Below are 70,601 nucleotides of genomic sequence, written 5' to 3' on the forward strand. Positions count from 1 at the left end.
GATGGGTTCACAGCCGCTCTGGGGCACCCTTAGAGCGAGGGGTAGAATGGGATGGACCCACTAACGGCCAGTATCTGAGCGCACGAGCGTTGTGGGCATCCCGACCCATGTTCGAGTCTTGGTCAGTTCCCAGTCCATGGTTTTTCCTCGCAGAAAGGCAACGGGCCCTCGGGGTTGGTCGAACGGACCTGAGAACTATATGGATTGGCCACTGAGAATATGGAGTCAGTCACCAGCTAACCCTTGCCGGACCCCCGTGAACAGGAAGCCGATGCCCCACTCGGACTAGCCCGTTAACAGCTCACCGAGCACCACGTTTCATCCATCGAGGAAAAACGTGGCATGGCTCGGACCCTCTGTCTTATCGAAAAACGCTTGAGGGATGGTGATCATAAAGATGAGCCAATCCTCGACTGGACCCCTGCTACGTGTAGGGGCTCGAGGGAAGTTGAACTCGTAAGGAGACTAAACGCGCGGTTGCAGTACGACGGCTGACCGATCGGATCCTAGGGGACCAGAACCAAGAAAAATCTTTCCGACCTCCCGAATCCTACAGTTAGATACCCCCAAGAAGAAGGCCAAGTCCTACCAGGAAACAGCGCGGGCTACAAAAAGAAGGCCAAGTCCCTCAGAGTCCTCCCGTCCGAAAAAGCCTCCAAAGGACTATTCTACTCCTCCGTAGGCTCGAGGGCTACTGTCGGGTATCGTTATTAGGGATACCCAAAGCAAGGAAGTTAGCGCCCACGTTGACTCCCCCGGATGGCTCGAGACGTATTAAAAGGTCTCGCTTGGCCCCAAGGTCATGGGCTCCATCTCGCCTGTCGCCTCGTCCAGCCCCTTGGGTGCGGGCTCTGTCTCGCCCGACCCTAAGGTCGTGGGCTCTGTCTCGCCCGACCTTAAGGCCGCAAGTCTGCCTCGTCCGACCCCTTGGGTGCGGGCTCCGTCTCGCCCGACCCTAAGGTCACGGGCTCCGTCTTGCCCGACCTTAAGGCCACGAGCTCCGCCTCGCCCGACCCCTTGGGTGCGGGCTCCGTCTCGTCTGACCCCCAAGGACGCGGGTTTCGTCTCGCCCGACCCTAAGGACATGGGTTCCGCCTCGCCTAAGGTCGTGGGCTCCGTCTCGCCCGACCTCGAGGACGCGGGTTCTGTTTCGTCCGACGGGGACCCATACCGTCGCCAACCACTCTAGTTCTAAGCGTTTGGGCCTAGGTCAAAACTCTAACGCTAGGGAAGAGGCTGGCACGCCTCGATGTAACTCATGGCCGTGATGCGCCATACCTGGCGATTCACATCAAGAACAGTGTCGGGTGTGCCGGTACTATTCTGCCTAATCCTCGTACGGACGCTGGCAGGCGCGTCAGTTCACCACGACGTCCGCTTGAATGAAGTGGAACGCCATGACCGGCAGGTGACGCCTGCGCATGGCGCCAGTGACGAACATGGCCGCGACATGGAGCTGTCCCTGTTGACGTCTATAGGATCGGCGGGACCCGCAGGAAGGAAAAGAAGGATTCGGCAACTCTAGAAGCCTTCTTCTCTCACGTTTTTCTCCTCTGTAACCCGCACTTTCTCTTCGCCTATAAAAGGGGAAGCAGGACGCCCCAACAAGGGGATGGACAATCGACACGAGACAACTAAACACAAGAGCACGACACGAGCACACGGCTGAGCTACAAGCGAGCTCTCAGCACTCGATTCACTCCTTCCACCAGAGACTTAGAATCCTCTTCCTCTCTCACCTGTTTGTAACCCCTACTACAAACCAAGTATCAGTAACACGAGCATCAGCGAACTGGACGTAGGGACGTTCCGTCCGAACCAGTATAAACCCTTGTGTCCTCCGAGCACACCATCCAAGCCAGACGCGTAAATACAAATTTACTCGTCGTTGGTCCGAAAACACCGACACATATGTTTCAAGTGTTTTCAGGTGTTTCATACGTATGTTTGCAAGTGTTTTATCTGGATGTTGTATATATTTGCAATGGTTTTCAAATGTTTTCAAGCATTTTTGCAAGTGTTTCAGACGCTTGTTTCAAGTATTTCATCTGTCTTATTTTATATGCTGCAATTATTGCAACTGAATGTTTTAAAAATAGATCAGGTATTGTATATTGGATACGCGTGGAAAGTAGCTGGCGACGCAGACGACGTCCGGAGCGGCGCAGGCCTACTGCTTGTGCGTTCTCTCGCGAGCCCGACGTGCTAGGCGCTCGTTCGCTCCCTATACGAGCACGCCCGGACGCTAGCGTCGGGTCAGACTTCCAGGCGCTACCAAGTCCATAAAATAAATAGAGGCAATCCTATTATTCTTCCTACAGAACGTTTATCCTCGCTCATGGCTTGCTGCGTGTAACTGGCACCATGTTATCGATCCACAGGGGGTTAGCCTATGCCACATGCGGTTGCGCAGGGCCCTCCTCACGCCGGCGACAACCTGCACCCCTTGCCGGCGAGGCACGAGATCCTGGACGCCGCCGTCCTTGGGAGCTGCGTGGGCATCCCGTCGGCTGCCTCCGGCGGCGGTTGGGAGGATTTGCTTGTCGCCGGTGTCAATCGGTATGCATAGCGAGCAGGTCGAGAACCTGATCACAGTAGAATTTTGTTAAGGTCGGGAAAGTTATTTTTGCCCTAAAAGACATATGCCTCCATGTGCATGCACGGATAGATGCACATGAGGATACGTGCGAAGCAGGAGAGAGATTTCTCTCACTACTATTTCTAGCGTTAAGTCGCAAGCCACTCAACATGCAAAAAAACTGGATTTAGCACAACACCAGCAACTCAACAAGCCTGGACCTCTATTCCACACACACACAAAATAAAGGCCCGGACTCCGCTGCTTGGCTCAACTCTCACCAATAGTAGAATCCATGCCTCAAGGACCTTAATTGGCAGTTCATGACTCACCAGCATCATCATCAGCATCTAAATCATTGCACCTGAAAGCCAGCTCTCTCGGCAGTGATCCATGCAGAAAGTAAAACTCAGGTCAGTTGTACTCAGAGGCTAGGAAAATAAGATAACAAAATTAGGCCTCATTTAGCACGGCTCATCCAAAACGGCTTCACCGATGAAGCCAAAGCCAGTGAAGCCAGAAAAACTGGCTTTTCCCGGCTTATAGTTCATTTTAACCCCGGCTTACAAAACGGCTTCACGCTACAGTGCCTCGATTTGCGCAAAATAGATGAAGCCGAAGCCGAAGCCAGCATAAGCCATGCCAAAGAGGCCCTAAGATAACTTAAACTGGAGATATCTAAGTTTAGTTTTACTTGGAACAATCTGTGTACACAAATATCAAAAGAACAACAGACAAGATTACTATTCCCACCCTGTTCGCTTGATCGTTTATGTGGCTTATAAGCCAGCTGATGCTGTTTTGTTGTGAGAGAAAAACACTGTATCATGGCTAATAAGATCAAGCGAACAGGGTGGTCCATTCTTCAAATAGCTTGCAAGGAAACATATTTTATTCTTCCAGCTGAGCTTCTAAATTCAGTTTTTCAGGGAGCTCTCCCAACCAGCAGGGAGTGTATGGGAAAGACGCTTGTACCCTTTTTATGGTGGAAATGGAGATCCCAGTCTATTTAGAATTTTGGGAAAACCTTGCCCAAATCTTGAACCTTTGAGCTAGTCCAATTATAGGCCTGCACTCGGTCGAATTTATCACTCAATAAGACAACCTCTTTGTAAGGATGAAATCCAAGAAAATTGATAAAAGAATCCTTGCTCCTATTTCCTAGTTCGAGAACATTATCATTGCCAGAGTCCCACACAAATTTCTCTCCCAGTATTGCTTCGTTGTTGTACTCCACAGCATAAGCTTCATCATGAGAATGTTCATGCTCTCGCCAATAGTAAAATTCTTGTAAGATCCAAGGTCCATCGCACTGTTTGTCAGAGTTCAGATTTCGCAGGATGGGGAAGATGTCTCTGTCATGCTTCAACACCCACTCTGTCTGACCATGAACAAATTGGTTGTTAAGGAACCAAACCCGAAGTTGTGACCCCTGAAATAACGATGCACAATATATCCCATTGATTGATTTTCCCAGATAAAATTCTTCATCTTCTGTGGGAAACCTAATTGCTTGATATGTATTGTTTGCGAGTGATATTCTGCAATAATAATATATTATAAATAATCCTATCATAATGCTTAAAACCAGAACCGGAATGATAACGTTTAAGGAGCTAACATATATCTATATATCTACGAGTACCTCATAACAAAACAGTCGGAGCAGCATATATAGAGTGCTCCTCGCCAGTAGCCACACTGACGCTCGAAGAAACGTCCTAGTCTTGACCGAACCATGTCAGGCAACATCCCTGCAGCCTCCCCTGCCCGACCAAATGTCCTCACCTCCCAGAAACCAGTCTTTGATAAAAAGACATGTAGTATCAAGCTGGACGGCGGCCATTCAGATTCCTCACATTCTTCGTTCAGGTCAGAAGGAATATCGGGCATTATCAACAATAGTGGAGCGACAGGGTGGGGTCAAACAGGAGGTACTGCTCTGTAAGAAGCGGAGGCAAGGGCGCCCACTGCAGTGTGGCGGGGTTTACCACGCAGTGGCCGAGCAAGAGGAGGCCATTGCAGTGATCCCTGACGTAGATGGGGGGCATGCAGTCGGGCTCACCGGGCACCGTGTAGTCGAGCCGGCCGGAGACAGCGGCGCCCGTCGTAGAGGAACTGCATGAAACGTAGCTCATTCAAGTTGAGGAAGATGCCGCCCAGCGAGCGCGGGAAGAGGTCTGTGCACAGCAGGCGGCGGTCGTCAACGACGCGTCGCCACGCCTTGCAGACGCAGTGGGATTCGGCGAGGCCACGTGGCGTCGGAGGACGCCCGCGAGGACATCGTCAGGCAGCGGCGGTGTCAGCTCCATTGCCTCCTTGCAATAACAGACCTAGGATTTGAAATTCAGGTAGTCCTAGTCAAAATTTTCATATGCAATACGGTAAATCCAAAAAATAAGTTCGGTGCACATGACTATAAATTAACCAAATTGTGAAAAAATTCATATGCAATATTTGATTTCTTCATGCCTCAATTTCCAGGAAAATAACAACAGATCTCATTCAATTCTAGGCTCACAAATCCACAATCCCTATTCCCTAAGCCCAATTTACAGCCCAATCTCCATTCTCCATTTTCGAATATCGAATGTCCAAACCCTAAAGGCTAAAGTTCAGACAAGAGACAAGAACTCACCAGGGAGGCAGGCCACCGGCAGGGAGCAGGCCAGCAGGTAGCAGGGGGCAGAGGCCAGGGCAGAATGGGCGGCCGCCGGCTGGCCTGGCCGGCTGCTTGGCGGCTTGGCGCGCTCGCCGCCGGCGGAGTGGCGGAGTCCGGCCACGCAGGGCCGCGGGGTGGGTGGGGTGGCGCTCGGCGCTCGGCAAGGCGGCGGGACCGCGGGGATGGGGCGGGAAGCCGGCGGCTGGCGGGGGATCTCCGTCGCTCGGCCTCAGGGCTCGGGTGGGGCAGCGGTCGGCGGTCGCCACTCGCGCAGAGGAGGCGAAGGAAGCGTCGGAGTCGCGGCCTCGTCTCGCGCAGAATCGTCGCGGCCTCCTCTCGCGTATGCTCTGCCTGGTGTGGGCCAAATTATTATGGCTGCATAGTACTAATTTGTTTTTGGGCCAAATTCCAGAGTAGTTCTGGGCTACCTGGACTATTAACGGGCATGGTTTAAAATATCTCAAATAGCGGCAACTGTTTACTAGCAGCTATAAATAGCAGAGCTATGACATATAACGGGTTTTTAAAAAATCATAAAAAATGCAATTAGTTGGTGCACAAAAACATGACAAACATGAAATTTGATGAATACAATTATGTTTCCTAGATTTCAAGAATCTTGAAACATTACTTAATATGATATTATATCATGGTTCATGAAACTCAAGTGCTCAATTGTCCAAAAGACCAAATTAGCATCAAAAGATAAGTAGATCATAGCTAGATTGTCGTTGTTGTAGTTGAATTTGAAATAGCAGCGCTATTTTAAAGCTAAAGCTAAACAACTTAGTGGCGCTACGCGATTTAGCTGTCGTAGCTCACATAGCGGCAAAAAGAACAATAGCTTAACGTGGGCTCTCTCTAGCCGCTACAACGGCGCTATATCCTGCTATTTAAATCCATGTCCACTGGGCCCGCCACTGCCTTCTTGGGCAACCGCTGATGAGACAACCACAGATCTGCTAGGGCTCAACACGAAGTTGGGGACACAACATGAGAGGCGCGCCATATCAGGAAACTGATTTTGGAGTGGAATGGGGGCATGCATCTCCGTCAAGGCCGTAGAGAGGTAAGCGGCGGGCGTGAACCGTCTCGCTAGGCCCACCTGCAAATACAGTTACAGGGCCTCTGCAAACACCTGCCTCTATGAAGGGAAAAAAAACAGAGCAAAGCTTCTAATATTTTGACATATGGAGGTAGAAAAAATAAACTACAATAGTAGAGCCTCTACTCAGACGCTTCAGAGTAGGAGACTCCTAATTTACCCCCTTATTCCCGGGGCTTCGAAGGGAGCCCCTATTTTTCGGTTGCCCATTATTGATCTCTTCGTTTCGGATCAAGTGGCACCAGACCCTCACTCTTCATCCGCACGACTATCTCAGCGTGGCCTTCTTCTCCTCAGCACAACTCCCGCGATGCGGCTCGGTGCAGCGGCGACGAAGCAAGGGATTTGAAGATAGGGTAAAAGTAAAAAAGAAAACACTCCTTCCATTCTAAATTACAAGACGTTTTTACTTTTCTAGATACATTGTTTCTACTGTGTATCTAGACATAGTGAATATCTTATTGTATAGCAAAAGCTACGCATCTAGAAAAATCAAAACATCTTATAATTTGGAATGAATGGAGTATATACGTGATTGACATAGATCATAAAAGTTACGAGTCCTCAATTGAGGACTACTGAAGTTGGGTTGGGTCTTCAAAAGGAGACGAAGCTCTAAAATCATAAGTAGGACCCTATTTTGGAGATCATTGTTGGTGTTACTCTACACTATTGTAGTCTGATTTTTCTGCTAGAACCTTAAAACCAGACATCATCATTTACTACGCATAATTAAACATGTTCTTGCATCAAACTAACGTTAAAAGATAGTATAAGTCAACTACGAATAACGACCTCACTAAAACCATACGTATGAAATGCATATTGGCTCACCCACTAAGGGGCCGTTTGGTGTAGCTCCCTCACCTACTCCACCAGCTCTGACAGAGCCGCATCAAACTTCAAACGCAACAACACCGAGAAGCACTTCTTGTTGCGAATGGGAGGAGCCGGCTCATTTGGATGGTGCCCTCGCAGGTAGATGCCTTCCAGGCAAACGATCCTGGCCCCGGGCATCCAAAATCGGACGCTTGGGAACCTTGCCTAGGTTTTGCCTGGGAGGCACAATCCAAACACGCCCTTTTTTCGCATACTATGCCTAAAAAGTGGCTTCATCCTAGGGGCTCCAACTCTAGCACTCATCCTACGAGTGGAGCCCTCCCAAACGGTGAAACCAACTCTTGGAGAGCTCCTGGTAACTTTTAGAAGTAACTAGTATCAGATTCCCTAAAGAACAGTGTTTTTTAGCCGGAACAGTGTTTTTCTCTCACAACAATTTAGTCAGAACAGTGTTTTTCAGCCAGTTTCAGTCAAATTTCAGCAAGCCGAACGGGACAGGTCTAACGTGCAAGTCAGGCCTACTGGCGTCCTTAAGATGTCGTGATTAAGGCTGAGTGACACTTCTATCATTCAGCTCATAGTCACTCGTTTGACCAAACCGAATGAAGAAACAACATACTGAATCCATACCGAGCTAAAAGAACAGTAGCATTTGTGTCGCGGATCAGAATGTTTTTAGAAGAGCGCCATGAAAGACATACCAACAAATAAAAAAAAATCTAACGTCCACTACATAGAATGTAGCACATAATATCATACGACCAGAGTTAAAATATGATGTTCTTTGACGACTCAACATCGCATACACATTTCCTCGCTTAAATCACCTCTCATTGCAAAGGGACCAAGGGCAATTTCAGATTTCCCGGAACTAAACCCTCAGACAAAATCAATGCATAGATCGAGCTAAAAGGGGGAACAGCACGTCTTCCATCGTATGCCACCACCTACTTACACACCTCCGTTCATTCACTTCAAAACGACCTCAGATCCTACTCATGATGCTCGTAGGAAGCATCGTCGTTCATGGACTCAAGGAATGATGCCGCCTCCTTGTCCAGAAACCACACCAGCTTCCCGTCCGTTGGCTGGACCATTCTAGCAGGCAGTGATGTAGGAGCATCAGGACCTTCGGTCGTGTCAGAAACTGCTAAGTGAACAGCATTTGCTTTGTCATCACCGGTGGACACTATTGCTATGTTGGATGCTGAGTTGATTACTGGGAGAGTGAAGGTGATCCTCTCAGGAGGAGGCTGCGGGGAGTCAGTGATGTAGGTGACCCAATCGTCTTTCAGCTCCATGGCAGGGTGGTTCGGGAAAAGTGAGGCCACATGCCCATCAGCGCCCATGGCGAGGAGGATGAGATCAAACTTGGGACAGTCGTTTCTCTCTGAGACTCCTATTGTGCGGACCTTAACCAGCTGCCTGATCATGAATTCATAGCCTGTTGCTGCATCCTCCACTGTGGCATTGTCATTTATGGAGTAGACATGGCCATGCGGAATAGGTACCTGTAAATGCCATTCAAGTATCAGATAGTTAACTTGGCAAAAGCATTACAAAGATACTAACACATCTTGTTCAGATTTTTTGCTTCTTGAGCTAAACATGGGAATCATTGCAACTGGTATGGCAAGAAAGGGAACAGAATGAAGCAGACATATAGTCGAAGACTCCACACAGAAGAACATGAATGACACACTTGAGAAAATCTCATGCAACAGTAACACTAGCAGAACAGGGAATGCTGCGGTTATATTAAGGCTTTTAGATAACCAAAACAGTTTGCACTCTCTAGAGATTTAAATGGGTCCACGACGAAAAAAAAAATAGGGATATGCCCAATAGAGAGAGATTAAAAAACAAAAAGTTAACTGATTTTTTGTTAAGCTCCTTGAATTAAGAAATAATATAGCCTAGAAAAATAGAACCTAAAAATCTAAACATTAATCAGACTGGTGCATGGAGGAGAGACCAGTTCAGAGCCAGCCATTCTGTTGAAAAAAAACATTTTGATAAGTTTTTTGTCTGACATTGGGCAATGATGGATAGCTATGAAAATGTGTGGTTGGTGAAGGGTGCTTCCAGAGTAGCTGGAAGATGGAACTATTAAAGCTGTAGTTAGGCAGCCTTAATCAGTCCCCACCCCCAAGTTGACACAGGATATAGCATTATCTGAAGTTTGAAAATATCATACTACAAGAACATGACACATCATAATGAAAATTAGCCCAGCCACCCATCCAGACCAGTCAGTGTCTAAGGTGTAAAAATCTGCCTTGACATGTGCTCTGCTTTGCAATTGGCAGTAATATTTTTACTGTAACAGTAAAGGAAAATGGATAGCGATAAATGAGAACAAAAATAAGAGACTGAATGTTAGCATCATAGATTTTGAGCTAATATATTATATGCCTACCCAGTGCACGGGAGCTCTCTGCACTGGGTACGCCCTACTCTTGACCTGATTTATCTTTGAAAGAATCGAAGAAACAAAGCACATGGAATTCTTGATTATCTATGACTCCCTCTGATTGGTACTCTAGTAATTTTAAGCCTTGTCCTGAAACAGAAATACCAAAACTCCTAACTTTTGGTTGAAACAAGGAAAACTTTTTTTTTCTAAAAATAGAACATCAGAAAGCCACACGTAAGTCAGACCCACCTGATAGTTAATTTAACACTATCATAATTTTTTTTGGAAAACACATTAGTCATAAAACAATTATGGTAGTATTTCATAACATGCATTCAACACCGTCAACATAGAATAAAAATATTAAGATCTTAAACAGGGCTAGATATGAAGGGCGGGCCTAGTGCAAGCGGTAGAGTCTTACCGTCTGTGACCGGAAGGTCCCGGGTTCGAGTCGCGGTCTCCTCGCATTGCACAGGCGAGGGTAAGGCTTGCCACTGACACCCTTCCCCAGACCCTGCACAGAGTGGGAGCTCTCTGCACTGGGTACGCCCTTAAACAGGGCTAGATAAACTAAAATTCCACTCTTATTTGTTATCAGAACAACATTGAGGTATGACACAAGTTCGTTCTTGCTCTGTAGACTTTACAGTGTTCATAATATTCTGTTCATGGTTGTAGTCTCAACAAGGTGAACATAACATAAAGCAAAAAAATTATTGTAACTTAAGGTTGATCTAACACAAGTGGTGGCAAATAATCACATCAATTACTTCCACACAAAAGCATCAAAAAATGGTAAGCAAAGAGTAAACACAGTAGCATCAATACTTCAATCAAACATCAGTCACGAAAAAAAATCCCACAATAGCAAAAGAAACCACCAGATCATATAGTTCAGTGGGCACCAAACATTGCACTTGACAACCAAAACACAGCATTTTAGGTTAAGGAACAAGACACTCACTTCAGCTATTAAATTTGTATATAAGAGTTTGTCAACATCTTATTTCAGTGAATAATTTTTTCATTGTTTAGGTATGCAGAGGGGAAAACAATATTAGTGGAAGCAACTGGTGTACCATCAGTATAGAGGATCTCCTGCAAGATACAGCCACTGTCTGGTTGGTACAGAACAATAAACAAAAAGAGAAGCCAAATTAACTCACTTTTCAACGAAACATAGAGTAGGTGACACCATGACAGACAGCACCGTTTCAATACAAAATAAGCTGATCTTAATGACAAAAATTCTTGACATAAGCTTATTTTAGGCTGCAGCACAGACAAAAAATGAAAAAGAAAAAGAAGGCATCTTCAGTTCACATACCTTGGCAATAAATCCTTCTTTTGTTAACTTATAGTTACTCTCTGCATGGTTTTTTGCCACAGCACGTTCATCAGACCAGAAGATGTACCATTTGGACCAATCCAGGGTCTTGTTGTATGGTGCTTCACAAAGTTTCCTTATAGTAATTGAAAGAGAGAAAGTTCAGATATTGGAATGCAAACTATGTAAACAATTCTAGTACATAATAGAGTAGAATATGTAATAAATATGAGGAAACAATATTACCCCAAAAAACTGACTAGGGGACCTCCAGATAAGGCGATGGCAAAGTATCCCCTTTCTTTGACAGAAATTTCTGAAATTTGTGAGATATACTCAGCAAGATCTGTTGAAATTTCATCTGAACTCTCAAAAACCCTTATTTCACAGTTCCTTTTTGGCTCATATGGGGTAGACGATTCCCTTTCCATTGCTTCTTTGGTCTAGAACTCTATATCAAGTTATTGTTTCACCAATATTCTCCTGCAAAAAGAAACAGCAGCAAATAAGCAATGAAAGTAATTTCATAAGAAGTGATCTAATTAGCATTAGAATATATGAAAGTTTGAAAAATGTACTCTAGTTCTCTAACTTGTACAACTATAACACCTATAATAAAAGTAATATTTTGGTCAACAAGAGACTCTAGTGCTCTACCTTCTACATCTCTAACATCCTGAATATAATGTTTCTAGCCAAAAAGGGACCAGAATATCATAATACGTATGATATTCTATCCTGCACAGTAGCATTACCTAAGCTTACCCAGCCCGATATCAGAAGAACGATTGCTCCTTTAATTAATAGAGGTAACACTATCGAAGCAAAGGGGCGATAGCAAGGGTCTTTCGCTAAACTTATTATTTATTACTAAATATTTCCAAAACAATGATAAATTTACTCCAAACTTTGAATCTGTTCTGTAATAAAATATTGCAATATCTAAAATGCAGGAGAGCAACAATCGAGAGGACTGGGAGTCTAATATGTATCTAGAAACTAGTACGCTAATTCCTTTTGCTGTATTCTTTAATATGTTTTTACAACTTATGTTTTGCTTCTAAATATTTTCAGCAGAACCAACAATAAAAACACCAACTTTCAAGTTATAAATGATTAAAAAGGTACCACGTTTTGTAGAAATTGACCAAAGGTCCCAAAGGAATAATTTTTCTAGGAAGCACCTAAAAAACTGAACATGTATGATTGCATCACGTCAATTTGGGGATCATAAATTTGCTGTGTAATATGACTGTGACAGAAATCTAGCTGGATTGAATAAAAAAGCCACAAGAAAGAAGATTGGAACTTGGGTATCTATTATTGCTTTAACTAATAATCATGGCTTTGACATTTCAGTACAAATTTATAGCAAGGGAAGTCTTGTTGTTGTATACAGAAATCTTACTGGCTGCCTATAGCACATTAATATCCTAACCATGATTGGACGTCCAACAGACTATCGCACAAATCATATCATGAGCATCTCAGCAAAACGACCCATTCAACATTCAGCTGCAAATGACCTCATATGAAAAGGCTGCACAAGGGAAGCATGACGATGATCTTCACTAAGTTTAAAGCGCCATTAAAACTGAAGCTCTAAACTGGTATAGAAGAAACAAACTCTTAGCATCACACACGGGAATTGCACAAGCAGCAACATCAACTCAATCAAAGATCATAAAATTGAAAATAAAAGAAGAGAAGCTGCCTTTTTTTTGTGCTCAAGGGATAGAGAAAGCTGAAGAAATCTGGACCAGAACTGAGGAAAGATGAATAAAAAACAGAGCAATTGCAACTGAAAGCGCTAGCAGCCATCATTTGAGTTGAGAACAGTTCAAAGATTCCGATCTTTATGTTTTACAATCCCAACAAAAGCACTCAAATGCTACTTTACTGCCCAAAAAAAGTGAAAAAGAAGCAGAAGCACTGCGGGCGAACAATCCATAGTAGTAGACGCTGAAGACTGGTAAAAAAGCTGCTCCCTTTGGCCCCATTACTCGCGTACTTTCTCCCGACGAAAAGAACCCAAAAGAAATCGGATAAGGCCATGGCGGCCGCATCATTGCTTGGCAGGCGAAAGCAGCCGGATCAAGAATGCGCAACTCCGGGTCCGCCCCAAGAATTCCAGTCTCTGATGAACTAAAACGCGCGCACCTTAGCCGCATTCCCTAAAACCCTCTTCCCAGCAACAAAACCACACTCCAAAAAAACAGCAACAATTCGGCCGCATTTTGGTACCAATGTTGTATCAGGCAGTGCCAAGAAAACTCAACAGCATGAGTGGGAGAAAGAATCGCAGTTCGAGGCGCCCAAACGAAGAACCAACCCTAAGATCATGGGCGCGGAAACGAATCAACAAGAGCCGGGTCGGATTCCAAGAACTCACCGGGACTGTACATTCGTCCGCCCGCCCGCCCGCCCTTCCCTCGTCCTCGCCTCCTTCCCGAAGCCGCAGCCCGCAAGCGAACAAAGGAGAGGGGAATAAAAGAAGGCAGGGGAAGCAAGGAAGCGCAGGCGCACGCACACACATACATACGCATATACTGCGTAGGATCTTTCCCACTCAACATATTGCGTACAGAATTGCTGGCGATTAATATTAAAAACCCGAAAAAGGAAATCGAGGAGAGGGTGGACGTCGACATCAGGAGGGGGGATAGGGAGAAGGCAACACCTTGGGTTTGATCTGAATTCTCCTCTGCACTTCTCTGCTGCGGCCTGCGGATTGTGCTCATGTGTTGTGTGCGCGTTTCTCCTACTCTCCTCTATTTTTTATTCCAATTCCAATGCCATCTCCTTCGCCCTTTTCCTCTGGGCCTGTGAAGCCTTCCACTCCACCACTGCAGATGTGGCTTTTATCTTTGTGTTCCCGGACGATTAAATTTTGGTTGTGTCCATCTGTCCAGCTGCCGCGCACGTGCGGCTTGCCCTCTCGTACTTATCGCTAACCCAGCTTCCCCACCTGCCTGCTCCTGGTAGATTATTATAAGATTAATTAAAGATTGTCCATTAAGCTTCCTGCAATAAACAGATTGATTCCAATTCACCTGCAGCAGGATTTAGTGGCTTTCAGTAACGGAATCTACCGTGGGGTAGATTAGAATGTTGTGAATCATTTTATCAGTGATCAACCGCTCTCTTAGTGATGGATGATGCTATTGATCAAGGAGAAGTGTTGTGAATCACTTTATTAGTGATCAACCGCTCTCTTAGAAGACACCCCTTCGGAAGTATCCTTTCACATGTATATATATGTACAATCATGAATCAATGAATGAACAACAATTTTCCACTCTCATTTGTCTCTTGTGTATCTTACTTTACATCACAGCACTCTGCACTAAACATATAAGAAGGGGCTTTTGTCAGTTGGCATCGAGCCGATAGAGAACCCACGCAAGTTGCAGCGGGCGACTGCGGTCCTCCTCATCTTTCTGGAGAAAAAGATTGAACTGCTGTCTTCATCTGCAACTGCAACTGACGCAGAGGATGGGGAAGAGGCATTGCATTGCAGATAGCACTATAGCAGGCTAGCAGCATGCATGGACCATGGACATGGAGAGAGGATTAGAGGAAGGTCCATCCATCCATCATACATGCCTTTGATGCTTCCCTACTCCGATAGAGAACCCACGCAAGTTGCAGCGGGCGACTGCGGTCCTCCTCATCTTTCTGGAGAAAAATATTGAACTGCTGTCTTCATCTGCAACTGCAACTGACGCAGAGGATGGGGAAGAGGCATTGCATTGCAGATAGCACTATAGCAGGCTAGCAGCATGCATGGACCATGGACATGGAGAGAGGATTAGAGGAAGGTCCATCCATCCATCATACATGCCTTTGATGCTTCCCTACTCCCTACCCCAGATCTTTACGCGCACCGTGCCACCCTGCAATTGCTTGCAGTGCAGCAAGTACAATGTGGCCGCTAGCGCTTGCTTCATGATCCCAAAAGTGTAAATTATTATGAGCAGCTGTGCTGTGTTCATGCGTTGATTAGCATTAACAAAAGGAAATACTCCCTCTGCTCTTAATTATTAGTCGTTTTGTTTTTTTGGTACGTTACTGTTGTCATGTATCTAGACATGATAAGGTACTTGCTTGTTTTTCCAGATGAGTTGATCACAAGGCATGAAGGAAAAGATGCCAGTATGCCACACCACCATGCCTCACGTGTCACGGTCTCTCTTTCTTTACCATCAGATTGGGTCCTTTCTCCTTTGACTTGCCGTTCGTCCTTCGAAATAAGATGAGGCATCTCAACATCTTGAGACACATGATAGACTAATATACAGTTTGGGATCACGAAAAATGAACCGTTCCAGGTGTCAAACCGGCATTCTCCTTGCCTACATGGCTCCGCCAATCAGAAGTTGCAGATGAACAGAGGTGGAGATATTGTTCGTTTTCGCTTGATCGTATCAGCCATGATATAGTGTTTTTCTCTCACAATAAAACAACATCAACTCACAATAAAACAGCATCAACTGGCTTATAAGCCACAGAAACGATTTAAGCGAACAGGGTGATTGAGCGACGTGTCATTCTCAAGCTTCCGTGTGGCATGAGAGCTGTCATCTTCCCTTCATCCATCCATCCATCTGAATATCTGATCGGGCACCGCAGCATTTGTAGTAAGCGCACAGCTTTGCGTTTGCAAATTGCAGTGCGAGGCCTGGCAGTGGCATCACGCAAACGCGGCTCCAGTTTCTACTGGTTCTGGAAACGGAGGCTCAACAACCAGTCACCACCCAAACCCAACAGAGGAACAGCAGCAAGATAGCGGCGAATCATGGCGTGTTTTTAGGTCAGGGCACGCCGATCGCCGAGCCTGTTTCTGATAAGAGAGAGAGAGAGGGAGAGAGATCGCGCCGGAAAGGACGTGATGCGCCACCCCCAATAAGGCTCCGTTTAGTTCTAACCCAAAAGCCAAAAATTTTCAAGATTCCTCGTCACATCAAATCTTACGGTACATGCATGGAGTACTAAATGTAGACGAAAAAAAAAACTAACTATACAGTTGGCCGAGAAATCGTGAGACGAATCTTTTAAGCCTAAATAGTCCATAATTAGACAATTTTTGCCAAATAAAAACGAAAGTGCTACAGTAGCCAAAAGCCAAAATTTTTCGAAACTAAACGCGCCCTAATTCTCGGTCGTACCCATCGCTGTCAGTGTCACCTCCACTGCTGTCCGTACATTCACGGTTCACGCGCAGGGAGGGAGGAAACGGAAACGGAAATGGCTGCCTGGTTCTGGTTCTGATTCTGGGATGGACGATCAGCCGATCAGATAATGGGCAGGGTCCAAGGTTGGTGGCCTGTCGAATTCTCCGCTGCAGCGGCTAAAAAAATGGACAGATTTGGGCAAACAGGGGCTTGTTATTCAGCCCGCTCGTTTCGTCGTAAACGATCGTGGATTATTTACTGCTAATTGATTTGGTGTGAAAGAAAAATATTGTTTTAGCTTATAATCCACAATCGTATACGAGCAACGGATTGTTCCTCGCCTAGATTTGCACTTGCACAACCAGCAGCATATGAAACTCCATATAGCGCCTAGGTTCCGCGCGCTGAGGACGCTCCGGTTACTGTTTATATACTGTTTGCGAATCCTGTACATCCACGTGTCGTAGTGCGTGTCTTCATTCAGCTACGGTTCGAGGCGCCGCCCCGTGGTTCGTCGGAACGAGATCGTCTGCAGTTGACAAATACGACTTGTCCCTGCAGTTGCTCATCCAAACCGTTGATACTAGATCCAAGGGTGAGCTTTAGGAAACTAATTTAATAGGCCTCCAACCGGCCCATGTGAGTCCATCCCGCACGATTCTTATCCGCTCGCGACACCAACCTTCGCCTCCGTCGTCGCTCGTTCCCCAGGCCGTGTGGCTCCTCCGTCGTCACCGGGCACATCACCGAAGCGCCCCGGTGCTCCCGTACTCTTCTGGCGCCACACCGGATTGGGCGCTGCCGTCCTGGTCAGGCGCGCGGCGCGCGTCGTTGGTGCCGGCCGTCGTTCCTCTAACACCATTGCACGGAGCAGCGGCTCCATCCTCGTCCTCGCCAGGTGCGTCACTGGAGCGGCGCAGCACTCCCGACCTCTCGTCACCAGATCGACGCATCACTGGACCGGCGGTGCCGTCCTCGCCAGGGGCGCGTGAGGTGTCGGCGCTTGTCACTCCGCCACCCGCCACCATGCACGAGCCTCATCGCCGACGAAGCTACTGCACCGTGTCTGATCTCGTCGACTACACGCTGCTCTGTTGTACGTGAAGGGCTGTGCTGGCATTGGGCCGAAGCCCAGCTAGCTGAGGGGGGCAGCGCATATGCTCCGGTCACCGTTAGATACGAATAAACGGCCAGATGTTCAGCAACCGTAGAGAGAAGTCACGTAGCCAACTGCAGAGGATCTCATTCCGGTTCGTCCGTGTCCCAGCCTGGGTTCCGCGCGCTGAGAACGCTTCGGTTACTGTTTACATACTGTTCCCACGTGGCGTAGTGCGTGTCTTCGTTCAGCTACGGTTCGAGGCGCCGCCCCGTGCTTCGTCCGTGTCCCAGCCTGCGTCTATGAATCTCAAGAAAAAAAAAACACAACGCCTCGCCGCCTCCGCCTAGCTCCCATTCCACCTTCTTCGTCTCCTCCGGCCGCCGCGAGCCCGGATGCCGGCTCCCGTCCGCCGCGCGCGCTGATGCCGCCTGCCACCCGCCGCCACCGCTTCGTCTCCACCTCCTCTCCCTCTCACCCCGGCCGCAGCGCTCGCGGATGCCGCGCCCGGCCGCTACACATCGATGCCCCAGAAAAAAATGCCTAGGAGCCTCGCTGCCTCCGCCTCCTCTTCGTCCTCCTCTGCAGTCGCGGCGCGCGTGGATGCGGCGCCTGGCCGCCTCGCCGCGGTCGCAATGACTTCATCCTCTTCCTCTCCCCTGGTGCCAGCAAGCGCGCGGCAGCTACGCGGGCGGGCCGCTTCGTCGCATCTTCCTCTCGCCCAGCGGCGACGCGCACGGTGCCTCCTCCTTCCAATCAGTCGTCACTGCCAGCAAGACAAGGACAGTGGTGGCGATGGCCGCGCGAGATGTGGCACCAGCGGCGCGAGATGCGGTCACGGCGGCGCACAAAAAGTAGATGCGATTAAGGTACCCTCGCCTCCTCCAGTTCAGCCCACGGTATCCCTCCCTAACTCTTTGCCTTACTCCTCCGACAGAGTCGATGGAGTTAGCGGCGAGCTCGCTGCCCTCCTTTTTCCTCGGTGGCTCCGTCGATCCTAGCCTCTCCATACAGATGGACTTGGTGCCTGCTTGCCCACCTCGCAGTAATGCATCGTTGCCTTCCTCCCTCTCCTCCAGGGACTATTTGGATCGTAGAGCGTGGCCAAGGCTGCATCAGACTTGGTAAGATAATCCTCTTGACCTCTCTCTCAGGCTCATCCATCCCCTCCTAATTTATTTCGTGATTGGTTTTTTCATTCAGTTTCTTACATGCTTTTTTTATTCACCAAAACTTCCAAACACATGGCAATATTTGATTCATCGTACCTGTTGCTGCTCCACAGAAGGGAGTTCCAATTTCATGGTAGTTGTGTAGTGCTTCAACGATGCCATGTGCTCTCCTTCCATTCTTTCTTTTTTCCCCCTCAAATTAATTAGCTTCTTGGTGCTTTCCATCTGGTATGGTCCAAGGCTGGAGTGATGTTTCTTTTTCTTTGTTTCAGCACAAATTAGGATGGCAACAACTGTTCTTCCTGGATATGCCACATTGGCTATTAAAATCCCATGGTATGGTAGTCCTTATGATTGGCAATTTTCGCAATATTCTTCCATACCTCAATTACAACTGATGATAGGCAAAACTGATGCAGCTACATATACATTCATTGCCAAAATTAAGAAAAAAAAAAGATTCAAGCACATTCTTTATTGTTTTATTCAGCTAGTGACATTAGTAATAGAACCTGGAGCACAACAGCAGGGCTGTGCTTTTTTTCTAATTACACCAATACAATCTGCAGGTATCAAACTTTGTTCTTGCCGCTAATCTGATGCCAACACTGCCAGTGGAGCCTCAAGTTGTCAAACTGGCTCTCTTTGGTCTAAAAGGAAGAGAAATTTACCTGCTCCAGTCAAACTCTCATCTGTGTCGATGGTGCTCTCTGGATCATCGGAAAGGGTCCACATTACACATCATGTCGAAGGTACTGCAGTTGTCCCATAAATCTGCTACACTGCAGTTGTCCCATGAATCTGCTAAACAAGATTAATCATCTTTTGCTACATATCACAATTCTTGTGCCTGTTGTTACATATGTAGTTTTATTCCTACCTGCCTAGCCCCACGGATATTGATTATGTAATTTTATGTTTACCAGCCCAGCCCGCCAGATGCAACATCCACCTTTACTGATAGCTGAACAAGGAGATCTTCAACGCAACACACAGGAGATGGTCATGTTTAGCCTGCAGCTGCACCAATCATCCTTAAACCTGTAATGTTAATACTTCACATCTATTCTATTGATCTATTGGCATCTCAGAGGTCAATTGCATATATTTACTAAACGCCTATAGCTGAACAAGGAGATTTTCAACACAACACACAGGAGATGGTCATGTTTAGCCTGCAGCTGCACCAATCATCCTTGAACCTATAATGTTAATACTTCACATCTATTCTATTGATCTATTGGCATCTCAGAGGTCAATTGCATATGTTTACTAAACGCCTATTACTTGATAGCACAAATCGATCTTCTATCACACTACCATCTACCAACATAGATGCTTCGTGTATGTCAGTTGAGCTAGCTTACTAGGTTGAGACTGAAACTGCTTTGTCTCCATTGGTATCTGCAACAAGTTCTTTCAAAATATAATGCTGCATCATCTTGATTATAAGATATGGGGTTTACATACTATTTAGATACTGTTTCTTTTGATTGTGTTTTTGGCTAACATGCTAGCACTTTATATGGCAGTATCTAAATTCTACCATTCGATGGTATATGATTATTATAGGTTCAGCCTATACTTTTTTCAAGCAAAAGCATACTATCGATTGGCAGTAGCCGAACCTTGATATCAGCTGCTTAAAGAAGTACCTAGACTACTGCCATTTACGACATAAAAAATATGTTCATATTATTAGTCAGACATGCTTTAGGCCTTTGGGCAACCAAATAACCTGACACTAGGACAATGGCTAGGGTCCAAACAATCCTCATCTTCACTGAGCTGTTGTGCAGCGCGTATTTTCTCAAAGAACTCCCCACCAGCAGCCTATCCCTTGACAGCAGTGAAATGTGTGGTGTTAAAAACAAACGTGTTAATGATTGATTCACATAACAAAGTATAAGCTTTGCGCTGCAATCTGGTCTCGGCAAGCTAGAGTCATACTTTGGGATAAACTATGGATGCCTCTAAAGCTACTCTGGTGACTAGGAGTCTACAACACCAGTTCAGAGATACCTTTGCACAGATACTCCCTGATACCTATCAGCTGGGACCACGAGGGACATGGGTTCATCAACTATGGTTAGGTATGTTTTTTTTTTTGAGATCGAGCAATGGAACCATTCCAATATCTATTGGCTATTATTTTCTTATTATAGTGTTCATATCTTTGTCATGTTAATTGGTACCATTTTGCCTTCTATGGTACATACTGGCATATTTGTAGTTCCTATTTTATGTATGTACCTTTATTGATTGGTTTTCTCATAGATCTTATACTGCTTTGATAATTGTTGGTCGGCCTGTGTTGATGCCATGTTTGTTTTTGCTTTCCTCTTGGTTGACTCATTTTCCTGTTCTGAATTACATTTTTTCCTTCCATGGCCGAAGACCTTCAATGAGATAGTCTCAAAACTCTGGAATCCACCTGAGTCCTTGCTTAGTCTCATGAATTCCTTTTGTTTATACTCAAATGTAGTTTGATATCATTTCCTAAAGTTTGAAGTCTACATGTGGTGCATGCTTCAGATCAGAACAAAATGTTTTGTTACCATGGCGGCAATCATTCATCCTTTGCGCTAAACAATTTTTGTGATATGAATCTTTCATTCATACTACTCTTGCTAATTTGAATCATCTTTTCATCTGTGTAGGAAAAAATAATCGTTGCTCCTATGGTGTTTGCAGGGTGCATGGAGGTGGTCGGCATGCACATGGACTCCAAAGCATAGTTGCATACTCTAAAGTAGAAGTAGAATATGGTTTCTATTTTTTTTGTGTATCTATCAGACATCTTTGTTTTTGAAAAAAAATACATACATGAGCACACGCTGTATTTTCTTTCCTATGATCAATTGCTATACACAATACTGCCCGACCTAAGTTCAATACTTTCAGTTCAGTCCAAATATATTGTGATCACAACTGCAGTCCTACGGGCGCGGCGAAGCGCGCCTCCCGTCCTAGTAAATCATGTTCGCCTGCAGCGTCTTGCACAAACCGTCAAATATTTTTTTTTTCAGATTGCGCAACGGTGAAAAAGAAATCACACAGCAGAATCTTTTTCGGTCGCCACTCATTGAAGCACTTGTAGGTCCCTTGTTGGGTGCACCGGAGATGAGACTGTGCCAAAGGCGATAAGGTGCAAAGGGGCCCCTGAAGCACATAGTTTATGTTATCGAGAGAGAGACCCTCTATAATGGTGTGGATGATAGCAGCTTGATCCGAGATTTGGTTTATGAAATGAGAGCTCACAAAAAGAGGAACCGCCAGTGCACGCAAACCAGGTACGCTGTATAAATAATAAAGTCGCATACAAAAGAGGAGGGTCATACCAAACCTACCTGATCGAAATCTGGGAAAGGAACGGGTCTCTCTGCATCAATGCACCGTGATGTAACACGCAGGAATCAAGCAGGTGTGGAGAAACATACTCCCATCGATTGTCACTTTGTCAGTGAGTGAAAATTGATGTTCATGTACTCGAGAACATTGAAACAAACATTATCGCTCAAAAAAGTGGGGGAAACCAGGAAACAGCAAACTTCTTCAGCAAGAGGTGGTCCAGTTAGTTTTGGACGAGTTGTTCCAATGCTTTCTATGAGAAACTAGGGTGTACAGAACATCACCAGAAGTGTAAATTAAATTAAGTGAAATGGTACATTATTTGTGCTGTAATAGAATGCAAGTAGGTGTTGCAGCAAACATCACCGGAGTCACCAAGCCATAGCCCTAAAATGAAACCATATGGCGGAGCCCTCGCATTCGAAAAATGATGTTGCGTAGCCGCGCACAAGGACAGCCACAATTCAGGGACAACCATTTTCTGATCTTGATTTGTAACTGGATCTGGTTGTGTGTCCGTTCCCCTGATCGTCCGCTCCAACCAAACTGATACATGATTACAAATCATTAGTACCACAATTGCAGAAAGATGTGAAGGCAGTTTACAAAAGAAAACATTTTGAGCAAAAAGCACAAACTTTTAAATCCTTAATTTCTCGGTGAGAGGCATCATGTTCTGGGCACAAAATTAGGTCAAACTGGAATCTAACAGATGAGATGATTGGGAAAATCACTGATAATGATAGTGGCATCTAGTACATTATCCAGTTATCTTGTAACTTCAGCCAAAACAGTCACACATATGTGTTGAATACTTGCAACTTGACAAACATGATAATTATGTTCAACACTAAAAGGATGCTCAAACTTAAGAGCAAGGAAGATGTTGCATGGCCAGAGCATATTCCATATGTTCAACACTGGATGGTAAGAAGCCAAATTTATAAGCCAAGCTCATGATATGATACAATACAGAAAGTTGGAGGAGCCTACACGTAGACTTGTAGTGGTGGGGCTGAGTACATTCTAATCTTCTATGCTGAATATGCTCTGGTGCCATAGGGGAGCTTAAAAATGGATACAGGCCACAACTCCTATATTATGGAGTATGCTCTGGTCATGCGTATATGTAACAAAACGCCAGCATGATTTAAGTAAGAGACTTTGTGTCAGTGCAACCTTAGCAACGCATAACAAAAAGTTATTTGGAAGTCGTATTTCACAGACCGGTGCGAGAACCTGAGCAAACCAGCTTTTTACTTTCATAGTGAAAGGTCCAGAAAGTAAAAAAAAAATGATTTTCTAAAATAAATGTAGCTGCAGTGTTCCAATGAAGTTATTCTGCAACAGACTGGACGGCACTAAATGAAGAGGAATAAGGAATTCCAATTTCTAGTAGCTTTATGGAGGCAGAGAGTCAGGTAAACATTGGACAAGGAACATGAAAGCAAGTTAAGCTTTTGATACTCAAGTATAGGCTTGTGATAGGACTAGGTGCCCTACCGGAGTTGCTGCGAAGGTTGTAGGGATGGAAGAACGGAGGGCGAGGCTTAGGGAAACGGCGGCGGGTTGGCGCCGTGGTGATCACAGCGCAAGGAGAAAGAGGAGGTGCGGCTAGGGCTTCCAAGGGAAGCCGGCAACAATTATGTTGCTTCTGCTTAATTCCAATCTCAATTGTTTACAGAGTCTTTATCCTCTCTAGGATCCTATAATTAAGGAATAAATACCATAAATAGCTAATAATAATAATATGGGCTGTTAGCCCCTATAGCCGGCGTCCTCCTCTAGCCACTAATGGGCCTGCACCTATTATAGTAGACGCCGGTCATAACATCTCTCCCCGCCTGCGCAAACAGCTCGTCCTCGAGCTGAAAGTTGGGGTAGAGGCCTTTGAAGTCGTCGAGGAGTTCCCAGGTGGCTTTGTCGTTGGGCAGTCCGCGCCATTGGATGAGGATGTGCCAAGCGCCCCGCCGGAGTTGAGCTCGGAGAGCGCGCTCAGGAACAGGAAGGAGCCGACCATCCAGCAGCGGCAGTAGAGCCGCAGGCGCGGCCGGAGGATCCCCCTTGTGAGGCTTGAGCAAGCCCACATGGGATGTAGTCGAGTGCCGACCGGAAGCTGCAGCTGGTAGGCAACCCTGCCAATGCGCTCCAGCACTTGGAATGGCCCAGCGTAGCGAGGGCCAAGCTTCCCTTTTGCCCGGGGCTCCAAAGACTGCGTGGTCCGATGAAGCAGGCGCAGCCAAACCCAATCGCCCTAAGCAAACTCCAGGTCGCGGTGGCCGGCGTCGTAGTACTTCTTAGACAGCTGCTGCGCCTGAAGGAGACGCTGCCGTACCTCAGCCAGCACCTCATCTCGGCTGCGGAGTAAGGCGTCGGTCGTGTCAGTCCGCGCCAACCCCGGCTTGTATGGTAGTATCGGCGGGGCGGCCGGCCGTAGACCACTTCGAACGGGGTGGCACGCAGGGCGGTATGAAAGGAGGTGTTGTAGCAATACTCCGCCCAAGGCAACCAGTCCACCCACGCCCGCGGCCGATCACCTGTAACAACGTAAATACATCACAATCACCTTGTTGATCACCTCCGACTGGCCGTCCGTTTGAGGGTGGAAGGCCGTGCTCATGCGCAAAGTGACGCCTGCCATCTTGAAGAGGTTGCGCCACATGTGACTGGTGAACACGGGGTCCCTGTCGCTGACGATGGAAGAAGGGAAACCATGCAGTCGAACGATGCCGTCGAAGAAAGCACGGGCGACGGGGGCGGCGGTGTAGGGGTGACCAAGGGCGATGAAATGCGCATACTTGGAGAAGCGGTCGACCACCGTGAGAATGACGGATTTGCCGCTGACCTTGGGCAGCCCCTCGATGAAGTCCATGGAGATATCCGCCCACACCTGGGACGGTACTTCGAGGGGCTGCAGCAGGCCGACGGGCTGTAGCGACTCCGTCTTGTTCCGCTGGCACGTGCTGCACGCCCGCACCCAATCCTTGACAAGGGCGTGGTCTCCCGGAATGTAGAAGTCGGCGCGCAAGCGGTACAGAGTCTTCTAGACTCCCTCATGGCCCGCCGAATGAGCCAAGAGGAGGACTTGGTGGCGCAGGTCGTCATGGTCCGGGACGAAGATGCGGGACCCGTGGAGAAGGAGACCGTCGTCGAAGTGCCACGATGCCGGCAACTCACCAGCCTGCAAGCGCTGGAGGAGCTGCTGGGCGTCCGCAGCTGCTATTGTAGCCCGGCGAATGTCATCAAAGAGGGCGAACATCGGCCCGGAGAGGGCATGAGCAGCAGGGACAGTAGTTGTACCCTCCTCCATGCCGCGGCGGGACAGCGCATCCGCCACGATGTTCAGGTGGCCAGGGCGATACTCCACAGCAAAATCAAAGCCAAACAACTTGCTGATCCACTGGTGTTGAGGTACAGTTGAGAGGCGTTGGTCCAGCAGGAACTTGCGGCTGTAGTGATCTGTACGAACAAGAAAATGACGCCCCCATAGGTATGGTCGCCAGTGACGTACCGCCTGAACCAGCCCAATCAGCTCGCGTTCGTAGGCGGCGAGCTTGAGATGGCGAGCAACGAAGGGTCGACTGAAGAAAGCAAGGGGTCCGGCGTCTTGGTGGAGAACAGCGCCGAACCCCGCGCCTGACGCGTCATAGTCCACCACGAACTGCTTGTCGAAGTCGGGCATTTGGAGGACGGGTCCCGTGGACAGGGCACCCTTGAGTGCCTGAAACGCCACGTCCGTCTCGTCGTCCCAGGCGAATGCATCCTTCCGCAGGAGGCACGTCAGTGGTGCAGCGATGAGGCCGAAATCGCGGATGAACTTCCTGTAGTAGCCGGCGAGGCCCAAGAAGCCCCGCAGCCCACGGGCGGAGCGAGGGGCCGGCCACGAGGCGACCGCAGCCACCTTGTCGACGTCCATAGCGACGCTGCTTGCTGATATCACGTGGCCAAGGTAGGCCACCGACGACGCCCCAAAAGAACACTTGGAGCGCTTGAGGTGGAGCTAGTGCACCCGAAGTGCGTGGAGGACGATGCTGAGGTGTTGCAGGTGTTCGGCCCAGGAGGCGCTAGATATGAGTATGTCGTCGAAAAACACAAGCACGAACCTACTCAAAAAGGGGCGGAGCACGTCCTTCATCAAAGCCTGGAAAGTCGCCGGTGCGTTGGAAAGGCCGAACGGCATGACCAGGAACTCAAAATGGCCATGGTGAGTGTGGAATGCCGTCTTGGCGATGTCGTCAGGGTGCATCCGCACTTGGTGGTAGCCCAAGCACAAATCGAGCTTGGTGAAGAAGCGAGCCCCGTGGAGCTCGTCGACGACCGGAATCAGGAATTTGTCCTTGGACGTCTTGGTGTTGAGGGCCCGGTAGTCGATGCAAAAGCGCCAGGAGTTGTCCGCCTTGCGCACCAGCAGCACGGGGGCGAAGAACGGGGACGTGCTCAGCCGGATGATGCCTTGGGCGAGCATAGCAGCGCACTGACGCTCCAACTCGTCCTTTTGCAGTTGGGGGTAGCGATAGGGGCGAATGGCGACCGGAGATGTACGCGGCAGCAGGTGAATGCGGTGATCATACGGCCGTATCGGAGGGAGCCCCTGTGGCTCGGCGAAGACCAGCACAAACTGCTCCAGGAGCCGGTCCAGTAGTGGCTGGGAGGGGGCAGCGGCGATCGCCGGCGCTGCCGGTTCCCGAATGTCGTCGCGGGGGGACCCCAGGCCCTTCCACAGAATGCGTCGGGCGCCCCGTGTGAAAGCCATGCACAAATCCTCGAAATCCCAGAGGATAGGACCCAGGGTACGTAGGAACTCGACGCCAAGAATAAGATCAAAACCACCCAGGCTGATGCCATAGCAGCTGATGTTGAACTCCTCTGTACCAATGGCCAGGGCCACATCCCGGGCGACGCCTTCGCAAGGCACACGATCGCCGTTGGCCACCTGTACCCGCATGGTAGGGTGCGGAGCTATAGAGAGGTGTAGACGGCGCAGGAGATCAGCGTTGATGAAGTTGTGCGTCGAGCCGGAGTCGAGGAGCGCCACAAGCCGATGGCCATGTACGGAGACTGGAAGGAGCATAGCATTCTCAGTCCGGATGCCGGCAATGGCGTAGAGGGCACCTGAGGCTGGGCTGCAGGTTCCTGCCCCGCTGCTGGTGCAAGCGCAAGCACAGCAGCCTCCTCCGGAAAAGCAGCCACAACGGCCACCTCCGCTGGTATGTCATCGTCGAGGAAATCCGCCGCTTCGAGGTAAAATAGGCGCTGACACACATGACCGCGCACATAGGGCTCATCATAATTGTAGCATAGACCTTGGCGGCGGCGCTCCAATTGTTCCGCTGGGGACAGGCGGCGGAAAGGACGACAGGGGCTGCAGCGCCCGCTGGTGCTTGAGTTGTGGTCGCCCCCGAGGCTGCTGGTATCGCTGCAGCAGGCCGTAGCGGCGCTGGGATGCCCGGGCGCTGAGGAGGCCGGGTGCCACGCTGAGGAGTGGCCGGCGTCGTGGCAGTGGCGCGGTGCTCAAAGGCCCTGGCCAAATACATGGCCATTTGGATGTTCTGGGGCTCCCGCAGCTCCACGTCGACCTTAATGTGCACTGGAAGCCTGCCCACAAACAACTCCGCCTTCTGGGACGCGGAGAGGTTCCGAGCATGACAGAGCACCACATTGAAGCGTTCAGAGTAGTCCTATACCGTGGAGGTGAAGGACAGGCGAGCAAGTTCGGATAGACGGGTCCCACGAACAGCCGGCCCAAATTGCAGATTGCACAGCTCCTTGAAACGATCCCACGTAGGCATGCCCTCGTCTTGCTCGAGGGCGTAGTACCATGTTTGGGCCGCGCCGGTGAGATGGTACGACGCAAGCCAAGTGCGGTCCGAGGCCAGAGGACGCTGCCCGCGGAAGAACTGGTCACAATGATTGAGCCAATTGAGGGGATCCTCGTCGCCATCGTAGGTGGGGAACTCCAGCTTGTAGAAGCGCGGAGGGTGAGCGCCGTGGCTGACACCCGAAGCTGCTGGTTCTGGATCAAAGGCCACGGACGACGAGGCGTCGGGGTGGTGCTGCATGTTGCCGCCGTAGAGTATAGGGCCATCAACGCCTCCATAGAAAACCCCCTCCGTGTAGGAGGGCTGCTGTACCGCCCCACCGTAGTGGATTAGGGCGCCTGTGGTAGGGGCTGGGGCAGCCAACGTCGAGGTCGCCGGAAACGTTGCCATCGTATACACCGGCCCGACCGTCGGGGCCAGGACATAAGATGGGATCGGCGACGGGGAGGGCGGCTTCCGTAGTAGATGGATGGGCACGCCTGTGGTGCTGGACTGGGGCATCCCAACAGGGAAAACCGGCGGCAGTGAGGCCATGGCCGATTGCGGCGATGGTGGCGGCGGTGGTGGGCACGGTGGGGAGGGCAGCGGCTGCTGCGAGCTGATGAGGTAGGACTGCATCGCGGCCATGGAACTGGACAGCTCATGGATGGCCGCAGTCATCTGCTCCATCGACATTGTAGAGGACGAAGCGGCCGCTGAAGCGGATGGCAGCAGCTGCACAGCAATGGTGATTGGCAGCGGCGGCGGTGGGCTAGTGGAGGTGGAAGGAGGGTCTGACATCTCTGATACCAAATTGATAGGACTAGGTGCCCTACCGGAGTTGCTGCGAAGGTTGTAGGGATGGAAGAGCAGAGGGCGAGGCTTAGGGAAACGGCGGCGGGTTGGCGCTGTGGTGATCACAGCGCAAGGAGGAAGAGGAGGTGCGGCTAGGGCTCCCAAGGGAAGCCGGCAACAATTATGTTGCTTCTGCTTAATTCCAATCTCAATTGTTTACAGAGTCTTTATCCTCTCTAGGATCCTACAATTAAGGAATAAATACCATAAATAGCTAATAATAATAATATGGGCTGTTAGCCCCTATAACCGGCGTCCTCCTCTAGCCACTAATGGGCCTGCGCCTATTATAGTAGACGCCGGTCATAACAGCTTGCATATAAGATATATACGCATTCTATCATCATCCAGTCCGGACAAAGGAGTGATCTAGGAATTTTGGTGGTTGTAAGTAGTGCATCTTGGTTTTCATGAAATTTATAGTATTCATTTTACCAAGTAACTGCATATGATTGCATTAAGAAGAGAGCTTAAAGTAGAACACACCCACACATACAGATGCACGGATTACCACAAATCGTTTTGAATGTGCCAATGTTTAATGTTTATTATCTATGCAACTGCTTCAGAGGATTAAACAAACAACAAAATAGCCAGTTTCACAAAAATAACATGACAAAGCAATGTTGGGGGCACCTAAAAATTCCTAAGAAACTGAACTCTTTTAAATGTTATAACGATGATCTACTGGTTAGTGGTTACTGGATCAGAAAAAAATTGATACGAGCTGAGCAACAAAATTCAAGCGAAAGTGTCAAACTACCCACTTTAGACTAATACATGCTAACTTCCCTCATTCCAAAAAAAAAAACTTTCTTCCTAGGTTTTCTTGACTTTACAGCATATTCAGCATCACACTGATACATCTACTGGTACGTTTTTCCTTATAGATTGTCATATACACATTCATGGAGAAACTAGGTTTTTCATAAGCATCTAACTATAATGTTGTAAAAGAATATATTCTAAACAGAGTTTTGAATCTGCATACTGGAACCTTTGGGGGGAAAAAAGATTTTATTGTGCTTCTATATTCAAGTGCGATGAAATAAGATATAGTAACAGTAGCATAGGACAAAATGATTAACAAAGAATGACGAACTGGTCCTCAGAAAAGATCACCATCGATATGGCAAATGCTGAAGCAAAGATGGTATTATAAACGAGTAATGAAATCAGCATGACTATGAGAATACCCAAAATTATGCTTAAGCCTGGAGCATTCGGTGCTTGGGCTTTTTGAGAAACTCGTTCTGAGCTTGAATAACCTCTTGTTCTTCAATCGCATCTTCTCCGGCAAAGTCAACCTCTTCTTCACCTTCTTCTCCTTCTTTGCTTTGACATACCTTTTGTCAATATTATACTCTCCATGTGCCACAGGTACACTACGAGCAACTACCCCCCTAAACAATGCATTAAAACATTCCCCTAAATTGAGCCCAGCAAGCTTCTCAATGAGCAAGCTGTATGATTTTGAATCCATAATATGCCTTCCTATCAAGTTTATCTCCAAATCCTGCAGCCGCATCAGTGTCATCATCTCACCCCACCACCAACCCCACCCCCCACCCTTCTGAAGTTCGGGCAGCTTGGTACAAGCTCCTGATGAGGACCAAGTACGTGTCAGCCAGGGGTGGATCCAAAGGGGGGGCTGGGGGGGCTCCAGCCCCCCCTAATGGCTTGATTTCACCACTAATCACTGTAGCAAAAGCTTGATTTCACCATTAAATCTTCATGCAAATCAACATCTCCATTGTTTTAGCCCCCCTTATCCCGCATCGTGCATCCGCCACTGGTGTCAGCATCTGGTGAGCAGCCCACTCACCCATACGCCGGAACAGACTCATGGCATCCTCTGTCTTGCGGATCTTGCAAAAAAATGTGATCAGAACCCGAAATGTCCCTGCATCACGGGGAATGCCATTGGCTTCCATGTCAACTAAGAACTTCTCCGCTTCCATAGGCATCCTCAGTGGGTCCTTCTTGCGACAGAGCCGGCAGACACAATCAAGAACAGCATTGTATGCATCCAATCCTGGCTGGAACCCACCCCTGCGTGTCTCACCAATCAACCTTAGCGCATGGTCGAGCTTACCAGCATTGGCATAGCCAGATACCAGCAAAGTGCAGATATTGTCATCCGGGAAGATCTCGTTGGCGACCTTCTTGGCAGCACGCTCTGCGCGCGACAGGAAGCTCCCGGCAGAAAGCGAGGAAACCAGCAAAGTGAGAGACTCATGGTTACGGAGCTGCTCCGGCAATTTGTCGAACACCTTGACAGCGTCCGTTGGGCGCCCGGCTCTGGCGAGCTGCTGGACATAGGCGTCGAGCGTGACGGGCCCGAGAGGGATGGAAAACTCCTGGATGAGCGCGCGCACGGCGGGGAAGTGGCGGCGGCGCGGGAGGCGGCGAACGACGGGCGCGAGCGCGCCGTCGGAGGGGTAAAGCGAGCTGCGGCGGACGACGGACGAGGAAGCGGAAGAGGTCGGCAGCGGCGCGGGAGGTGGCCGATGGCTTCGCGGCAGCTGATGCTGTTTTGCGGTGACAAAAAAAAATATACCATAAGCAGTTCAAATGAATAGGAATAGGGAGGAGCCTCTTTATCTGCTTCTGCACTGTAAAAAAATAAATATTAATATATATGATACATAATTAGCATTATTACATGAATCATTGAACATATTTTTATAATAAAATTATTTAAATATATAAATGTTGCTAATATTTTTTATAAATTTGATCAAAGTTCAAAAAAAATAACTGATATGAATTTTATAACGTTTTTTCGACGGGGGGAGTATCTAAATATAAATATATTCATCACTTTTCCTCACATTGCAACATTCCTGGCGTTATGAAAATTTGAAACTGACTAAGACATGTTAATCTAGCGACTGACTCTTTATTTTTTTAGAGATATACTCCGTATAAGAATTTGAAAGTTTTAAACGCCATAGCTGCCAGCTTAGCCTCGCTCCATTGGGAAGCTACCGACAATGTGAATATATATATATATATATATATATATATATATATATATATATATATATATATATATATATATATATATATATATATGTATATATATGTATATGGATGCATATATTAGTTGCATTTCAATGTTTTTTAAGATTATTCTTTTATCCTCTTGAAGAAAATATATTCAATTATAATTTTGCTTTGTTGAACTTTTGCTACAGGTTTATGTCTCAAAAAATGAGCAACAGTTTACTGGCCGAGATGCCTATCGACAATATCAAAAGGTAATTGATGCTTATCTTTTCCTGTGATTTTTGCTCTTATTCATATTGGTACTAGCGTCGTGTTTAGTTGGTGCCCAACTTCCAAAAAGTTGCTACAGTACCTGTCACATCGAATGTTTGCAGCCCGTGCATGGAGCATTAAATGTAGACGAAAAGAAAAACTAATTACACAGTTTGGTGGGAAATTGCGAGACGAACGTTTTAAGCCTAATTAGTCAATGTTTGGACACTATTTGCCAAATAAAAACGAATGTGCTACAGTAGCCCCAAAATCCAAATTTTACGAACTAAACAAGGGCTAGGTATTGGACTTACTTAAACTTAAACATCCCCTGTTTTTGCTTCTTTTGGAAGGCTCCTCTAGGGTACAAAGCAAGCTTTCTCCTCGCCCCTAACTGTAGTGTGTTCTCATTACTATGTGCAGCAAAAGTGGTGTCGTGATGTTTCACGACACAAAACTTGGATGATGATACCACTATCAGGAGCACCCGAGTGTAGCCCTAATGAGCAGCTCGCTAAAATATATGTCATTCATTTGTATCCTGTGACCAATTAAATGGCTGGCTTGTTGTCTATGTAAATATATATGTGTTATCCATGTATTTTTGTTCATTCTTTTCTTGTCATATATATATGTATATATTTTCGATGGGAGATTTGGAATGAATAAATATTCAAAACAATGATATCTAGGGGAATGGATGAAAATATCGTGCAATGACATAATGAAATATAGTAAAATTTTACTGTTACTCAGAGGGTAAAATCATCATTTTTGTATGGAACCTAATAGTATAACACACGCTCATACATATGTATAACAGTATAATCAATGTCCAAACATCAGGATTGTAATGTCTTTTTGTAGTAATAGTATAACAGTATAACACGTTCACACATATGTTATCGTGATTATTATGTTTTTTGTCTGCAGCAGCCCAGTTCTCGCCGGCACACGACCGAATCCGATGAGCGCACGTGCATCCGTGCCACGAGGGAAGAGCGGAGTAGAAGAAGAGAGGATTAGATTGAGAGTACCACTGCACATTTGGTTGTGGTGGAAGTGGACTCTAATCCCATGTCCCCTCACCCTCACTGGTAGCTGTTGCTCAACAGCGGAAGTGCTTGCGGAGGATAATGTATGTGTGATTGTGGGTTATGTGTAGTTTGGTCTTTTCTTATTTTTTAATAAAAATATTACTATTTTTAAAATGTTAATCCAAAAATATTATGAAGCATCACACAGACCTACGCTTCGGTTAACACATTTCTATAATTATTATCATGGTATATTATATTGCCTTATTTGTTGTTCTTCTAATTATATAAAATAGACAAGTTATACTAATCCTGACTCTCGATATCCTTCTCTTTCAGAAAATGTGTGCTTGAACGAAAAGCCCAGAATACCATAAAAGGTACTGTGCGAAAGAAATGGCTGCTGCGATTGGTGTATATGAGAATCTGAAATACAACTTACCACAGTGCAGATACGTAAGTCACTTGCTCCTGCTTTTATTATTTATTTATTATTATTATAATCGCTACTGTGTTTATAGTTTCTTTTGCCATGGCTACACGTTTGAAAAAATATTCTTTCGCCCTATTCTTCAACACTACTTCAGCGGTACTTTTCAATGAACGAACAATCCTCTCACAATAAATCAGCATAAGCCAAATTTCAGCGAAACGAACAGGTCTATTTTCGACCTGTAGAAGAAGACGCTTGTCATGATTGACTCTAGACCTGTTGAACATTGATGTAGAGGCACACCAGTGCTGATGTATGCCAAGCAAACTCTTGTATTTAACTTGTAGTACATGGCCATAGTGAATGTACATAGTCCTGGGTGGAACAAGGATATTGTCGGTGTTTCAAGTAAATACCAATGAGTAAATTTATATTATTGCGCGTTGGACCTAGATGGTGTACTAAAAGACATAAGATTTATACTGGTTCGGGCAGAATGTCCCTACGTTCAGTTTGCGGCTGCTACTTGTGTTATTAGCACTGAAACGTTTGTAGTAAGGGTTACAAACGGACGAGAGAGGGACATGTCCCAAGTGTCTGATGGAAAGGTTGAAAGGACGCTAAGAGCTTTGTTGCTGCTCAGCTGTGTGTTATGTGAGGCGTGGTGTGTTCTATTGATCGATTCTTTTAGTGGGGTGTCCTGTCTTCCTTTTTATAGACTAAGGGGAAACAGGGATTATAGATGGGAGAAAGAAGAAAAACCTGATGCGAAGGTCCTTCGAAGGTGCCGGGTCTTCTTTTTTTCTCTGAGTGAGCCCTCCTAACACGGTAGACGGTGCCAGGGACAGCTCCATGCTGGGTGCATATCCGCTGATCTTGATAGGGCCGTGCTCTGGCTTTGTCAGCAAGTGGTCACGTCACATCCCTCCCCGGCCGGCGGCACGACGGGCCAGGGCGCTGAACCGCGACCCTACGGGGAGTAGACGGCTCAGTGACCCCACGTCTGTACCGTAGATAATGTGAGTTTCCTCCTGGACCGTAGTGGTTGTCGTATGCTTCCGTCAGGATCCGTGTCCGAGGGCAAATGCCGACGCCCATAACACTGTAAGACAAATGTCGGCGCCCACAACACTGTTCGGGCTTCTGACATGTCCGGAAGGCCTTAAAGCGCATGTCCTGTCATATCCTGACGGTACTTTCCTACAGGCGTACAGGGTATGGTCCTCGGTATTGTGGTTGACTTGAGTGCCCCGTCTTATCCGCGTGCGTAGTTATAAAGAAGCCAGCCCTCGGACGTCGGGCGAGGCGGAGCCTGCCCCCAGACGTCGGACGAGGCGGAGCGAGCCCCCGAACGTCGGGCGAGGCGGAGCTAGCCCCGGGGGTCGGACGAAGCAGAGTCCGTCCTCAGACATCGAGCGAGGCAGAGTCTGCCATCAGACGTCGGACGAGGCGGAGCCAACCTTTGGGGGTCCGACGAGACGGAGTTAACCCTCGGTCGTTGGGCAAGAGGTGTAGTCGCGTTCTTGCCTGTTTGGAAGCATCAACGTTTGATGGTTATTAGCTCCTCCTCTTTGGATACCCAATATTTGGTCCCCGACAGATATCTTCAAATGGAAGTTCATCCGTGAAAAAAACATTGCAGATAACAAAGATGGGTAACATTATCTTTGTTCTTGCATATGAGATTTTTTTCTAATATAAAACATTGTCTTAGCCGCATCATGGAAAGATCTATACAGTAGAGTTTGTGAGCCTGCGACGCCGTGCTCTTCGTGACTGTGTTAATTACACGAACTTTGATTTTTGAATTAAATGTAACATCGGTATTTAATTTTATAGTATTATTATCTTATCATGCGATCCATGTGTTTTTAGTAAAAAAAAGTTTAGTTGTCCCGTGGCAACGCACGGGCACACGAAAGGTGCTCGAGGCTTCGTAACGTATGTTTTGACCCACATTTAGGCCTGGTTTCGTTCCCAAAAATTTTCATCCCAAACTATCACATCGAATCTTGCGGCACATGCATGGAGTATTAAATATAGATGAAAAAAACTAATTGCACAGTTTGGTTGAAAATCGCAAGACGAATGTTTTAAGACTAATTAGTCCATGATTAGCCATAAGTGCTACAGTAACTAACATACGCTAATAATGGATTAGTTAGGCTTAATAAATTCGTCTCGTAGTTTTCAGGCGAGCTATGTAATTATTTTTTTTATTAGTATTCGAAAACCCCTTCCCCGAAACATCCGATGTGACATCCAAATATTTTCATTTCGCGAACTAAACGTAGCCTTATACAAATGGTCCTACACAGCATTGTTTAAGTATGAACTTAATAGCAGCCGGAGCACTTTTGGCTAATATTTAGTTGCAGTGATCACTTCTTTGCATAGAGTAGGAATCAGCGGTTTCTTCAACAAAAAACTTGTGACGAAATCCAACTTTCGCTACCCTTTTGCTTTACCAAGCACCAGTGCCCAACTAAGTACAACAGAGAGTCAGTTACTGAGGTCTTCTCCAACGCTCCTGTCTGTCGTGCAGCTCAAACGTTCACGTCCACACCAGAGCTCAATGTCACACCAAACTACAGCCTCGCAAAGTGTCAAACGAGGGTAGTGTTGTGGCGATGAAGCAGTGTGTTGCTCAGAACCATTGCGGAGAGACACATGGGAACTGATTTGAAGAACAGAGATAGGGAATCAGGGATAGTGATGGGACCAAAGGGGTAGAAGATGGCAGTGTGCCTGGGTTGAGAAAATATTAGGGCGCGTTTAGTTCCGAAATTTTTTGGTTTTTGGCTACTGTAGCACTTTCGTTTGTATTTGACAAAAATTGTCCAATTATGGACTATTTAGGCTTAAAAGATTCGTCTCGTCAATTACAGATAAACTGTGCAATTAGTTATTCTTTTTACCTACATTTAATGCTCCATGCATGTGCCGCAAGATTTGATGTGACGGAGAATCTTAAAAATTTTTAATTTTTGGGTGTGATCTAAACAGGGCCTTAGCTTCAGCGATAGCTCTCGTACATGGAAAGTAACTTTTTTGTTTGAGGATACTAGTGTTGTATGCCTGCGTTGCTGATGCCCTAAGGCCTTCCCAACGCTCCAATTTGTCGTGCTACTCCAACGTCTAGGCCTGGATTGTAAATTTTTATAATCTGGACACTGTAGCACGTTTCGTTTGTATTTGATAAACTTTATCCGATCATAGACTAACTAGGCTTAAAAGATTCGTCTCGTGATTTACAACCAAACTGTGTAATTAGTTATTTTTTTACCTATATTTAATGCTCCATACATGCGTCTAAAAATTGATGTGATAGAGAGAGTGAAAAAACTTAGAATTTAGAGGTGATCTAAACAAGACACTATGCTCGCACCAGAGTGTCAGAGGCTCTTGCAGAAGAGCCTATAGCTTAATCTGACACAAAGGTAAAGCAGCGAACGAGGGTGGCGTCGTGGCGATGAAGCAGTCTAGTTGCTCAGGACCACGGCACAGAAAGAGATCCATGGGAACTGATTTGAAGAACAAGGAGGCTAGGGCCTTATTTAGATTGAGGTTAGAAATTAGTATTTGATGTCGTAGTATTTTCGTTTGTATTTGATAATTATTGTCTAATCATGGTCTAACTAGGCTCAAAAGATTCGTCTCGTAATTTACAATCAAACTGTATAATTAGTTATTTTTTTATCTACATTTAATACTCCATGTATATGTCCAAAGATTTGATATGATGAAGAGAGAATGAAAAAAACTTACAATCTAAACCAGGCTTGATTTGAAGAACAAAGATAGGAGGCAAGGGATAGTGGTGGGACCAAAGTGGCAGAAGATAGCAGTGTGCCTGAGTTGAAAAAAATATTAAGCGCATGTTTAGTTTCAGAAAGCTGTAATTTGGGGGCTACCGTAGTACTTTCGTTTTTATTTGGCAATTAGTGTTCAATCATGGACTAATTAGGCTCAAAACGTTCGTCTCGCAATTTCCCACCAAACTGTGCAATTAGTTTTTTTCGTCTACATTTAATGCTCCATACACGAGCCGTAAACATTCGATGTGATAGATACTGTAGCACTTTTTAAAAATTTAGGGTGAAACTAAACAAGGCCTAACTTCAGTGGTATCATGGAAGGTAACTTTTTTACGAGGATACTAATGTTGTGCGCCCGTGTTGCTGCTGCCCTGAACGGTTTAGACCTAAGAACAAGTGCTTCCTTCCAAAAAAAAAAATATATCCCTATTTTTCTTCTACAACTAAAAAACAAAATGTGAATATTTTTTGGTGCGATATTTGTTTTGGTCTTCCATCTGCCTCCTGCGATACGGACGCTCCTCCCCGTGAATCGGTGAGCCGACATGTGCGCCCTGACGTGTGCGCAACTCCCCGCTCCCCATCCCAGCACCGTCCGAATCTCCCCCGCCTCTTTCATGTATGTGCTTCACTAATAGAAAGCCTTCTTAGGCTTCATCTGTTTCATTTTCACATAATATCTTAATGTGTGATCTATAAACATCTTTGATGATCTTGAATACAAGGTAAGGTGATATGTCAAGAATGGTGCTATGGGATGGGTGCTTTCAGGATAGCATTGGAAAGCATCTTCAATCAGTATGCCATTTTTATATTTATGATATATTGTACTTCAAATTTATAAGCATGGATGTGCAGCCACCTTAATCATTTTTTGCTCGCTTAAACAGCTAAGTCCAAATAGGTTTCCAACTGTTTTACTGCTCTGCAGGCCATCGAGTCGAGGAGAAAATCTAAGAGGTTTCCTTCCCTATTGGTGCACTTTAGCTTTGTCAAATTAGTCAAACATGTTCAAAAATTATATTTCTTTATCTGCACAAATCTTAGTAGATGACATGCAGGTTCTTTATCTGCATAAATCTTAGTAGATGGCATACAAGTTACGTAGAAGTTCACACTGTTTGATTTGTAATTGACAACCCGTATAAAGAATGATTTTTGCTACTTTATATTCCAGAGATATGACAAATCTGCCAAAAAAAACTGTTTATGCTGGTATACAACTGAGAAAGGGATGTAACAGATTAATGTTTTTTTTATAGCCATGGACTTAGATTTTAGATAAAACTGACAACTCTTATACCCTGTATTCTGTTCAATAGATCAAAGCTACCACCCAAGAGGCTGAGAGAGCCACTTGGCAACCAGAAAACTAAGAAAATGCATCTATACAAAGGAGAAAAGAGGAGCGTTTGTCCTCAGACATGGGGTACTCATTATAAAAAAATGAGGTACCAAGATAACTCAACAAATAAATAAATAACAGGATTGACTTCGGCAGTTACTGAAGCTATTTTTCTTTGCTCTTTTTTTTTTTTGGCAAAAAGACACCCTAGAGTATCTTATACCTGAATTATATTAAGGAAAACAATAACCAATACAGGAGAGACCATGCCAATGCCAGAAAAGAAAATTAAATCAAATTTGACGAAGTCTTCACCTCCACCGCATCCATCGCAACCATGGCAGCACTGTGTTGTCCCCCATCACTGTCGATGATATCGCCGGTGCAAACGAAGAAAAATAGATAGCAAAGTGCTCTAAGTTGGCACTTAGGTTTGCTTCTTACTGCCGTTTTTTAAGTTTCAGACATGCTTCCTATTAACTGTGTGCCTGTAATTAAAACTTCTATGTTCCTGTGATGCTAGCCACAAGGCGGGTGTATGCAAGGGATTTCTACGATGTGCTTGGAGTAAGCAAGGATGCTTCTGCACCGGATATAAAGAAGGCATATTATGCGGTATGGATTTTTTACATATCGTTGTTAGGATGTGCACCTCCTTTCAGAAACAAAGTTAGGATATTGCTTATTGATTGTACATCGTTAAACTTCTTGGTGATCATATTTGGATATTCCTTATTCCCCCAATGTTACTCTATCGATCTCAACCTTGCTGCCTTGAGGGCCTAAGTTCCCATCGTCTCCAGCTGATAGTTGCCCTTAGTTCGCTGTTGTTGTGGACTCCTATGGCTGCACCTACTGATGTCTTAGGCGACATGATCAGAAGGTTTAATTGAGTTAGTTTGAGAAGGTTTACTAGAGATAAGTTAGTTGGCTTGATTGAATTATCAAGCAGCTGACCTATATATATGAGGGTCGGCTCATCTGTGAGATCAAACACTAGATTAATCTATTCCGCCTTAAACTCTGTCAGAGCCTCCTCCACCTCTTGCCTAATTTTCTCTCTTAATCGAAGTTCATATCTTCTGTTGCTATCGTCTCTCTCCAGACCCAAGGCACTTTACTTATTTCACTTCTCTTCCTCTCCTATTGCTTCTCTACCTCCTGTAATCTCTTCAAGTTCTCTTATGCTCGTGTTTGCTTCAATTGCTGTGCTGCTTTTTTGCTACTTCTTATCTTTTCTTCTCTATTCTGCCCTTCTTACGCTCTTTGGTTTGCCTCTGACAGTATCTATTGTACTCTTCCCTCTATAGTCTGCTACTTAGTCTAATACTGATTAACCATGTATCATCGACGTGGGATACCGGTTATGGCGATACAGGATTTTGAAAAACAACACTATGGTAATGTAGAGAAAGTATTGGATATAAGTACGGTTGTGTTAGTGAAGTATTGGCGATGCATGAATGATTAACCTCTCTATTGAGCAACTGTCACAAGACCTATCTGACTACCTGTTCCATTCATGCTATTTTTTGCTCGTCTTATTTTGCCTGGGGAAGGGCGGGCCTAGTGCAAGCGGTAGAGTCTTACCGCCTGTGACCGGAAGGTCCCGGGTTCGAGTTGCGGTATCCTCGCATTGCACAGGCGAGGGTAAGGCTTGCCACTAACACCTTTCCCTAGACCCCGCACAAAGCGGGAGCTCTCTGCACTGGGTACGCCCTTTTTTATTGTACATCAGAGACTACCTACTATAGATAACTAGATGCTTCTATATCTAAAAAAAAAAAAAGAAGACAACGACTCGAACCCGAGACCTTCCGGTCATATGCGGTAAGACTCTACCGCTTGCACCAGGCCCGCCCTTCGTGCTTCTATATCTCACTGGTCCAAAATATTTTTGGATTCCATATGATATGCTAATTGTTGAGATACCAGGATATATGGCTAATAAAGGAACAAAAAATCCATTCATGCTTTAACATGATAACCAGTATGATTCAGGTGTGTTGACCTCCATGCACATCTCATATATATGTATTTCAGAATGGTTAACCGTTTTCTTTATAATTTGCAATTGGCAGAGCTTGATCATAAATATGCTTTTCGAGGCAGACCAAAGCTTTACTTAAATGATACATGGTCCGTAGTTGTTAAAAGTCAAATCCTTGCTGGCAACCGAGGGAGGGCTGGGAACTTTCAAAAGTGGGCTGAAAGGACTATAGCAAGTACTTGAATTCATTATGTATTGCTGGCATGATAGATGTGACTTGACGAAGGAAAAAAACTATAGCAGTTCTTCCTAGAATTTTAGATTTCTTGTCTATCATCCGTTGCTATTTGGGGTGCAATCCTGCTGTTACTATTTCACATATGAACATAATAAGAATGAAAAACAAAGAGAAACTGGATACATGTGGTACTTTGTGTTTTCACATAAGAGTCTGAACTTCCTATTATTAACATACTAACTCAAGTGCAGAAAGGTCAAAAACTTGTAAATGAAAAGATGGAGAACCCACATGATGGACAACACGGAGGAGGTGGAGAGATGAGCCCAAGGGTGCAGTTGTTGCGGATGACCGTGAACATTGAAGCTATGCCGAATCAGAAGCGACAGTGGTACCAAGTCCGCTCCAAGGCGTAGGGATAGAACACACTTGTTTTCTCAATCATTCTTATACTTTTCTTGTGAAACATAATTTTATTGAATGTGTGTATGTAATCCTTTTTTCGTGAATAAATTTGTATGGTACACGTGTGTTATAAGGTGGACAAAACTTGAGAAAATAGTTTTCCTTGTGATATTGTTTGAAGTTTACACCGAAAAATTTCCCCTGAAATGGCATTATTTGCTCTACTTGTGCGTTTATTTCCATGTGTATTAACATTTGCTTCTATTTTCATTGTAATCCATTTATATGAACAATGTTTGAGGTGAGGACACGGTTACAGTTTTTAGTAGCTTTGCGATATTGTCCGAAGCTATGAGATGATTGATGTCTTGCAATGATCCTTTCATTAATTTAGTTTTCTATCTATGTTTAATTGTTTATTCAGTCTATTTTATAGGCACGCTGATAGATAATGGATGACAAAGTTCAAGCATCCATAATTTATCTCTTTGACTTTGAGCATGAGTTTTGCTTTATTTTTTAATTGATATATTGTCCTTTTGTTTTTATCGTAGCGTTAGCACGCGCATGCACGAAAAACGAAGATGTCTTTACATTGTAGAAATCTTCCAAGAAGATCATGCATAGATTATTCTTGTATTGAATATTATATATATACAATCACCTAAATATTCAAATTAAACTACAAAATTTTGAATTAGGATACGAGGTAAGACATGCAAATAGATATTTCAAAACTACCTGTAGAGTCCAAAGAACTTAATAAATAAATCATTTTGGAGGCTATGCAAATTCTCTCTAATATTTCATTTGGTGTAGTTAGTGTTATCATAGTACCTGCATGTATTCATGGGAAATAAATCGTGGACAAAACGTGGACACTTTTTATGTGACATTCCAACATGGGTCCATCGTCCTGCCTCCGTGTGATCCGACGCGCGACATGCAACAATCGTACAAGGCTTCCTCCAAAGACCAGACAACTCCTTCAACCCTAGAAATTATACCAATTGATTGCTGAAGAGAACGATGTAGGGTAGAGATACCAATATCCTTGAGGCAGATCACATAAAGGATGAGGGCCCCTCTATAAGATTGCTCACTCTAGACTCAAACTTATATTTGATCATGGTAATGTTGAATTGCTTTGCATCAAAAGCATCGACAATGATAAACGGGGAGGTAGGTTTTAGTATGCATAGTGGAGGAAAACTCAACTTTGGTCTTCTCAGCAGCTTTTCTGAGCCTTTGCGGTGCTAACTTGTCCTTACTCAGATAGTCAAGAGGTGCACCATAAAATTATGCATCACTAAGAAAAGTGTCACCATTGGTTGCCTTGACCTGAAAATATGTCGAAATTAAGAATTACAATACCTAATTCAACATCTTGAAACAGACACTCAAGTAGATATCTTATTCTACAATATATGTCTGTGTGGAATAGTCCTAAAGCCACACATATTTATACGGTGAGTATAACATACTTTGTTTTAAGATTTTATGAGAGATTTTTTAAGACACGCAGTATTATCCATGTGACAGGCACTAATATTTGCATATATACTCGAACCTGTGTGTACAGGATTATATGGAGATGCAGCGGAACTTATTTATGGATTTATTGGCGTATGAAAGAAATAGATATCGGAGAAATCTTTCTGCCGATATAAAATATTATCTTAGCCGTATCACGAAAAAGTCTATACAGTAGAGTTTGTGAGTCTGCAACGTCGCGCTCTCCGTGACTGTGTTAATTTCACGAACTTTACTTTTTAAATTAAATGTCACTTTAACGTCAGTATTTAATTTAACAGTATTGTTATCTTATCGTGTGATCCATGTGTTTTTAGTATAAAAGATTTAGTTGTCCCGTAACAACGCACGGGTACGCTACCTAGTTTAAAAAAACATATGGTATTGACAAAACCAGGGTTTGGTGCATGCAATGTACCTCCTGAATGTGTCGGTTCTTGAGTTTTCAAATGGAGTTTTGAGGTAATTTTCTTCGCATACCTTATACAGATTCTCTACGCAGATGTTGAAATGGGTGTCGCAACCAATGGTGATACTTTCTTTGGTGGCGCAGATTTTTATGGTGCACTGCTTGGGACGTAGGAATTTCGTACTAATTGCGTAGTAATTTCATAGGAATCGGTTCAATTTCACAGAAAAAACGTAGAAAAATTTTCCCTTGTTTCAAACAGGCCCTGAGTATGAGCGAGGACAAGTTAGCAGTGCAGAAGCTTAGGAGAGCCTCAGAAGGCTAATGTTTAGTTTTCCTCTGCTATGCAGACTGAAATCTACATCATGTTTCTGGTGGAAAGCACTTGAACATGACCTTGATCAGAAATAGGAATGGCAACAGGACGGATTCGGATCGGGTGGAGTCTCTGTGCACCCAAACCCGAAACCGTACCGAACATCGATTCGGGTGATAATCCGTTCCCAAAACCAAACCCGCGGATGTCCGAAACCCGCTTTGTATGGCAAAATAGTAAGAGCAATAAGGACTTTCTATAAACATATGCATGATATATACACACATATTCACGTGTATAAACAAGACGTAACAAATAATAAATATTTTCATGAGTCAACTTAGAATAAATTTAATAATCTAAGTAAACAAGTTATTATTAGCATATTATAAACACATGAGTTTTAATTTCGAATGATTTATTTCGGATATTCATTGGATATCCACGGGTGGAAAACCAACCCGAAACCGAATCCGATATGTTTCGGGGCCCCGAAACCGAAAACCGTGGGTGAGAAATCATCCCCGAACCCGCGCGACCCGAAACCCGTGGGTATCCAACCCAAAACCGTCCCGTTGTCATCCTTAATCAGAAATGAGTTTGAGTCTCTTGTGAGCAATCTCCTAGAGAGGATTCACATCCCTTTTCCCTTGTGTGAACTACCTCAAGGATGTTGATGAAATTTCTACGGTTGAAAGAGTTACCTGGTCTTCGAACCCTAATAGTGATAGGATTTATTTTTGAACACTAATTGCACCAAATGAAAGAAGAAAATTGCACCGGCTACGAAAGGATTTATTTATCAACTACACCAAATGGAAGAAGAAAATTGCACAGGCTCCATAAGGAATTATTTATCAAGTTCTTTGGACTGTGTAGATAGTTTTGAAATATCTTTTTCCATATGTCGTACCTCCTATCTTATAATTCATAATATTCGATACAAGAACAATCTGTGCATGCTCCTTTTAAAGATCAAATCTATTCTGTTGTTGTACATCACATGTTCATGAGCAATTACTTGGAAAAAGAAGAAGTTTGTGTGCACTATACATTCTTGATCTACAACTTACAATTTCTAGAATTTGGGTGATCAAATGGTCATTGGACATGGAGCCATGGAATATTTTCCCGTTATAACACACCGATATGATCCTAGTACTAGAATATTCCTAACCTTCTCTCCTTGGAGACAATATAATAAGTGCAAAAAAATAAAACCTTTGTGCTAGAGCTTGCGTACGTGCCACCGTCCGAAATTTTCTACACCCAATTTGCCTCCCAATCCAATCAATCAAGCCGAGGACTGAGCTCGAATCGTTGGTCCTCTCAGGCAGGCCTCGCCGGCGGCTACACCTCGGCGCACCGCCGCGGCGCGAAGCCCAGCCGGTTGTTGTGCAGGTCGTAGACGACGTGGAAGTTCTGCTGCTGGAAGTTACCGATGATGGACATGCCGGTCCGCGGGGTGCCCAGGACCGCCAGGCACATGATGCCGTCCTCCAGCCGGATGAAGTAGTTCTCCGCGGGGAAGTCCCACACGGCACCGTCGGCGAACAACAGCGACAGCTCCGGCACCTCCGGCCGCTCCACGCCGGACACGTTGTAGCACGGGCTCAGCACCGGGAAGTCCGGGACCAGAGGGTATGACCTGCTCATGCGATCGATGAAGGCTTGCCGGATCACCTGGTACGCCGGCTCCACGAAGTAGCTCAGCGTGGTGCCGGAGTCGATTATGGTGCCTCCGGATCCGCCCTCGCTGCCCACATCCCACGTGTCCGAGCTGATGTTGAGCAGCTCACCGCCGACCAGCACGCCCTTGAGCTTCACGTAGTAGAACGTGTCCGCCGGCGACGACGCGGGCGCGAACGCCGTGTAATTGAGCTGCGGATGCGCCGCCGCCAGCGACAAGGCGTCGTCCTCCCCGAACACCACCTTGCTGGCGACGTCGCTGCCGTGTTCCACCAGGCAGTAGGAGAAGGTGTGGCCGTACACGGCGCGGAGCTGGGACGCGAACGACAGCGGGCCCCGGCCGAGGCCCAGCAGGCCCGCCGCGCCGTGGAAGAGGCCGCGGTTCCAGTGCCCGCACCCGAACACGACGCCGTCCACGCGGCGGGACGCGCCGGGGGCCGTGAGGTTGACCGTGAAGGACTCCAGCGCCAGGTCGCCCGTGGTGTTGGACTGGTCCCCGTACCAGTAGTAGTAGGGGCAGGAGTCCTCCCCGGGGCGGCGGCACGCCCTCGGCGCCGCCTCGGGCGGCGGCGCCACGAGGCCGCAGCGCTGGTCGCCGCAGGTGACGTTGCGGTAGGAGGAGGACGCGGCGGGGTCGAACACGGGGCCAAGCTGCTCGAAGCAGTCCAGGCACGGCGCGCACTGCAGCCAGTTGAGGTCGCTGCCGGTGTCCATGATCATCCGGAAACGCCGCGGCGGCGTGCCGACGTAGACGTCCATCAGGTACTCGCCGGACCCGACCGCCACGCCGGACTCCACCGTCGCCACCATCCGCTCCGACAGCGCCCGCCGAGGAGACGAAGACCCCGGCGTCCGGTCCCCGCCGGAGCGCGCCGCTCTCCGGTGCATCGTCTCGATGCGGACGGCGTCCTTGTTGGCCAAATCTAACAAGGACTCTTTCCGTGTCCCGCCCGCCGAGGTGGTGCGGCGGTTCATGTGCAGCTTCAGCGACGGGGACGGGCTCGCCGGCTGCTTCTGCTCACCCACCGCCGCCTCGGCTGCAGCCAGCTTGCTGTCGCAGCCGGTGACGGCGACGGCGGTGTTGAACGGCGGGAACTCGATGCCAAAGAGGGGTGACGACGAGTTGAGCTTCGCGATACCGGGCGAAGCCAAAGCTGGCGAGACCAGGAGCAAGGACAGCAGCAGCGACCGCACCGCGAACTGCGCCATAGCTGAGCAGCGGAGCGATGGATGGATTAGTCGTCCTTCATGGAACAGCAGGCGGCGGCGGAGGGGCGGTGGTGGGAGAGGACGGAGAGGGAGGTTGGTGGTGGTGGAATTTGGGGGAGATATAAAGAAACGCGGGTCGGGAGGAAAAGACGACTGCGGCCTGCGTGGGTTTGGACCATTGAAAACTCGGAGAGGTGGCGAGGCGGGGTTGGAATCGACGAATGTTGGGGACGGTGGCCGTGGAAAAACGCGGCTTTGTCCACCAGGAAGACGACCAGACAGAGCTGCCAACAACGAAGCCCTTTCCCAAGTAGTAGTAGTACTGTACTAGCGTGTGTGACGGGCCGCACCGGCAGCCAGGCCGCTTTCCAGGTGGCATTACGGTCACCGAAGACGGGCTTGTGGCGTATCCAGAGGTGAGGGACAGCGCGGCCCCGCCCCAAATCGCGACGAGAGGCAGGGATCATCGTCGACGTCCAGGACGCTCCGGGTCAACGACGATGGGACAGAAGCCCGTGAGCAGGAGCTGTAGCATGGCGTGGCTGCCGATGTATCCCGCCGCAAGCGTGCGACTCTGCGACGGTTTCTGCTGCTAATAAACCGCTTAATACTGGTTCGTTGGTTTAGAAAAATATACTTTGGCTGACAAGTAAGACTAGGGATGAAAACGGATTAGATACGGACGGATATTACATTTGTTTTCATATTTCTGTCTGGATTTGGATTCGAATACGGATAGTATCAACTATGTCAAATATAATACGATTGGATATCGACATCATAAATATACGATTTGAGTATTCGGATATGGATACGATATCAGATGTTGGATATCCGGACTCAGATACAGACAGATCCCAACTCCTCTAAACGAATTCAGTTTCAAATACGATCGAAAAATATCCGTACCGTTTTCTTCCGACTGATATGTCGAAGCGAAGAGGTGCGGACACCCTCTTGCTCAGAGGGGCGGCGGCAGGGGCCGAGCTCGTAATCTCTAGCGACACGTACGCAGCTCAGGAATACGGCCTCGGTCCGTGACGCTCCATAAAGCCGGCCGCCGTGATGCATCGCTGGGTCACATTCTACGTAGGAGAGCAGGTGAAGCAAGAAAGCGCAGGCGCACGCACACGTACTGCATACGATCTTTCCACTCAACGTATTGCGTACAGAATTGCTGGCGATTTATATTTCAAATACCGAAAAGGGAAATCGAGGAGAGGGTGGACGACTGGACGTCGACATCAGGACTTCAGGAGGAGGGAGAGGACGAAGGCGACGACACCTTGGGTTTAATCTGAATTCTCTTCTGCACTTCTCTGCTGCGGATTGTGTTGTGTGCGGGCTTCTCCTGCTCTCTTCTTCATTTTTTTTTTAAATTCCACACCCAGTCTCCTTCACCCTCTTGCTGTGCGCCTGTGAAGCCTTTACATTCGTCCACCTCTATTTCCATCTCTAAAAAGGAATATTATATTCTAGTCATCAAGATTCTCTACTCTATATCTATTTCTCCCGCACCCATATTATCTCTATGCCATACTCTATACCCACTATTCTATATTTTATTTCCCTCACTCCCCCTTCTCTCTCTCCCTAACTCTCTCTCTCCTGCTACAGTGTTTAGCGTGCGTGCACAGTGCACCTCTAGGCGCGCGCACGCTACGCCTGGCGTACCGGCCGGTTTGCAGGTCCGCAGTGCGGACAGCCTTAGGGGGTGTTTGGTTCAGGGACTAATTTTTAGTCCCTGTCACATCAGATGTTTGGATACTAATTTAGAGTACTAAATATATTCTAATTACAAAACTAATTACATAGATGGAGACTAATTTACGAGACGAATCTATTAAGCCTAATTAATTCATCATTAGAGTATATTTACTGTAGCACCACATTGTCAAATCATGCACTAATTAGGCTTAATAGATTCGTCTCGCAAATTAGTCTCCATCTATGTAATTAGTTTTGTAATTAAAATATATTTAATACTCTAAATTAGTGTCCAAACATCCAATGTGACCGGGACTAAAAAATAATCCCTGAAACCAAACACCCCCTTAGCCTCCCACAGCTCCACTCTACTACTGCAGGATGCAGGTGCCTTTATCCTTGTGCTTGGTTGCGCCCATCTGTCGAGCTGCCGCGCACGTGCGGCTTGCCCTCTCATACTGTACTCATCGCACCGTGACTTGACGCGTATGAATAAGCAGGTGTGGAGAAACATACACCTATCGATTGTCACTTTCTCAGTGAGTGAAAATCGATGCTCATGTAGAAGTCTCATGCACTCGAGAACATTAAAAATTACATCTTCGCTCATAGAAGTGCGGGAAACAGGGAAACAGCAAACGTCTTCAGCAAGAGGTGGTCTAGTTAGTTTTGGACGAGTTGTGGCAGACTTCCAACGCTTTGTATGAAAAACTAGGGTGTACAGAACATCACCAGAAGTGTAAATTAAATTAAGTGACATGGTACATTATTTGTGCTATAATGGAATGCAAGGTGTTGCACTAAACATCACCGGAGTCACCAGGCCATCAACCCTGCCCAAAAAGAAATGAAACCGTACTGAGCTCTCCCATTCGAAAAATGATGTTGCATATCCACTCAAAAGGACAGCCACAAATCAGAGACAACAATTTTCTGGTCTTCCTGTGTGGACAACAATTTTCTGATCTTCCGGGTTATAAATGGATCTGGTGGTGTCCATTCCCATGATCATCCGCTCCAACCAAACTGATACATGATTACAAACCATTAGTACCACAGTTGCAGAAAGACGTGCAGGCAGTTTACAAAAGAAAACATTTTCAGCAAAAAGCACAAACTTTTAAATCCTTGATTTCTCAGTGTGAGGCATCATGTTGTGTGCACAAAATTGGGTCAAACTGGAATGTAACAGATGAGATGATTGGGAAAATCACTGATAATGATAGTGGCCTCTAGCATATTATATGATTTCCATTTATCTCGTAATTTACAGCCACCAGTGGACCCATAGTAGTGTTGCCTCTACCAAACAGTTACACATATGTGTTGATGGCTCTCAACTTCACAAACATGGTAAATGTTCTAACACTAAACAATTCCATAAAGGATGCTCAAACTTAAGAGCAAGGAAGATGTTGCATGACCACATCATATTCCATATGTTCAACAATGGATGATAAGAACTAAGAAGCCAAATTTGTAAGCCAAGCTCATGATATGATACAATACAGAAAGTTGGAGCCTACATGTAGACTTGTAGTAGTGGTGGGGCTCAGTAAATTCTAATATGCTATGCCGAATATGCTCTGGTGCCAAACGGGAGCTTAAAAAATGGATACCACTCCTGCAATATGGAGTATGCTCTGGTCATGCGTATATGTATCAAAACATCAGCATGATAGTAAGAGACTATGCATCAGTGCAACCTTAGCAACACATAACAGGAAGTTATTTGGAACTCGTATTTGAGACTGGTGCGAGAACCTGATCACAGCAGCTTTACTTTCATAGTGAAAGGTCCATAAAGTAAAGTAAAAAAAAAAGATTTTCTAAAAAAATGTAGCTGCAGTGTTCACATGAATTATTCTGCAGCAGAATGGATTGCACAAAACAAAGAGGAATAAGAAATTCCAATTTCTACTAGCTTTATGGAGGCAGAGAGCCAGGTAACAATGGACAGGGAACATGAAAGCAAGTTAAGCTTTTGATATTGATGTATAGGCTTTGCATATATGATATATATACACATTCTATCATCATCCAGTCCTAACAAAGGAGTGATCCAGGAATTTTAGTGTTTGTAAGTAGTGCATCTTGGTTTTCATGAAATTTCTAGTATTTATTTTACCAAGTATTTGCAGACCACAAATTGTTTTTTTTCTTCTCAAATACGCAGGAAAGCTACATGTCATTGCATTAAGAAGACGAGAGATTAAAGTACAACGCACCCAAAACACACACACACACACACACACACACACAGAGATGCAAGGATTACCACAAATCGTTTTGAATGTGCCAATATTTAATATTTATTATCTATGCAACTGCTTCAGAAGATTAAACAAACAACAAAATAGCCAGTTTGACAAAAAAAAAACATGAGAAAGCAATGTTGGGGGCACCTAAAAATTCCTATGAAACTACACTCATTTAAATGCTATAATGAATTCATGGATGATCTACTGGTTAGTGGTTACTGGATCAGAAAAAATTGATACGATCATACGAGCTGAGCAATATAATTCAAGTGAAACTACCCACTTTAGACAAATACATGCTAAATTCCCTCATTAAAAAAAATAAAAACCTTCCTAGATTTTATTGTATTCAGCATCATAATGAACATCTACTGGTACGTTTTTCCTTATAACTTGTCTTATACACATTCATGGAGAAACTAGTCTTGATAAGCATCTAACTATAATGGTGTCATAGAATATATTCTAAACAGAGTTTTGAATCTGCATACTGGAACCTTTGGGGAAAAAAGATTTTATTGTGCATCTATAATTCAAGTCCAATGAAGTAAGATATAGTGGCAGCAGCGCAGGACAAAATGATTAACAAGGAATGACGAACTGGTTCTCAGAAAAGATCACCATCGACATGGCAAATGCTGAAGCCAAGATAGTATTACGAACGACGGAACGAGTAATGAAATCAGCATGACTATGAGAATACCTAAAATTATGCTTAACCCCGGATCATTCGACGCTTGGGCTTCTTGACAAAGCTCATTCTGAGCTTGTATAACCTCTTGCTCTTCAACCTCATCTTCTCCGGCAAAGTCAGCCTCTTCTTCACCTTCTTCTCCTTCTTTGCTTTGACATACCTTTTGTCAATATTATACTCTCCTTGTGCCACAGGTACACCACGTGCAACTGCCTCCCTGAACAGTGCATTGGAACGATCCCCTAAATTGTGCCTAGCCAGCTTCTCAATGAGCAAGCTATATGATTTTACTCCAGGAGTATGCCCATAACCCTTCATCATACGGAATACCTTGACAGCATGCTCAACCCTCTCAATTCCACACAAAATCTTGATGAATCCATAGTATGCCTTCCTATCAAGTTTATCTCCAAATCCTGCAGACCGCATCCACGTCATCATCTCATCCCCCTCTGAAGTCCGGGCAGCTTGGTACAAGCTCCTGATGAGGACCAAGTACGTGTCAGCATCTGGTGAGCAGCCCCACTCACCCATACGCCGGAACAGATTCATGGCATCCTCTGTCTTGCGGATCTTGCAAAAATTTGTGATCAGAACCCGAAATGTCCCTGCATCACGGGGAATGCCATTGGCTTCCATGTCAACTAAGAACTTTTCCGCTTCCATAGGCATCCTCAGTGGGTCCTTCTTGCGACAGAGCCGGCAGACACAATCAAGAACAGCATTGTATGCAACCAATCCTGGCTGGAACCCACCCCTGCGTGTCTCACCAATCAACCTTAGCGCATGGTCGAGCTTACCAGCATTGGCATAGCCAGATACCAGCAAAGTGCAGATATTGTCATCTGGGAAGATCTCATTGGCGACCTTCTTGGCAGCACGCTCTGCGTGCGAGGGGAAGCCCTCGGCAGAAAGGGCGGAGACCAGCAAAGTAAGAGCCTCGCGGTTACGGAGCTGCTCCGGCAATTCGTCGAACACCTTGACAGCGTCCGTTGGGCGCCCGGCTCTGGCGAGCTGCTGGAGATAGGCATCGAGCGTGGCGGGCCCGAGAGCGGTGGGAAACTCCTGGATAAGCGCGCGCACGGCGGGGAAGTCGCGGCGACGAGCGAGGTGGCGAACGACGGGCGCGAGCGCGCCGTCGGATGGGTGGAGCGAGCGGCGGCGGACGAGGAAGCGGAAGAGGTCGGCAGCGGCGCGGGAGGTGGCGGGCGGGGAGAGCTCGAGCGCCTCGGCGAGGAGCGCGTTGGTGGGGCGCACGTCGGAGAAGTGGAGGGAGAAGTAGGCGTCCGGGGTAGTGGATGGCGGCGGGGTCGTGGAGAGCGCGGTGAGCGCCGACGCGAGGGAGGAGGCGAGGGAAGTAGCCGGGGTCGGGATCGGGGTGCTTGAGGTAGAGAGGTGTCGCAGGAAAGGCGAAGGGGGCGCGGAGGTGACGCCCGTGGCCGGAGATGGGAACAGGCGGCGGAGGAGCTGGCGGCGCCACATTTTGGAGCGGCGGAGACCGGGGGAGCGGAAAGGGTTGGGGGACTTGGGATGTTCGGTTCTGCAGTCTCTGCTGCCGAGGTCTAAACGCGCCAAGGGTAATGTCGAGGGCCGATCTGAGATCGGACGGTCAGGATGGCTTCAAGGAGAACTATCGTTAGTGATGAGGTTTTGCTGCCCTTCTAAAATGTGGGTCTACAATAACAATTAAATGTACTATTAACATAAGTTTAACGTGCTCTTCTAAAATGTGGGTCTACAATAACAAAAAAATGTACTATTAACATAAATTTAACCCTTTTTCAAGGGTAAGATATTTAGCTTCAATTTAATAAAAACTAATTCGATGTTGTGGATGTTGTTGTATTTTTCCAAATCTTAGCTAAAGCTGAAAAGGTTTAATTTATGACTAAACTAAAATAACCTATATTTCGAAACGTAGAAAATAGTAAATGGCTAAAAAGGTCATAAACTTAGTATAAAATGTCATTATAGTAATCAACTAGATTCCCATGTAGTGCATTCTTCCCTGTCGAGAGGGAACTCCAATTCCATCTTCATTAACAAAACAAAAAAAGGAACTTAAAGATCAACAACCAGCACCGTCCCACCAACAGGTCATACCATAGTTCAATTGTATAGTGATTTTGTTCCAAAATCCTGGATGCTTCAACAAAATTATGTTACACCAAACTTCTTTCACCAGCAAATCAGTATTACATTCGTATATAACTGAAACAATCAACAGATGCCTCCAGCATAAGAACAGAGAATGAATAGTTACTACAGACAATGTGTATCTTTCTCCTAGCATTTACACATCGCTATGAGAAAAACAAGGGACGATATTTTGGGGAAATAAGGTCCTTCCATGGCCTATACTGCTATACATATAAAGAACAAAAATAAACATTTCATATGTTACACATGGTGATATTTCACAAGTAGTATTAGCAGATAACAACTTTCTTCAATTTGTATTTACTAGCAAAATACAGATACACAACAAAATTCACCAACGAGAGGGCTGTAAGACACCAGTAGTAGTAATCAAGGTGTCCCTTGTTCAGATCATCTGGTATCCATCCAGGGCTATGCCATACCCTGGTCACCCATGCAATGAGCGTGATGATAGCTGAGCTCAAGTAATTCCCAAGGGCAGTGGTGAGCAACGCGAATGCTGTTAATATGCTCTTCATGGAGTCTGGGGCCTGGCCATGGAAGAACTCCAGCTGAGTGATGACTGCGAAGCACTCAGCCCCAGCAATGACGAAGTACTGTGGAAGCTGCCATACAATGCTTAGCAGTTCCCCCTCCTGAACACTCTGCAGCCTCTTGGTTTCTAGAAGTGCGGCCATTGCCATAGCAAAGATCATCAGGAAACGACCGATTCCAATCCTCTGTAACTGTGTGAGCTCTGCTCCATTTGCAAAATACGTTCTGGTTGCCGGCACAAGCACTTTGTTCATAGAAAGTACCCAGAGCGTGACACATATCACTTCAAATGAGTACAAGGATGCTGGTGGAATGGACAGGGAACCAATCTTGGTGTTCATCACAGCTCCCTGCTGAATGAAAGTGGTGTGCATTTGAGAGATCGCAGCAGCAAAGAATATTCCAGTCACCCATATTGGGAGTAAGCGGATAAGTATTTTCAGTTCCTCAACTTCAGTAACCGTACATAAACTCCATGAGCTTCGACACCCTCCATACACCAAGCTTGGATCAGAAATAACTGCTGCCTTATCTAAGAACCTGAGACAAAATGATGGAATTAGATAGACAGTTAAATAAGTGCAGGATAGAAAGGGAAGTTGGGAACACCAACCAAATGAAAAGGTAATTCTCATTGGTTTTCATGTTTCAGGAACAGTTATTTATTACTAGGTTCAAATCATGGGATCCATGAGATAGATATATACATTTTGTAGATTGAACATCCTGAAAGTATATATATGATGGGTACTCCAGAAATCATTAAGAAATCAACAATTGACCAGCAGCGGCATGATTGTTTCAAGAAGATTTAAAAAATGATCAGGAGAAACAGGAAAAAAAACATATATACAAGTGTCTCATGGTAAGTAAAGAAAAAAGATGTACCTAAAATCATCGGAGTGAGCAAGTATTGTCCTTTGTATGTGGTTGCTCCTGACCTCATACAGAAGAGAGCTATCAGCAGGTACTTCCAAGGTCATGTTCCTAAAAGAGGCAACAATAACCTGGAAAATACTCTTCACTGGAGAACCACAAGGCTCATCTTGTTGGAATATTGGTGTTCCCATGAGAAATCCTATCAAAGCAAGACCTATGCATGTAGTGGCAACTCCATATCCTATAGCCCAGCTCACATTTTCCTGAACCCAAACTATAATTGTCCCAGAAGTAATCACACCAAAGATGACACATATATAGAATGAACTGAAGAAATTTCTTCTCCTTTTTATGTCTACTAAATTGTTCTCGTTGTTGAACTGGTTTGCACCAAATGGAAGCAATGCAGATCTTACTCCTCCACATCCAACAGCAGTGAGATACAAACCAGCAAAGAAAATCACGGTTTGAGTTCCATTTGATGACAAGCATGAGCTGACATCGCATAAGATTGAAGTAGAAGGCAGAAATGTTGCAACTGTAATCAGTACCATTCCCTGCAATCAGCATTGGCATTTTACTGTACATATATAGAGAGAGAAACTTCGCATCCTTATCCAAAATAGTCTACCAAACCTGAAATGAAAAGAGCTGAATAAAAACAAGCAGCTGAGCAGGAAAAAATATCTTACAATTAGGTACATGATAAGGGAGATCAGGATGGTCTTATAATTTCCCAAGCAAGTATCTGCTATGGCGGCTCCAAGCATTGGCACAAAGAAGCTTGTCCCGTACCAAAGAGATACTGTTGATGCACTGGAAGCAATACCACCATGGAGGACTGAACGGAGATACACAACTAGGTTTGTCGCAATGCCATTAAAAGCCATGCTCTCGAAGCATTCCAATCCTGCAGGATTTGAACTGATTAACATCCTCCCGATCAAGGAATGCAGATAGTCACAGAATCAAGAAGAATATCACCCCGAGAATTGATCAGTTAAACCATAAATAGGCTAATTATAGGAAATGTGGCTAGAATTGATAGGCAAACCATGGATCAGCTAACCATAGAAGAATATCAACTCACGTGTAGAGCACCTATCACTCTTTGTATACCAGTAGCCAGGAAAAAACAAACAAGCATCTCATAAGAAATCACACTAAAGAATGTAAAAGAGTGTTAGGTGCTCTATACACGAGTTGGTCATCAGACAGCTTCAAAGAACATATTGACACTGCACAGAACAAAAGCTAGACTTGGCACAGCATGACTCACCCAGGATGAGTGCCGGTGCTCTCCAGTCAGAGCATTTACTTTTCAGCTGTGGCCCTAGATTTGCTTCCAATAGACTCTGTGTTTCCTTGCCATGACATGATGCATCAGCCTGAAGGAAGGCCAGGTATTAACATATGAGAGACCACAGTAAACAATTTTTTGACAGTTTATCTGACAACTTTCTGTAATGAAGTCCAATCATCTAAGTTGTGCAGTCAATGTAAGCAAGAAATTTTGCAATCATTTCTCCTCATTTTCAGATCCCAAACTTACAAGCAACGACTTCCATGTATACTACACATCTGTGCATACTGCACGATCTACAGAATTCAACGTTTTTCCAACGACAGAGTAACACAAATAGATATTCACGACACGAGAAATTCACTATGCATGCATGTCACGATCAGATGCCCGTCAGCTTGTTCAACAGTTCTATACTCATAGCCCCTTTGTGAAACTCAAAAATGAAACTTGGATATCCAAACCGCCCGCATTTTGCTCCTGGCGAGCGTGATCCCCGAACCCAGCAAACAAACCATTCCGCGGCAAGCAAGCAAGAACTAGCTCCGATTCGGCGGAGGCTAATCGACAGCAGGTTCGCCGTACCTTGACCAGAAGACTCGTGTGCTCGCCTCCCTCCTCCATGGCCGGCCGGCCTCCTGATCGGCTGCTGCTGATCCGAGCCCCTCTCCAACCCACGCCTCCGCCTCCGGCCTCCCCAATAAATAAATATTCAAAGGTGCGAGCGGCGGATCTGGTAGCCTACGAGGCGACGAGAAGGATGGTTGGTGAGAATGCGACCGGTAAATCATCATGGCCTGGAAATCTGATAGCGGTGGCTCAGCTCCGCTCCCTGCGCGAGCCACGCCGGCGCGAAGGGATAGGAACGAGTGCGTGGGAACTTGCTTCGGCCAGATCGCGGCGACGGCGACGCGGAAGGGGGAAAGGGACGGGCCGCGGCGAGGTGGGACTGTGGGAGTGGGAGGGTGTGGCTGTTCAGCGACCGGACCGGTGGTGACCGCTGACCCTGCGTGTGGGCCATGGGTGCGGTGTTCTTGCCAACTTATACAGTACCATGGTTTTCTCCTGCTGCCACTGACAGTCTAGGGCATCTCCAATTCTTTTTAACCGATAACTTAGAAAATAATAAAAAAAGATCGTGTAAAATAGTCATACGAATCATTGGAAACGAGATTAGCTCTTGATGAAAATGTAGCTAGTTGATTTTCATCTTCCTCTCTCCTTTCTGAGTAGATAGTTGTACTACCCGGCCATGTATCTCTAGGAGTGGCTGTAGTTGAGACAATAAATCGGCGCTGCAAAGTGTGACAGGAATCTAGCTTGTTATCACTAATGTTTGTTGTGATTGCCTACACTTGTTTCTCAACCAAACGAGAGTTAAAATTTTTACAGTACGGCCACAATTGTGATGTGGCATTTTATGACCAGCAACTAAGCAGGCTCTAAAGCGGACATGATTGTCCTATTTGGTATATACAATTGGCCAAATTGCACTGAATGTGTTTTATTCATAGAATTATGTCATTTGGCACTGACTCTGTTTAGTCACCGAGAAGTTTAATAAATAGAATAAAATGCACCAGAGGTTCAATAACTTTCGTGGGATTGTCATCTAAGTCCATCAACTCTGAAAGCTGTATTTTTTTGTCTATAAATTTTTTTAGTGGTTCACTATAGGTCCATACCTCTTTGTTCCTTAAATCTAACATACATTTACAGAAAAGACCCTATCTTTCTCTATCTTCTATGTGCTCCCCCTTGCTGGGGCCAACGTGGCAAGGGAGCCGGTGCGGAGCACGCTGTGGCTGGCACCCTCCTCCCCTTCACACGCTGTGGCATTGCGCTGTTCCATGCAGCAGTGGTGATGGTGACTTCGGGCGCTCCCCCGGGTGCAGGATCAGATTTAGATGGTGGATGGTGCAGCAAGGGATGCAAGGCTAGCTGTTCTCGTGATCCACCAGATAGTGTAGGCGTAACCATGCATTGTACCCCAGATATGACGATATCGCAGTCGCGAGCAGCATGTGCAGTGTCAGCTGGGATAAAGCACAAGGCGGAAGAGCTCGGGGAGCACGCGCTCTCGGCGGTGATCGGCGACCTCGGCGGCTCGGCCCCAGGATCGTGTCTTCGGCGTTGGGCTGGTACGAGGCGCACACGAGAGTGGACAACCAGCTGGCGCGGCTGCGCATGCTGCTCATCATGGTGCACAGCGTCGTCGATCAGGCCGAGCGCGTGCACATCGCTACCTGGTGGCTCCGTGGCTGCGCCGGTGGCTCTGGGCTCTCCGGCACGTCGTGCTGGACGGGGACGAGGCGCTGGCGTGCTGCGGCTCTTCAGGTCCAGACAACAACACGCGGTGCAGAAGGAGGCAACAAGCAGGCAGTAGCAGGCCGCTGGCGCCGGGAACACGCTTTGGAACACCGCAGCGCGCGCACTCCGGTCAGCGAGGAGCCTGCTCCTGCTTTTCTCCGTTCTCCTATGACATTTCTCGCCCTCCATTTCTCCTCTCTGCGCATGCTGGCGTGCGTGCACACCACTCGCAACGTGTCGTCCATCATCTCGCTGTGGCAGCTGTCTAACCCAACCAGGCGCTCCCCCATCTTCGTCTACGCGTTGCACCTCGTGGAGCTCACAGGCGGTGCATCCAACATGCTCGCCGCTCACCACTCCGCCTTCAATCAGAGCCACAGCTCCAGCTCGGTCCCTGGCCGGCTCCAGTGACCACGTTTTTCAACGCCTTTGAGAACAACGAGGAGAGCGTAGGCGACATGTCCATCCAGGCGTTAACAGCGGTGTCGCAATACCAGACGATGCACGAGGACGTGTCCGTCCGGGCGGAGGACAAGCACGCCTCCCGTTCTTCAAAACAAGGACGTGCCCATCAACGCGTCCCTCTAGGGTTTCAACGAGAGCATCTCTCATCGGCCTCGTGGCGTATGGTCGAGCACACGCGGTCGGGCGTCTACCTCACCATCGTCCGGTTCATCTTCATCCGCCAGACTACATGGCTTCCACGCTGGCGCCGCTGCAGACCATGGTGCCCCGGGTGCACGCACAACATCGGCAAGGACGCGATCTTGTACATGGAGCACGTGGTGGCCAACAACGAGGAGACGCTGGTGGCCACTGGCCATTCGGACCCTGGACAACGCACGAGCTCTACATATAGTGGGTGGCACCTCGGCAAGGGCGGGCCGCCGCAGACATCGGCGCTGGCGGACTGGATGGACTTGCCGGAGCTAGGCCCGATCTGCGACCTGCTGGTGTCGTACGTCCGATTTGTCAAAGATGGTGTTGGTGTCCGTGCTCAGTGCGTGGAGGCAGCAAGGGCAAGCACGCAGAAGATAGATAAAGATAGGGGGTTTTCTGTAAATATATGTTAGATTTAAGGACAAATGAAGGCACTACCGGATTCAGCTTCTTTGCCGAATGCCTCAGGCCGATATACACTTGGCAAAGCCTTTGCGAGTGTTACACTCGGCAAAGGGCGCTCGGTAAACAGTTTATCGGCAAAGATCTCTTTGCCGAGTGCACTTTATCGGGCACTCGGCAAAGCCTTTGCCGAGTGCTAATCTGACACTCGACAAAGAAAAGTCACCGTGACGGTGGCTTTGCCGAGTGTCAAGATCAAGCACTCGGCAAAGGTCGCCGCTTTGCCGAGCGTCGTTGACTCAGACACTCGGCAAAGGTGGCCGCTTTGCTGAGTGCCACCACCAACACACTCGGCAAACAGGCGACCTTTGTCGAGTGCCTTTCCCGTGGCACTCGGTAAATCTGTGATGTTTGCCGAGTGCAATGGCCTTTGCACTCGGCAAAGCATGTTTCCAGGTAGTCACTTTACCGAGTGTCATGGCCATTGCACTCGGCAAAGTGACTGAAAACAGCCTTTTTATTTGTTTTTTACATCCCATCCAAACAAACAGAAGATATATATAACAAACATCACCAACATCACATATATATATCATCAACAACATATATATATATATCACCAACACCACATATATATCACAAACGTCACATGTCTCACAATATATCACAAATAATCCAAGTGCTCCATCATCTACAACCACAATTACAAATAGAAGTACCGTTAACAACCACAAGTATCATCATCAAGATGGCCAATGAGACTGATTTGGTGATAGATTCGCTGAAGCATGAGGATCGTTCGATGCCGCCAATTGATTCTGCACAAAGGAGAATAGATTGCATATGTGAGACAAGATAAATATATACCATATATGAATAAAACTTTCATACTCCACTAGGTTTGACCGTAAGTATGAACATACAAACTAAAATATTTATACTCACAGGAGTAGAATACACTACGGGAAACACGTGATTTGCCGAGTGCAAAAATCTTTGCCGAGTGCCAAATTCCGGGCACTCGACAAAGACCTGCTTTGCCGAGCGCCGCACTCGGCAAAATATGGCACTCGACAAAGATGCCTTTGCCGAGTGCCTGGCACTCGACAAAGACCTGCACTCGGTAAAGGCAGACACTCGACAAAGATTGGTAGGGGCCTAACGGCATCCAACGGCGTCCTCTTTGCCGAGTGCCCCCCCCCCCCCCGTTTGGCACTCGGCAAATATTTTTTTTGGTTTTTTGCCACCAATTTCTTTTGAAGCTTTAGTATACTACCACAAACAATATGTTTAAATTTAGGACATTTTCATTGCATTTTGGCATATTTCTATAGTTTATTTTTTTGTTGAATTTTTCCAGAAAATGTAAGTTTGAACTACAGGTGCATCGAATAATGGGTTATATTCGTTCAAAAATGTTATCCTTGTTTCTTAGTGTAAATTTAGGCTAAATCCAGGAACTATCTCGAAATTTCGATCAACGTGGTCACAGGGCAACGCCGCCAACTTGCGTGGGAGTGGTTTTTTAATTGTATAAAATGCAAACGAATTCCGAAAATCATGAAACTTGTCGAGTTGTCGCCATATCTTATGCGTATGCCGTGGAAAAAATTTGAAAAAGTTTTGACCACGTTGTCACGTACGATGCTCATAAAACAGGACATATCCCCATGTGATATCAATAACTTGTGATGCCCTGGTTTGTGAGCATCGTACGTGACAACGTGCTCGAAACTTTTTTAAATTTTTTTCACGGCATACGCATACGATACGGCGACAACTCGACAAGTTTCATGATTTTCGGAATTCGTTCGCATTTTATACAATTAAAAACCCACTCCCACGCAAGTTGACGGCGTTGCCCCGTGAGCACGTTGATCAAAATTTAGAGACAGTCCCTGGATTTAGCCTAAATATTCACTAAGAAACAAGGATAACATTTTTTGAACGAATGTAATCCATTATTCGATGCACCTGCAGTTCAAACTTACATTTTCTAGAAAAATTCAACAAAACAAAATAAACTATAGAAATATGCCAAAAGGCAATGAAAATATCCCAAATTTAAACATGTTGTTTGTGGTAGTGTGCTAAAGCTTCAAAAAATTGGTGGCAAAAAACCAAAAAAAAATTATTTTGCCGAGTGACTAGGGTTGGCACTCGGCAAAGTAATAACTTTACCGAGTGCCGCCCAGCTGGCACTCGGCAAAGAGCTGCTGAATTTTTTTTTTAAAACTTCACCGAGTGCCAGATCACGACACTCGGCGAAGAAAATTGACTTTGCCGAGTGCCGCCGATCTGGCACTCGGCAAAGCCGCCCTTATCCCTTCACCCGCGCCCGGCCGGCTCTCTCTCTCTCTCTCTTTCTCTCATTTCTCTCTCCCTCTCACCTCTCTCTCCCTCAGCCGCCACCGCCGCACATCCCCAGCCCGCGCCTCTGCCCCGGCCAACGCGCCTCCCCACGTGGGCCCTCGCGGCGCCCGCCCCTGTTCGCCTCCCCGCGTCGGCGCCGCCCCCGCCCGGCCTCCACCGCCCGCACCGGCCTCCTTGGCGGCCACCTCCCCCGCCTGCGCGCCCCCTCGACGGCCACCTCCCCCGTCGGCGGCCACTGCCCCCGCCAGCGGCCACTGCAGAAGAGAGGAGGAGGCAGGGGAGAAGAGAGGAGGAGGGGAGAAGAGAGGAGGAGAAGGAGAAGGAGAGGAGAAGGAAGGTGCGGCCTAGGCCCGTCGACCCTCACGCCGCTGCGATCGTCCCCGCCGTCGTCGCCGACCCTCGTTGTTGCCATTCTCGTCGCGAAGGTATGCCCTACACCTGTAGTAGTTAGTAGTAGTACTTAGTAGTGTTAGTAGTAGTTAGTAAGTAGTAGTAGTTAGTAGTTAGTAGTGTTAGTAGTATTGTTAGTAGTAAGTAGTGATAGTAGTAGTGTTAGTAGTAGTGTTAGTGTTAGTAGTAGTTGTAGTGGTAGTAGTACTTGTTGTACTACTTCGATACTTTCATCTGCATGGAAAGAGAACTAAAGTACATGGCTCGTCTTGGTATATATATGTTTGTTGGCCTTCGTGCCTATGTTTGGTATATATGTGGTTGTTGGCCATCGCGCCTACGTTTCTTGTAGGTTTTGGAAACCTCCCCGTGCAGGGGAGGTGCTGTCGAAATTTTCAATGGATTCTAACCTATTGTCTTTTTATGTAGGAGAAGGACCCGTGGAAGGGACTCGGCGACCCCGATCGTCTTTATAAGTACTTGTAATTTTACTGTGCTAATTGGTTTACTCTTTGAAATTGCAGGCACTCGACAAAATGTCGGGCGGAAGGTAGGCCCATCGGGGGGTCAACTCCCTCTACATGAGGGAGCGCTCACCACCCCATGCTGAGGAAGACCCCTTGCCGGAGCCACCGACGAGGAGGACAAGGAGCGACCGCCCCCGTGGCCATCCGAGGACGAGGGTGCAGCCGACTGCCACCCCATTGGTGGACGAGGACGACCAGGCGGTGGGCCTACACATAGGAGGGGGTGGCACTTCCTCTGACTCGTCGGACCACGCGGAGGCGGCGATAGTGACAGCAGGGGGTTCCACTTGCACTGCCTCTGGCTCTACCTCGTCGGGAGTCTACTTGCACGGGCCCTCGTAGCTCCCGACGCGGCCGATCCTACTTCACCGGCGCCCGGTGATTCGACCCAGCGGCGACAAGTAAGTATTATTTCACTACTATTTCATATGACATGTTGAAAATCGAACTGGAGACTAACAATTCTTCTTAATGACTCTTGCAGCAACTGGGAAGTTGTGTCCGGAACGGGCCGACACATCAATGGCACCCTAGGCCTTCTGATTCGGCAGCACTACCCTGGCATGGTCACCTACGCCTCGGTGACTTTGCCGCCCTGGACGTGGGACCACTTCTACGCCACCGAGGACAGTGAGTTCGGCACCGTTGCGGCGCGGATCAAGGCCGAGTTCTAGGTGAGTCTTCATCGCACTAAATTGGTCAATACTACGTATTCATTGGTCATTCTTGAAATAATGAAACGATACATGATGTCTGTATGCAGGACTTCTTCAGGTGCGACGAAGGGTTTGAGGACCGGGCGGCGCGAGTGCAGGACAAGGTCTGTAGGTCCCGACTCTAGGACCTGTACCACGAGACGTGGCTCTAGTGCATCATCAACTACAGCACCGACGTCCTTGGTCAGGTGGTGAGGAAGGCCGATGCCAGGACCAGGACGCTCACCAAGGAGCAGTACCTCTCGGTAAGTATGAAACATTAATACTGACTCCTTCCATGAAGAATAGGTAGGCTTCATTTCATCTTCTGACATATCAATAACTTGATGGCATGCAGCAATGTTCTGACATATCTTTATTTATTTATTCTAACGCTCAATTCTCATTACTTGTAATCATCTTTGTGTTTTTTCTCGCAGTCCTAGGTGCACCAAGGTCAGGAATGCAACGAGTTCATGGCATACGCCCTAGCACACAAGGGCAAGGCGACGGCCCCATAAGTCACCTACAACCCAGCGGACGGGCCCGAGGCATACACCAACGCGAGCGTCCACAGCAAGCTTAGCGAGTACACCTCGGCGGCCTGCGAGCGCCATGGGGAGGACTTTGATCCGGCCACCCAGCCCCTGGACACAGACCTCCTGATGAGGCTGGGAGGAGGGAAGCAGCATGGTCGGTACTAGATGGCAGACAGCACAGTCGACTCTGCCTATGTTCCCATCCTCGCTGAGATTCGAGCAAGGAGCACGAGCTCCTCCCTCCCCATACGCTCTCGGCAGCAGAGCTCACAGCAGCAGATGGCGGAACTCTAGGTTAGTACTATTTTATTCGTTGTTCATTGCTTTTACACATCTACCTTGCCTTTGCATTGTTTAAACATTGCGGGTGGAATGTTGCATGCTAACTTGCGGAGGTTGGAGGCCCAGCAGGCGGCCCAGGTGGAGGCCCATCGGCTGGAGATGGAGGCTGTACAAGCCCAGAGGGCGGCCGAGGCGCAGAGGCTATAGGACATGTTTAGCTTCATGGCAAGCCTTCAGGCCTTGCTAGGTGTGGTCGTGCCCCAGTCACTGCTCGCTCTAGTTGTGGCTCCTCCTCCTCCTGTAGGGACTCCGATGAATATATGTGGTTGTTTATTCCTTTAGCTTGTGCGGCCCTCCTGTAGATACTCATGAATTTGCTTCTCCTTTGTGCAGCCACAGTCGGCGAGTTCGAACCCGACTCCTCAAGGTGGCCCTTCTCCACAGGCCAGGTGGCCAACTAGCCCTCCTCAAAGTGGCAGTTCACACTCCGGGTGAGGAGGATGGCAGTAGGTACCGTTTATTTGTTTCTTTTCATGTTGTATGGACTTGTGTTAGACTTAGCCTTATGTTGGACTACTACTAAAGACATATATATATTGTGATGGATATTGTCATGGATGATGCGAATGTATGTGATGGATTATGGACAATGGATTTGTATGTGATGTATTATGGATGGTGGATGTGTATGTGATGGGTTATGGATGTGTATGTGATAAAATATGGATGTGTATGTGATATATCCTGTGTTGTGTGTTGATATATATGTGATTTCTTTGTTTGTGCTGATGGAAAGCAAAAAACAAAAAAATAGCATTTTCCCCCTCTTTGTCGAGTGCCACACTCGGCAAAGAGGGCTTTGCCGAGTGCCGTGACCATGGCACTCGGCAAAGCTGGGAAGCAGAGACCCAATTTCCTAGCTTTGCCGAGTGCTAGAGCCATGGCACTCGGCAAAGATTTTTTTTTAAAAAAGAAAAAAATTCTTTGCCGAGTGCAAGAGTATGGCACTCAGCAAAGAATTTTTTAAAAAAAGGAAAAAATTCTTTGCCGAGTGCCGCTGAGGTGGCACTCGGCAAAGAGGCCGTCAGAGTTGACGTCGGATTTTTTTTGCCGAGTGCTGACGTGACACTCGGCAAAGAAACCTTTGCCGACGGGTTCTTTGCCAACTGCTCTTTGCCGAGTGTGGCACTTGGCAAAGCCTTTGCCGAGTGCAATAGGGGCTTTGCCGAGTGCCCTAAGCACTCGACAAAGAGCCCGTCTGCAGTAGTGATAGTGAGGAGGTGAAGGTGGAGCGAATAGCGAAGGTGGCGGAACTACACCCATAGTGTCGCCAAGACTTTACATGTACTGAAGAATGTCCGTCATCCTCCGCTGCTCGGCCTCCCGCTCGGCCTCCACCCTCTCCATCTTCGCCTGCATCCGCTCCCGTATCCTCCTCTCTTGTTCCAGCTGGGCCTACAATATATTCACCCCAATGTTACAATAATGCAAAGGAAAGGTATAAAAAAATAATGAACGATGAATAAACCAGGAATAACCTCGAGTACCTCCACCCAGTGGTATGAAGTGTCCTACCGAGGTCGTATGGCCGGGCTCGTGCTCGTGATTCTTGCTCAAATCTGGGAGAGACTGAGAGTAGCGGCCGAGTCAATTGCACCGTCGCCAATCTAGTACCGCCCATGCTTCTTGCCTCCTCCCACCCTCATGATGACTTCTCCATCAAGGTCCTCAGTGCTTGGATCATACTCTGGCCCATGGACCTCTCTTGTCATCGATGTGTACTCACTGAGGCGGTTGTGGACGGTCGCATTGCTGTACGCCTCGGGCCCGTCCTCCGGGTTGTAGTCGACGTCGGACGTCGCATTGCCCTTGTGGGCCATAGCAAATGCCTTGAAGATGGAGCAAGGCTAGCCACCATGTGAAGCCGACTGCGAGAAAAACAGCAAGATGATTAGAAATCATGCAGAATTGAGCGTTAGAATAAATAAATATAGAAAAAGTTCGAGAAATGTGACACATTGGAACATGGAGTACCAGGTATTGTATGAGGACTGCAGAAAAAGTTTAGAGGTCAAAAGTGAAAAAATATGGTTTGCCGAGTGTCAAAAAATGACACTCGGCAAATTAGCGCTTTGCCGAGTGTTAGGAGAAGACACTCGGCAAAGGGTTAACGGCGGCTGCCAGCCGTTAACGGCGGCGGCCCTTTGCCGAGTGTTCTGGTTTGCCGAGTGCCCGACACTCGGCAAACCTTGTCTTTGCCGAGTGTTATTGTTTTGCCGAGTGCTCGGCACTCGGCAAACTACCTATTTGCCGAGTGTCAGTTGTTTGCCGAGTGCTTTCTCTCTGGCACTCGACAAATAGCCTCTTTGTCGAGCGCCCGATAAAAAGCACTCGGCAAAGAAGTCGTCTCCGGTAGTGAGGGGTATAGACCTACAGTGAACCACTTAAAAAGTTTATGACCTAAAAATTCAGTTCTAGGATTGATGGACCTACATGACACCCTACGAAAATTAATGGACATCCGGTGCATTTTACTATAATAAATAAGTTGCACTTCTTTTGTAAAAAAAGTTGCAACTCTTCATTTCACAAATACACCCTCCATCTCAAAAGAAGGCCATTGTAGCTATGAATTTAGACACGTTATTTCTAGTTTTTGTTCTCCTAAAATCAAAATTACATGGAATTAATTGATTCTCAATCCATCATATAGCACTTTGATCCTGGAGGCACGATGAAGGCCATGTGAGATTGTGAGAGGCATGTGGAATGGTCAACTTCATGTTGGAATTTCGAAAAAGAACGCTAAAGCGTGCTAAGGAGTGTCCAACAATTGAGATGGTGGGAAAAGGACACGTTGGTCTTGATGTGGTTGCAATATCCCTATTTTTAGCCCTATTATAATGACCATGAGCGGATTACTTTCTTTTTCATTTCATAGTTCATTGTTCATTTTGTGAATGTTACCCAGTAGTTGTCGCTTGCACTTCTGTTATTTTTTTCCAATAAATAGTCGCTGTAATAACTTTTTCTCTTTTTAATGAAATATGTACCATGTTCTAAAAGAAATGTTACATGCCAGTTTGAAATCCCACATGAGAATTTTCCTATGCATAAATGTGTAACTAACTTTGACTGTATAAAAATTCTAAAATAGTTACACGTATACTTTTTTTTCCGATAATGATACTATAAGAACGTCTGTCCCGTGACTCGCCGTCCGGATGTGCTTCTGCAAAGAAAATAAAAAAATAATAATAAAATCTCGTTCGCTCATTCCATTCCTCGTGGCGCCTCCATCCCCGTCCCTGCCCAGACACCACGCCCCACTCTACGCTAGCTGTGATGCTGCCTTCACCCGTCGCTCGCTCAAGCCCCATCCCACCCACCACGCTGTTGCTGCCTTCACCCGTCACTCGCTCAAGCCCCATCCTGCCACCGACGCTTTGGCTCCCTAATCCCGCGACGTGCTCCATCTTGTGTTGCGCCACGCGCCCCATCTCCTCCCTCACCCCCACCCCACCCACACAAGCATGGCCGTGTTCGTCCCCACGCCGTCGCTGCCTGGCTCCGATGGCTTCGTGCTGTCGGCAGTGGCGAGGGTGCTACATCAGCGCACGACGTGGGGCGACCTAGGAGATAGCGCTCCTCATGGGGCCCCTCTAGGCGGCGGCCCTCCTTGACCTCCTCCTTCTCCGCCATTGCCACTCCAATCCCCACCAGGTTGGCCGTGGCCGCGCGGCAAACACTGTGTTTCAAGTGTTTCAGAAGTTTCAAAGTTATGTTTTAAGTGTTTCATCTGGATGTTGTAAAAGTAGATCTGGGATGTTGCATATGTTGTAATGACAATATACGCATATTTTAAGCCTATGTTTTAAGTGTTTAACGTGTTTTAGACGTATGTTGCAAATGTTTCATCTTTATGTTTCAAAAGTAGATCTTGGTGTTACACATAATGCATGTTTCAAGTGTTTCATCTGCTTTCAGACGTATGTTGCAAATATTTTATCTGAAAAGTAAATCTGGTATTGCACGTGGTTTTTACTCTGATGTTACACATGTCTGAAAGATCTAGTTTGGTTTTGGTGAATTGATGAAACCCTAAGTGCTAACCTTTTGCTCTAGTGATCATGAGATAGGTAGCACATTCTAAGTGATGGAGCAATTGGTGAAGATTATGATGATGGTGGTGTGACCATGATGGTGATCAAGTGCTCGGGCTTGGAAAAGAAGAAAGAGAAAAACAAAAAGCTCAAGGCAAAGGTGATTTCCATAGGAGCTTTTTGGTTTGGTGATTGACACACTTAGTGGGTGTGATCACATTTAAGATAGATAGCCATACTATTAAGAGGGATAAAACTCGTCGTGAAATGCGGTTATCAAAGTGCCACTAGATGTTCTAACTCATTGCATATGCATTTAGATTCTAGTGAGTGCTAACACCCTTAAAAATGTTTGTGAAAATATACTAACACACGTGCATAAAGGTGATACATTTGGTGGTTGGCACATTTGATCAAGGGTGGCGCTGTTTGTGAAGTCGAGGAGGTCACTGGGAGTGACCGAAAGCAGGACCAGACCCTGGACCTGCGCATCCAGTCAGCTCTATAGTGAAGGGCGCAGCGTCGGTCTGTGACTGGACGCTGGCGCAAGGAGATGACCGGACTCGATGGAGGTGCGTCTGGTTAGCCGTGACGTATGGTTACGTAGCAACGTGCAATAAGGAGAAGGAGGAGCAGATGCTGGGCGCGTCCGATCGCCCCAGATTGGACGCGTCTGATAGTAAAAAACCTTCTCTGGTACCTTACTGGAGTTGATCGGACTCCACATTGGTGGAGCGTCCGGTCATGGAGTAGCGCGTCAGGTCAGCGGCTCAGCGGTGTTGGTGTTCACGCGGTCGGACTCCCGCAGCCATGTGCGGTCATGGTGTGGCGTGTCCGATCGAACTTTAACCGCGTGGGCGTTGGCAAGTAGCCATTGGTGATCTGCGGCTCACGCTCGAAGGAGAGGACGCGTGGTGCGCATCCATTGATCGGACGCTAGCCCGGGTGGGTCTGGTCGCCCCGACCAGCGCGTTCGGTCAGCGCGCAGTCAGCTGCTCCTTGAGCCCAATGGCTCTATTTCGTAGGGGCTTCTATTTAAGCCCCATGACCGACTCAAGATTACTTTCTTGGCCATTTACATTGACATAGCAACCTTGTGAGCTTAGCCAAAGCCTCCCACTCATCTCCATCATTGATTCATTATCTTTGTGAGATTGGGAGTAAATCCAAATGCATTGCTTGAGTGATTGCATTTAGAGGCACTTAGTGATTGTGTTTCGCTGCGGGATTCGTTTGTTTCTCTTGGTGGTTGCCACCACCTAGATGGCTTGGTGCAGCGAGGATCGTCAAGCGGAGGAAGGTGCTTGTCTCCGGCTCCGATCGTGGTGATTATGAGAGGTTCTTGTGCCTTCCCCGGCGGAGCACCAAATGCAACTCTAGTGGATTGCACGTGGCTTGTGGATTCTCATCTTGTGTTGGTTGTGTGGCACCCGATTACGGGTTAGGCGTGTGATGCCTATTAGCGCATGTACCTCCAAGTAAGTGAATCGCCACAACAGGGACTAGCTTGCCAGCAAGCAAGTGAACCTCGAAGGAAAAATTGATTGTGTCATCATTGTCTCCTTGGTATTCTTTGGTATTCACTGATTGATCACTTGCCATGGCGGTATATCACTTCTACCTTTCTCCCGTATTACTTTGTATTTACCTTGTGTAGTGATTGTGGTAGTTGTAGCTAGTGTAACTCTTTAGAATTGGGTAGGTGACTTGGACCGCAAGTGTATTGCTAACGCAAAATTCGCTTCGCTATCTTATTTACTAATCACTTATCTTAGTGTTGTTGTAGAAATTTTTAAATAGGTTATTCATCCCCCTTCAAGCCATTAGGACCTTTCAGCATTTAACCGTGCGGGCGTTGGCAAGTAGCCATTGGTGATCTGCGGCTCACATTCGAAGGAGAGGACGCGTGGCGTGCATCCGTTGATCGGACACTGGCCCAGGTGTGTCTGATCGCCCCGACCAGCGCGTCCGGTCAGCGCACAGTCAGCTGCTCCTTGAGCCCAACGACTCTATTTCGTGGGGGCTTCTATTTAAGCCCCATGTCCCGCTCAAGTGTTGGCACGCGAAATTGATCCACGCAACAACACAATAACTATCGTGCTTTCATGACGACGAGCGACTAGTTTCTAGGACAAACTAGCAAAGGGGTTCCTCGCTTTCGTGGAGGAGAGCCAACCATTTTTCAGTGCAAAACGGCAAAGATTACCCATCCCTAATGAAGATTAGGGTTCGGCATGTACTACTGTCATAGAAGAAAGAAACGTAATGCTGAAAAAATAATAGATTGATAATGTCGATTGGCTAGAGAGAGACCGAAACAATCAGCCAATCACCCTTTATAGGGCGCACCTGGTCTGCGGTGTACGTACATAGGTCCAACTATACAATGTTAAACTTATCTTCTGAGACATCCAATCGGCCGTATATTGGAAACCTGGCCGAATACGTAGATTATTCTAAATAGGAAACCTTCATACGTAACTGAATTGAGTCCAAACCAAACACGTACATGGTCCACATGTTTCCTTCTTGATGAGAATTTCTGTCCCCAGATTCATTCCTGATCACGTTATGCATGTAGTAGTAGACAATATATAATTTTGTCCCTGGACCTTCTTTAGAAGAAATCCATGTCCTTGCCTCCTCATGCCTCTAGCAGCGCGCTGAGCCTCCATTATCTACTATAAATCCTCGTGATGAGCACCACTCCAAATATGCA

The 70,601-nt window shown here is 46.7% G+C and overlaps 4 protein-coding genes, 2 long non-coding RNA genes and 2 pseudogenes across 14 annotated transcripts; 2 read left to right on the top strand and 6 right to left on the bottom strand.

Annotated features, from left to right (window-relative positions):
• Positions 1-2,619: 2,619 nt before the first annotated feature.
• Positions 2,620-4,890, bottom strand: LOC136547172 (uncharacterized; annotated as a pseudogene).
• Positions 4,891-7,872: 2,982 nt separating this feature from the next.
• On the bottom strand, positions 7,873-13,785 carry LOC136547173 (probable 6-phosphogluconolactonase 2). Of its 3 annotated transcripts, none has more exons than XM_066539142.1 (5): positions 13,324-13,346; positions 11,178-11,414; positions 10,932-11,067; positions 10,026-10,154; positions 7,873-8,696 (listed from the first exon to the last, which is right to left on the bottom strand). In XM_066539142.1, exons 2-5 carry the CDS (start codon positions 11,360-11,362, stop codon positions 8,178-8,180), a joined length of 969 nt encoding a protein of 322 aa, XP_066395239.1. In that variant the 5' UTR covers positions 11,363-11,414; positions 13,324-13,346; the 3' UTR covers positions 7,873-8,177. The 3 variants fall into 3 exon arrangements, with proteins under 3 accessions (XP_066395239.1, XP_066395238.1, XP_066395240.1); XM_066539141.1 differs by lacking the exon at positions 13,324-13,346 and adding an exon at positions 13,612-13,785 and having other exon boundaries at positions 7,874-8,696; XM_066539143.1 differs by lacking the exons at positions 10,026-10,154; positions 13,324-13,346 and adding an exon at positions 13,612-13,775 and having other exon boundaries at positions 7,880-8,696.
• A 3,039-nt stretch (positions 13,786-16,824) lies between these two features.
• Positions 16,825-21,249, top strand: LOC136547174 (uncharacterized). 4 transcript variants are annotated; one of them, XR_010781495.1, is made up of 6 exons: positions 16,825-18,070; positions 18,139-18,325; positions 18,646-18,709; positions 18,943-19,125; positions 19,300-20,466; positions 21,034-21,249. It is a non-coding gene; the product is annotated as an uncharacterized lncRNA (long non-coding RNA). The 4 variants fall into 4 exon arrangements; XR_010781494.1 differs by having other exon boundaries at positions 21,068-21,249; XR_010781493.1 differs by having other exon boundaries at positions 19,300-21,249.
• Positions 21,250-21,979: 730 nt separating this feature from the next.
• On the bottom strand, positions 21,980-31,772 carry LOC136544546 (small ribosomal subunit protein mL104 (rPPR9)-like; annotated as a pseudogene).
• Positions 31,773-37,547: 5,775 nt separating this feature from the next.
• Positions 37,548-41,003, top strand: LOC136547175 (uncharacterized). 4 transcript variants are annotated; one of them, XR_010781499.1, is made up of 5 exons: positions 37,548-37,727; positions 37,820-37,889; positions 38,252-38,705; positions 38,798-38,889; positions 40,754-41,003. It is a non-coding gene; the product is annotated as an uncharacterized lncRNA (long non-coding RNA). The 4 variants fall into 4 exon arrangements; XR_010781498.1 differs by lacking the exon at positions 37,820-37,889 and having other exon boundaries at positions 37,549-37,727; XR_010781500.1 differs by lacking the exons at positions 37,548-37,727; positions 37,820-37,889 and having other exon boundaries at positions 38,143-38,380; positions 38,477-38,705.
• A 3,040-nt stretch (positions 41,004-44,043) lies between these two features.
• Positions 44,044-46,506, bottom strand: LOC136547176 (aspartic proteinase nepenthesin-1-like). The gene has a single exon (XM_066539145.1). It carries the CDS (start codon positions 46,061-46,063, stop codon positions 44,516-44,518), a length of 1,548 nt encoding a protein of 515 aa, XP_066395242.1. The 5' UTR covers positions 46,064-46,506; the 3' UTR covers positions 44,044-44,515.
• Positions 46,507-48,330: 1,824 nt separating this feature from the next.
• On the bottom strand, positions 48,331-52,263 carry LOC136547177 (small ribosomal subunit protein mL104 (rPPR9)-like). Its single transcript, XM_066539146.1, has 2 exons — positions 50,735-52,263; positions 48,331-48,796 (listed from the first exon to the last, which is right to left on the bottom strand). The coding sequence occupies exon 1, from the start codon at positions 52,205-52,207 to the stop codon at positions 50,747-50,749; it is 1,461 nt and encodes a 486-aa protein (XP_066395243.1). The 5' UTR covers positions 52,208-52,263; the 3' UTR covers positions 48,331-48,796; positions 50,735-50,746.
• A 635-nt stretch (positions 52,264-52,898) lies between these two features.
• Positions 52,899-56,548, bottom strand: LOC136547178 (protein NRT1/ PTR FAMILY 8.3-like). The gene is made up of 5 exons (XM_066539147.1): positions 56,187-56,548; positions 55,578-55,686; positions 54,991-55,208; positions 54,308-54,855; positions 52,899-53,959 (listed from the first exon to the last, which is right to left on the bottom strand). Exons 1-5 carry the CDS (start codon positions 56,223-56,225, stop codon positions 53,155-53,157), a joined length of 1,719 nt encoding a protein of 572 aa, XP_066395244.1. The 5' UTR covers positions 56,226-56,548; the 3' UTR covers positions 52,899-53,154.
• Between the last annotated feature and the right edge of the window lie 14,053 nt (positions 56,549-70,601).

The sequence above is a fragment of the Miscanthus floridulus genome, chromosome 3 (assembly GCF_019320115.1).
Source record: "Miscanthus floridulus cultivar M001 chromosome 3, ASM1932011v1, whole genome shotgun sequence".
In the NCBI taxonomy this organism is placed as follows: Eukaryota; Viridiplantae; Streptophyta; class Magnoliopsida; order Poales; family Poaceae; genus Miscanthus; species Miscanthus floridulus.

Coding starts and splice junctions, on each gene's coding strand:
- LOC136547173 (XM_066539142.1), bottom strand. CDS start 11,362: ATGGAAAGGGAATCGTCTACCCCATATGAGCCAAAAAGGAACTGTGAA. Junction 11,068..11,177: donor CCCCTAGTCAGTTTTTTGGG/GTAATATTGTTT, acceptor AATTACTATAAG/GAAACTTTGTGAAGCACCAT. Junction 8,697..10,025: donor GGACCTTCCGGTCACAGACG/GTAAGACTCTAC, acceptor TGGCATTTACAG/GTACCTATTCCGCATGGCCA.
- LOC136547176 (XM_066539145.1), bottom strand. CDS start 46,063: ATGGCGCAGTTCGCGGTGCGGTCGCTGCTGCTGTCCTTGCTCCTGGTC.
- LOC136547177 (XM_066539146.1), bottom strand. CDS start 52,207: ATGTGGCGCCGCCAGCTCCTCCGCCGCCTGTTCCCATCTCCGGCCACG.
- LOC136547178 (XM_066539147.1), bottom strand. CDS start 56,225: ATGGAGGAGGGAGGCGAGCACACGAGTCTTCTGGTCAAG. Junction 55,687..56,186: donor ACACGAGTCTTCTGGTCAAG/GTACGGCGAACC, acceptor GCCTTCCTTCAG/GCTGATGCATCATGTCATGG. Junction 53,960..54,307: donor GCTCACTCCGATGATTTTAG/GTACATCTTTTT, acceptor ATTTTGTCTCAG/GTTCTTAGATAAGGCAGCAG.